The sequence below is a fragment of the Polypterus senegalus genome, chromosome 4 (genome assembly GCF_016835505.1).
Source record: "Polypterus senegalus isolate Bchr_013 chromosome 4, ASM1683550v1, whole genome shotgun sequence".
In the NCBI taxonomy this organism is placed as follows: domain Eukaryota; kingdom Metazoa; phylum Chordata; class Cladistia; order Polypteriformes; family Polypteridae; genus Polypterus; species Polypterus senegalus.
This window is the reverse complement of record NC_053157.1, coordinates 141,866,828-141,938,916: the sequence shown is the minus strand read 5'-3', so window position 1 is coordinate 141,938,916 and position 72,089 is coordinate 141,866,828.

Genomic DNA, 72,089 nt, shown 5'->3' with positions numbered 1-72,089 from the left:
TCCACAAGGCTCTATCCTGGGTCTGCTGCTTTTCTCAATCTACAGTATATGCTTCCGTTAGGTCAGATTATCTCAGGTTACAACGTGAGCTACCACATCTATGCTGATGACACACAGCTGTACTTATCAATAGCACCTGATGACTCCGACTCTTTCGATACACTAACACAATGTCTTACTGGTATTTCTGAATGGATGAATAGTAATTTTCTCAAACTAAATAAAGAAAACTGAAATTTTAGTAATTGGCAATAATGGATTCAATGAGGTTATCAGAAATAAACTTGATGCACTAGGATTGAAAGTTAAGACGGAAGTAAAAAATTTAGGGGTAACCGTTGACTGTAATCTGAATTTTAAATCGCATATTCATCAGACCACTAGGACAGCATTTTTTCACTTAAGAAACATAGCAAACGTTAGACCTCTTATATCATTGAAAGATGCTGAGAAATTAATTCACGCTTTTGTTTTCAGTAGACTAGATTACTGTAACGCACTCCTCTCAGGACTACCCAAAAAAGACATAAATCACTTGCAACAAGTGCAGAATGCAGCTGCTAGAATCCTAACTAGGAAAAGAAAATCCGAACACATTTCTCCAGTTTTGATGTCACTACACTGGTTGCCTGTGTCATTCAGGATTGACTTTAAAATACTGCTTATGGTTTATAAAGCCTTAAATAATCTCGCTCCATCTTATATATCGGAATGCATGACACGTTATATTCCAAATCGTAACCTTAGATCTTCAAATGAGTGTCTCCTTATAATTCCAAAAGCTAAACTTAAAAGAAGTGGTGAGGCGGCCTTCTGCTGTTCTGCACCTAAAATCTGGAATAGCCTGCCAATAGGAATTCGCCAGGCTAATACAGTAGAGCACTTTAAAACACTGCTGAAAACACATTACTTTAACATGGCCTTTTTATAACTTCACTTTAACTTAATACTGATACTCTGTATGTTCAATTCATCACAATAACTATTCATAGTGGCTCTAAAATCCGCACTGACCCCAACTCTCTCTTCTGTTTCTTTTCCGGTTTCTTTGTGGTGGCGGCCTGCGCCACCACCACCTACTCAAAGCATCATGATGCACCAACATTGATGGACTGAAAACCAGAAGTCTACGTGACCATCATCATCAGGTCCTTCCATGAAAACCATAAATACAAAGAGGACTGTTTGACTTTTGTTAGGTAGAATGCCCAGAGGGGACTTGGTGGTCTCTTGGTCTGGAACCCCTACAGATTTTATTTTTTTTCTCCAGCCTTTGGAGTTTTTTTTGTTTTTTTCTGTCCACCCTGGCCATTGGACCTTACTTATTCTATGTTAATTAATGTTGACGTTTATTTTTTAGTGTGTCTTCTATTTTTCTATTCATTTTGTAAAGCACTTTGAGCTACATTTTTTTGTATGAATATGTGCTATATAAATAAATGTTGATTGATTGATTGATTGATTGATTGATGATGCAAGCACAATTAGGACTGCACCACTAGCTAGCATAAAAGGATTCCCAAAGCAAGGAATCACTTCCTTAAGCAAACATTTACTGTAGCCACATGTTCTGCATCAGCTCTCCTACAGAGATTAGTATTTACTCATTTACTAAAAAGTCACCAAATTATTAATACTGCATTTGCTTAAGTAATTGGATAAAATCTAATTGCATGTGCACAAAAGGTCCCCATTGCTTGGGAAACGCTTGGCGGGCATATGTGATACTTTTGAAATATTAAATAACTGGCATGTTGCACTTCTTTCATAAATTTTTGTGCAAACCATGTCTGATTGATTAATGCTGACATCTTACCCCTAGAAGCATCAGAGATTCCACGAGCGATAGTCAGAAGCCATGCAAGGAGAGACGGGTGCTTTCTTGAAATCTTTAAAGAACTGCCACACTTTAGAAACATCAAGTCAAAGCGTGTCAAAATTTATTTCTTGACCACATTTAAAAACAACAGAAGTCAACCAAAGTGCTGTACAGCTTCCATAAATACACCAAATACACACAGTATACATATATATACTCTGCGGTGGGTTGGCACCCTGCCCAGGATTGGTTCCTGCCTTGTGCCCTGTGTTGGCTGGGATTGGCTCCAGCAGACCCCCGTGACCCTGTATTCGGATTCAGCGGGTTAGAAAATGGATGGATGGACATATATATACTACTGTATGTATATATATATATATATATATATATATATATATATATATATATATATATATATATATATATATATATATATATATATAAATACGGCAAAAAGAAATACTCATACAAGTTTAGAAAAAAAGATAGGCTTTCAGGCAGGATCCAAAAGTGACCAAAGTTTGTGCTGACCTAATATGAAAAGGAAGACTATTCCAAAGCTTAGGGGCAACTAACTACAAAAGCAATGTCCCCTCTAAGCTTAAGTTTACAATCTGGCACACCAATAGCTTTTGGTCAGAGGTCCTCAGTGATTGTGAAGGAAAGCAAGTGTGTAAGAGGTCAGTAAGATAAAAGGGGTCTAAACCATTTAGATATGTAAAAACAAAATTTCAAACTCAATCCTGTAGCAAACAGGAAGCCAGTGAAGAAAAGAGAAGACTGATGTGATGTGGTTCTGTTTTCCTGTGCCTGTTAGAAGCCTGAGAGCAGCGTTCTGGACTAGTTGAAGATGAGCAAGGGATGACTGATTAACTCCAATGTATAATGAGTTGCAATAATCAAGCAGAAAAAAGACAAACACATGCATTAGTGTTTTCTGAATCATTTACTGAAAGAAATGGCTTGGCCTTAGCCAATACCCTAAGTTGATAGAAACAGGCTTTAACAGTGGAGTTCATTTGTTTATTAAATTTGAGGGCATTATCAAGTATTACACCATGATTTATTACAAAGGGTTTACAGTAGGTTGTCAAGGGGCCAAGATTAATTTCTGTAGCACAAGTATGATCACTAGGTCCAAAATCCACAATCCACAATTTCACAAATTTAGTGACATCCATGTTTTAATGTCTTCTAGACCAGTGTTTCCCAACCTCGGTCCTGGGGTACACTATTGCTGCAGGTTTTTGTTCCAATCAGATTCCTAATCAGTGACAACACCTGATAACACTGATCTAATTTAATTAGCTGGTATTTTTCTTTTATTCTACATTCAGAAAAGCACAACAGCATGATTTTTACATTTATAAAACATTTAGAAATATTTCTGCTTTTGATTAATGCCTAACTCTCTTTTGTTGATTTCATTAAATTTTGCCCTTTCTCTGTTCAGTTTTTCCCCTTTGTTGCATCTTATTAATGACAATTAAAAAGGAGCAGAGCAGACACGCTGTCAAACAACACTGAATAATCAAAGGCTGCAAGTACTTTAGCATCAGACCCACTAATTAGTAAATAATGGATTAATTAAACAATTAGAACACCTAGAAAAGTAGAATGAAAATCAAGATGAAAATATTGTTAAAAAGAAAAAATACATTATTCCCATATAACTGCTTGGTACATTTTAATATATATATATATATATATATATATATATATATATATATATATATATATATATATATACAGTATATATACATATTTTTTTACCAAACTTAGTTTTCTAATTTGTATTGTCACACACATATCGTGAGATGAAGGAATGTCACGTGGTACTTACCTGAACCTCTTCTCTCAACAGGAAAACCGAGGAAAAATAATCGCCTCTATTTCCAGATTCCAAAATGGCTGCCGTGACATCACTTCTGGCCATCATGATTGACGTCACTTCCAGTTCCTCCAAAATGACACCGTTTCCGACTCCTGCATTCAGCATCACTTCCTGCCAACCATTTCCTGTTCCCATAATTAATTTCTGTATAAAAACGCCATTTTGTTCCATAGACTTTGTCAATTGTTACAATACAGTACTTTTGATCATTCATCTGGTATTTTTGCTTCGTTTTGTCCGTAGAACAATATATGGGGATGGTCCCCAAAAGTTTATTTTTGTGGAGTTTTCTTTTTTTCTGGATTTATTTCCACAGTATATTGTTCCTAAAACACAGGACTTGGGAAATAACACATCACTTAATTAGCCCAGGAGTCCAATTAAAAACAGAAGCTGGTTGGAACAAAAACCTGCAGTCACAGTGTGCTCCCAGGACCGAGGTTGGGAGACACTGTTCTAGACACTTCAATAAAGGTTTAAGAGAATTTGTTTTGATCTGTTTAAATGGAAAATATATTTATGTATCATCTGTATAGCGATGGAAGTAAATATTGTGTCTTTTTACAAATGGATCATAAGGCCAACATGTACAGTGAACATCATTCAAATAATAGCTTTTTTTCTTGAGTGTCAGTTTCCATGCCAGGTAAGACAGTAAGTCCAGTAGCAGGCCCAGCTACCTATTTGGCATAGTAACCAACAAAATACATCTATTTGAAAAATCGTAAGTTTCACCTATGTAAGCTAAATACTGCAAAACAGCTAAAGATTAAGGTAAAAGGATTGTAGCTAATAAGGTTACCTTCTAAGTGGCCATGCTTAATATGCACCTCCAAGGATGTAAAGAATCCTGTGGATTTCTAGAGGCTGCCAGTGTCATGCATGACACCAAAGGCCTACCTAAAATTAATATGTATTGGCATGAAAGTTGCAAGCAAGTATATAGGCTTAAGTGAGAGCAAATAATTCAGCAAACTCGTGCAGAAAAGGAAGACAAGCTGATTAAGGTCAGCAAGAATAGGAAATACAGATGGGATTGCCAGCTGACAAGACCCTAGTGCGAGTGGAAAGGATGGAACCATCAGTGAAAAGCCCAAGATCTGTGTCAAAGAAAGAAGGTTCATCATATAAATCTGGGCAATGGGAGGAGTATGGTGGAGATAACCTGTACACAGTGGTAAGACTCACTGTTCATCGATGTTGAATACAGAGGGATCCTAGAAAAGAGTAATTTAATATTTGGACTACTAAGGTTTTGAATTTAGTTTTTTTTTTTTAAATTGTAATAATGTAGCGCTGTGGTCTTTATTACATTTTTATCTAATTTCCTCTATTCCACACACACATTACTTATTCTTAAACCAATCTTAAATGTTTTTTTTTAAAACTGTAAGCTTGTTAAATCATATTGCTTATTGTACATAGAGGATCCAAAAAAAGTCAGTCATCCTCCATTACATGTTTAACATAACCATTTTCCACATGTGGTTAACAAAAGCCAAACAATGCTTTGAAGAGTTTTTCCACTGTTATTGTATTATCATACATTGTCATACTAATAATTCTAAATATTCTAATAGTCTAAATATTCTAAAAAAATTTGCCTGCAGTTGTAAAAATCTATGATTGACCAGGTCTTCCAAATCTTTTTTTTTTAATCACTGTACCTTCCTCAGTCAGGGAATGGTCAGCTCGTGAAATGGGTAGGCCAGTAGTGACCAAGACTGGAGGGGATGAGTGTTCGTGTTGCTGGCCTCCATGAGGTCTTGGTTTATACCGTGGTGGAGTGATGCTGCAAAAAGACAAGGTGGAAATTAAAATCATCACCTTAATGATGCTCAGACAGTCACATCCTTCCATTTGTTTAGGACGAACACATCATTGCTTCACCTGTTACGACTTGCTTTGTATCTTCTGACTTAACTCCTATGTTTCCCTCCTTGCTTTGACTCTGTATTTAGTTGTTTCATTTATTTGTCCTTCCATTTCAAAAACACTCATTCTTGTTACAACCTTTTCTTATCTTTTCCCGCACAATTCATCACATAAACCCATAGATTCCAAATCCACAATCCACCTAGAGTGGCACCCTTTATCAGTTATCCTCTGCAAATTTTTAGATTATCACTCACTTTGTCAAGACTTTATTTACTTTCCTTTCTCTGTTGTAGGAGGCAGTCTCCTGCATTTAGACAAGCTATCAAGGTAACTGAATCACACTCATTTTAATATACAGAATAATACAATTTATTGATAAACACAAAGATTATAGAAAATATGATTGCTTCACATATATATTGCTATATAAGACAGACTGCAGACAAATTAGACAAACATAAAATAGAAGAGGTAGGCTGTTTACTGGTTATTTAGAGGTCCAATTTTTGCTTGGCACAGATATAGTTTTATAATACCAAGCCTTTAAAGATGATGTCCGATGTTGTGTGGCTGTTTTGCTTTTGCTCCTAGTTCAAATGTAGGATTGTTCTTGCGCTGGAGTGCACTCTTTCTCTTTGCTGCGTATCCGTTGTCCATGAAATGTTTTCCATAGTTAGGTCCTTTGGCCCTCTGATCGTCTCGCTAATCTATCTTTTATCATTGTTTTTTGTATTAGTTTATCTCAATGGCCACTGTCCTATGATCGTGATTCTTTACTTAACATATTTTCTTGCTTGCTTTCCTCTCAATTTTCATCTCCTGTTGGGATATTATGTGAACCTCCACCTTTGTTTTATTCATCTCCTGACTTCCTCACCTGGACACCAGTGTTTACCTGTATCAGTGAGCTGAATGCCTCTCGGAGATGCAAACGCACCCACCGCTGACATGGAAAAAGAGCCAGCATTGCTGTTAAACAACACCGACTCAAGTCCCAGAGCTTGGATCCCCGATGCCTGCAAGTCATCTATGACCCATCTTCTCCTGCACCGGACTCCATCCCTGGTCCATGTGAGCTGGATACCGGATTTAATTTCTCCATTTCAAAGCGGCATCACTTTTCCTCAGTTTGCAATCGGGCAGTAAACGCTGCTAATTTTCGCACACTCACCTGTGCTCATCCTGCAATGAGCTCTTCTACCTCTATCAAGGCTGCTCTCTTGAACGTGAGATCAGTGTCTAATAAAACTTTGATTCTGCAAGACTTTATTACCTCAAATAATCTGGATTTCTTCTTCATCACTGAGACCTGGATTTTAAATGGTGACTCTTCATGTTTTATTGACTTGGTACCATCAGGTTATTCATTTTTAAACTCTCCTCGTTTGACTCATCGTGGTGGGGGCATTGCCACTGTTTTTAAAAGTATGTTTTTGTGTTGGAGCTTTACAATGGGTCTGTTTAGCAGTTTTGAACTGCAACTTTTCGAATTGTGCAGCTCCCCTTCTTGTTTTTTGCCATGGTTTATAGACCTCCTGTAATTAATGATACTTTCATTTCTGAATTCTCTGATTTCCTGGCTGATATTACCCTCTCCCATGACAAATTATTTATTGTTGGTGATTTTAACATTCACGCTTGTTGTCAATTAAAACCTTTGGTTAATGACTTTTTATCACTATTGGACTCATTTGATTTTATCCAGCATATTAATACACCAACTCACTCTCTCTGTCACACCCTTGATCTCGTTCTTACTCGTGATATTTCAGTTAATAATATTGATTTATGCGATGTTTCTTTCACTGATCTTAAAATTTAATTCTTCCTGTAAAACAGTTTTAGACACAATTGCTCCACCCAAGATATGCAGTAATAAGGGAAGACCTGCTCCCTGGCTAAATGAAACTACGCGATCGCTGCGCCGCGCCTGTCGAACTGCTGAATGGAGTTGGAAAAAAGACGAACTGATTGTCTTTAAACAGATTTTTAGGACTTCTCTTTTCAATATCCAGGCTGCGGTTAAGAAAACTAAACAAGATTTCTTTGCTGATTTAGTATCCCGTCATTCTAAGAATCCTAGGGTCTTATTTAATTCAATTAATGCAGCCATTCACTCTCATTCTGTGATGGGATTAAATAGCACTGTTCATTCACGTGAGCAGTTTCTATCATTCTTTGTCAGCAAAATTGATACTATCTGCTGTGGCATTGTTCAAACTGGCTATAAACTTCCTACTGTTAATCATAACATTGTCTTAGAATCCTTTGATATAGTCTCACTTTCACAATTAAAAAGAACTATTGACACCCTTAAACCAGCTCCCAGGCCCCTCGATATAGTACCACCACGCTTCTTACTGGAAGCCTTTGATGTTTTGGGCCCATCCTTATTAGCCATTATCAATGATTCTATAAGTGTGGGGGTTGTGCCCTCATTTTTTAAACATGCTGCAATCCATCCCCGCCTAAAAAAGGCAGAATTAGATCCTGTTTTAGCCAATTTTCGCCCAGTTGCCCAACTGCCATTTCTGGCTAAAATTCTAGAAAGAATTATTTACAACTAGCAAAATACCCGCGCTTCGCAGCGGAGAAGTAGTGTGTTAAAGAAGTAATGAAAAAGAAAAGGAAACATTTTGAAAATAACGTAACATGATTGTCAATGTAATTGTTTTGTCACTGTTGTGAGTGATGAGTGTTGCTGTTATATATATATATATATACACACACACATATAAACATATATATATACATATACATACATATATACATATACACACACATATATACATACATTTTTGTATATACATACATATATACACATACATCCACATATATATACATATATATATACATATCTACATATACACACATATATATATATATATATATATATATATATACACACATAAATACAGTCTTTGGGGTGCGAGCAACTGTTGCTGGGGGTGCCAGAATCCATGAAGGAAGAAAAATGAAAAACATTATTTGTACAAAATCTTAATTTATTTATCCATTCCTAAATAATTAAATGGGCAGGCTATTTCGTATCAGTGCAATACGCTGCTTGTTAAAACGGATGACTCCCGCTCTTACGTGCAAGTCTGCGTGGATATTATGAACTATCGTTTCTGTTCAAGTTCTATTTAAATTTTAAATAGAAGGAATTTTTATTTAGTCGACAGAATATTATTCCGGAATAAATCAACTCAAACCTTAAATAACTTATAATATTTTGCTCTCCATAAAAATATATCCTGTCTAAATTATACAAGTTAGAAATAAAGTAAACGTTAAAAGAACAAACATTCAAATTTCTTTACTCTTATGTAATTTTATATAAAAATAAACTTAAATTTTAAATATCCCAAAAGATTTTGCTCTCCATAAAAATATATCCTGTCAAAATTATACAAATTCAAATATGAACATGGTGCATAACAAAACCTGGAAATATAAATAAAATGTGTTCTTTTCAGCAATAACAAATCAAATCATTCAGTTGTCTTTGCTCATATGTCATTTTATCAGAGCTGGACGCCTGGCATCTTTTTTTGGCAACAAGTTCGTTCATGTTTGGTGTGAGGTTCTGTGTTGTGGAGATTCTCAGGATGGACTGCAGGTGCTCATCAGTGAGGCGACTCCTGTGTGCTGTTTTGTTAGTCTTCATGACTGAGAAGAGCTTCTCACACAGATATGTGGTACCAAACATGCACAAGGTTCGAGCCGCATGTAGACGGAGCTGGAGCATTTGTGCGGAATGGAGTGAATAAACTGTGCGCGTGCAGTATCGTACTTTGCCTTCAGTGTGCCATTACACTGCAGCTCAATCACCTCCATCTGAATCTGCACAGGTGCAGTTTCCACATCAACGGCAAATGGGTTGAAACAACTCAAAATTCTTTTTGTTCTTCAAAGTCACCAAAGCGCCGCGCGAACTCAGTGCGCAGTGCGCTCAGTTTATCAGCAAAATGCGTATTTGGGAACACCGTAGTGCCGACTTGGTTCAACATTACTTGGCAACAGGGAAAGTGGGGCAAGTTGCACTGGTGCATTTGTGTCTCCCATAAAAGTAGCTTCACTTGAAATCACTTTGTGATTTTGCATGGGTAAAACGTCTGCTGAAGTGTCAGATTCTTCTTTAACTCTTCTGCTTTCTGTATCTTGTGCATTGCATTCAGGTCTTTCAGGTTATCTTGATGTTTTGTCTCATAGTGCCGTCTTAGATTAAATTCTGTAATTACAGCCACATTAGCTCCACAAATGAGACACATGGGTTTAATGGCAATGTCAGTAAACATATACTCAGCCTCCCATCGGTTTTAAAGGCTCTATGTTCAGAATCACCTTTTCTCTTGGCATCGGGTGGCTAGCTTCGCAATAACTTGCAGCATCATAAGCTAGACTTGATTAACGCGTAAGTGTTGGCAAGGCAGCTGAAGCGCTGCATTATGGGATCTGTAGTTTATTGTGTTACCAGCGCTTCATATCTCCGGGCCATTAATAACAATAATATATAAAATGATCTCGCGGGCCAGATATAATTACACACCGAGCCGGATGTGGCCTGCAGGCCTTGAGTTTGACACATATGGACTAAATAGAACTTGAAAAGATATATTTTTTCAAATGTGATGGCGCAATTCAGATCGACTGCACTACAGTACATCGAGCCCGCATGCTATAGTGGTTTTGCCTGCGTGCCTCAATAAGTTACCCTCCCCTCGCTCTTACTTTTTTACCGTTCATCTAATGAATACACTGAGTATGGTTTTACCAAAACAATCATTGATCGCGAATAAAGTATCCATTATTCATAAAGCTTCAATTGGTGATCTGTCTTTCTGCGTTAACCGCATATTTTTTCATACGTCTCAAACCAAGGGGATGCGAGGCTAAAATGAATCGGAAGCGTGTACATACTCAGTGCATCCCCTCTCGAATCGAACCTCGGATGTCAGCGCTAGAGGCGAAGCCTGTACTATTGCGCCACGGCGTGTGGTTTGTCTATTTGAGCGTAGCAGTGTAATTCGGTTTTTGTAATCTTTGGAACTGTTGTTTTTTGTCTGCGCACTGCGCCAGTTCACGTGAGCCGCTGAATATGGTTTTATATGTCACTCGCTCGCTTCTAATTGTTTCGCTGCCTTCTTAATTATATAATGCATGTTTTCTTTAGTGCTTTTTGGAGCTCTTCCTGGTTTTCTACGTACTGCGTGATTACGTGGGAGGCGTGATGATGTCACACGAAACTCCGCCCCCCAGAGCTTTCGAGCTCAACTCCATTACAGTAAATGGAGAAAAATAGCTTCTAGTTATGACCATTATGCGTAGAATTTCGAAATGAAACCTGCCCAACTTTTGTAAGGAAGCTGTAAGGAATGAGCCTGCCAAATTTCAGCCTTCTACCTATACGGGAAGTTGGAGAATTAGTGATGAGTCAGTGAGTGAGTCAGTGAGTGAGTGAGTCAGTCAGTCAGTGAGGTCTTTGCCTTTTATTAGTATAGATCAATTGGTCGATCACCTTAACTCCAATAATTTATTTGAGATCTACCAATCTGGCTTTAGGTGTTATCATGGTGTTGAAACGTCCCTCCTGAAAGTATTCAACGACATCTCTATTATTACTGACTCAGGTGATGCGGCAGTCCTTCTCCTCCTTGATCTGCCCGTTGCCTTGACATTATTGACCATGAGATATTGCTGATGCGACTTCAACATCTTGTTGGGCTTAAAGGGGCTGCTCTTAACTGGTTCAGGTCATATTTAACTGGTAGACACTTTTCAGTGACTTTAAATTCCTCTTTTTTGTCTACTGCTCCTCCTAAATATGGTGTTCCTCAGGGATCCATTTTGGGTCCTATTTTATTATCTATATACCTTCATCCTATTGGAGCTATTTTTAGGAAATTTAACATTTCTTTCCACTGCTATGCTGATCATACTCAGGTTTATATATATTCCTGTCTGCAACTTTGCAGTAAATCAACTCCACAACTGTCTTTCTGAACTAAGATCCTGGATGACTAATAATTTTCTTCATCTGAATCAAAATAAAATGGAGGTGCTTATAGTGGGTCCATTAGCTAAAGCCCAAATTGGTCTTGGACGTCTCGGCTCATTCTCTGTCTTTTCCAAACCTGAAGTCCGCAATCTTTGACCGTAACCTCTCTTTTGAGAAACAAGTAAATTCTGTAGTCAAGAGTTGCTTTTTCCAGCTTCATCTATTAGGAAAGATCAAGCCTTTTTATCTCCTAGGAATCTTGCGAAAGCTACTCATGCTTTTATTTTTTCTCGCCTCGATTACTGCAACTCGCTGTATTCTGGGATTAACAAAGCCCTGATACACAGGTTACAGTTGGTCCAGAATGCTGCCGCTTGCTGCCTGTCAGTTTTCGAATTGATTTTAAAATCTTGTTGCTAGTTTTTAAATCTTTACATAGGCTTGTTCTTGCCTATTTATCTGAACTGAGTGTTTTACACCAGCCACCCAGAGTGCTTAGATCTTCTGGTTAGTTGTCTCTTGTTGTCCCTCATACCAAGTGTAAAACTAAGGGGGACAGCAGCTGCTGCTCCTCGCCTGGGGAACTCTTTACCTTATCATATAAAGGAGTCATCTGCAATTGAACTGTTCAAAACAAGATTAAAGACTCATTTCTATTCACTTGCATTCCGTGACCTTCATTAATACTGGTGGTTTCCTCCTTGTGATTATATAACATTGCTTCTATTTATTATGTATTTTATTTATGTTCATATATTTTATTTCTATTTATGTTATTTATATTATTTGTTTGTTTTCTTTTATTCTATTATTGTAAAGCACTTTGGTCACAGCATTCCTATGTTGTTTTAAATGTGCTATATAAATAAATTGACATTGTCTGCAAATTCATAGGGAAACCCATTACTCTTCCTGGAACAAGAGTTTAGACGCTGATGTTCCCTCCTTCAAGTAATAACTGGTTCTCTGTCTTCTGAGCCCATTGGAGCACAATGCTCAGCCTGACAAGCTGGATGTCAGGTTTTTGGTCCACAAAGAGAAGAGATTGTCAGCTTTCAGCTCTCCAGAGAGGTCATCAGCTTTTTGGTTTTAGAGTAGGTTGTTTCAAAGGTCATTTTCGAGAATGAAAACAGAGCTCCCATGGGAGTTTCCTCAGATTTCCTCTGAATTCCCTTAAAAGAGCCCAGAGAGTTTTTCAGAGTAAGTGCCCAGAAATGTGGGTGCAGCTAGTTTTTGAATGGAAGTGTAACTTCTCATGATTGGATCAAAGTCACTTCCAGTTACAAAATCGGTGCATTCTCATAAGCCCACTATTTTGTCCAACACAGTTGTTTTTCTTTAAGTTATAACAGTTTATTCTTGGGTGTCTAATTTGGCACTTTCTGGCCTGAAAGAGGCTCTTTGCAAAGATGTAAGTTCAAACATTGATTTACAATTTGTTATCGGATGAGGGACAGGCTAGGATGGCACAATGACTTCAGACATTTTCTGGAATGTAGGTTGGGCGAAGGTGAAGCTAGATATCTGCATGCCTATTAAATCTGCTATCATGTGCCACTAAAACTTAGTAGAATGGGCAAAGCCCACCTTGGCCTACATATCTGTGTTCTATTAATCTTTCCAAATAATTTTTGTAGTACTAGGGTGTTGTATTGTGTTAGCCATTATGAATGTAGTGAGAAGTCAAGCAAAAGGACACTTTTTTGTTGGCTAACTAAAAAGATTAAAATATGCAAGCCTTCAAGGCAAATCAGGCCCCTTCTTCAGGCAAGATGTAATACAGGAACTGGAGTTCCCAGTTTTTTATATACACACTAGGACAAATAACAACATTGGAAAACCTTTAAGTGAGACATCTTAAATGTTAAACAATTAATTGACCTCTTCAGGTTAAGATTCATTTAGCAAGAGAGAAGAACAATGTATGGTCAAGATCTTTGGATAAGACAACTGTCCAACAAAGTCTTTTGAAGTTTCTGATGAGTTTTACAATACAATGTGGGTCTGTAGACAGGTTGTCTGTGTCAGTCCAAGAAATGCAAACAATCCTCAGATCTGGGCATAAAACTCTTGTCTCTATTCAAACTATGTTGTAATGTGTTAAATTTTACCATGAGTTTGACTTCCCATTCCTTTCTCTCTTGCTGTGTTCTGAAGTTGCCTATCAGCACTGTAACTTTAAAGTCCCTCTCACAATGTCCATGGCTATTGAAGTGGGCTGCTACAGAACCATCTGTATTGTCATGCTTGATGTGGAACCTGTGTACATTTATGGTCTGGTGCAGTGTTTGTTCAGTTTCTTGTGCATAGAGTGCAGTGTAAGGACATTTCATGCAGAGAATTAGGTAGACCACATTAGATGATCGGCAGGAAAATGATCCCTTTATGCGATGTTCTAGTCGACAGAGTGGTATAATTAAACGGTTTGCATTATAAATGTGAGGACATGTTTTACATATTTTCTGTTGGCTGGGAGATGTGCCATTTTCTGTTTGCTCATTTAGGGAGCTCAGAAGCTCCAAACCAACAACCAAACGTGTGCTGACATTTATAATTTTGCTTGACTTCTCACAACAATTTTTGAACTGCTAAAATGGGATTATGAGCATTAGGACTTTGAAGGTTTTGCATCATTTCAGCCATTTTTTGCTTTTCTTTTATATTATTATAAAAAGGAAAACTAAAGACAACTGCTATAAGAATTTCCAAGAAACAAATAAATCAAAGAGTTAATTTAGTTTTTTGTTCAAGGCAATAGAGAGCATTGGTTTGAAAACAAGCCATCATTTACAAACAGAAAAAAAAATCTTTTGCTTAAGGGCTTAAGCATGGATCTCACATTAGTTAGAAAGCTGATGAAGTTGATATCTTTCCAAGAGCAACACTGGACTTGGGATTTATTTTTCTTTTTGTTAATTTTTTTTTAGTTTAGCTTGTTATTTTTGTTTCTTTCCAACAATCCAATCTACAACTGACAGCACCTGAGTGACCTGCACAGGCGGCAGCTGTTTTATCTGTTCAGTTGATCAGGTAGCAAGTTGCCGGTTACTTTCTTGACAGGAAATTTTTCATTTCCCATTAAATTTTGATGTGTAGGATTATGATGATTTTGCTTTCTTTTCTGGCTGCAATTTTGATTACAGCTTACGTGCTTAATCTCTGTCTCTCAAAAGTAAAATTAATGACCTAACGGGCATTTTTATCTGCCTAGCAGGGTTGTGCCCAGCAGATCAGGCTGCAGTCCAAGTTAATTGGCTAAAAGTCTTGGTTTCAACATCCCTTAAGAAGCTTTAAAAGCCAATACAATTACTTCTGTTGTGTATTTTTTTAAGTTGTTTGTATTCCATGTATCACTTCTATGCACTTGCCTTTTTTCCTAATGCTGTGTGGCTATTAACTGGCAAACTAAGCAGTTAGCCTTTGGTAGACAATGATATTTTGTAAATGCAAAATACTGTATAAACAAAATGAGGAAGAAATACACTGAAGCTGTAAGACATACACATACTTTTTGATGGATTACAGTTTAAGCATAATTTATTTTAAATATGTTTACTGAATTTTAATCAACAATAAAAGCAAATAAAACATAAACTCCATAAAACTTTAACTCATGGCAAGGTGCAGAAGAACAAGTGGCACTTAACAGAAAGTGAGATGTGTGCAAAGCCTGTATTGAGTAATTCAGAGTGACAACAATTTAATAAAAGTGCAAGGAGAGGAATAATAAGTAAACAGCATGCTGCTTATAAATGAGGTAGAGATTAAAATGTAAAAAAACTGCGCAAGTTTAAATTTGCATTTTTTTTTTTAACTCAGGTCTTGATGAATACCTATAGCCGCAGGATTTCTGTGTTCAAAGCTGAATATCAAAACGGTGTTAGCAAAGCCATTTATTTAAATATTGAAGAATGCAAAATTCGAATTCTGAGGGAATGGAGGCATGTGATCTGCATCCTTGAACAAAACCTTGTTATTAGTTTTTAAACAAAGGACTTTTTAGCACAATTAATATAGTAGACTTTAGGAAGTGTTTGGAATAAAGAACAAATAATATTATTCCTTTTCATATTAAGCATATTCAGTATTTTCAAAATATAAAAGCAAACAAGGAAAAATATTATACCTAAAAGATATATTTTAAAGCTGTACATCTGTATCCTGTTTCCTTGAATGATTGATGTTTTTGGCTTATTTCTCATTGATCACCTAAGAGCTTTAATATTTGTTTCTTAAATCGCATGTGAAAATGCAAAGCAACTTGCTTTCTGTGCACTACATTGACTACCCTTAATCAGGGAAAGCAACTTGTTTAAGTAAAAAAAAAAGCTAGACTAACATTTTTAACTCTCAATCTGCCTATCAAATGTCATACAGTTTCCTACATACAAATTTCACATCTATATTGCTGCAACTATTTTTCTTGTGCTTCTGTAAAGTATTCAAAAAAGTCAAAAAAGTATTACCTATCTATCATAACATATATTTAATATTCAAGAGTATTTGCTCTTTTTAGCAAAAAGTGTAATAAATTAATTTTAACAAAAAAGTGTTCCTACATGTGTATAACCAAGTTCTCTTCTTTGTATCAGAGCTCCACTATGTTTATACCTTGCATAACTGCGAGAACAAAGAGCTTTTTAGTCTGCCTCTCTTTAGTGAATCAGTGTCACAACACCATTGTAACACAGTCCCCTTCGCTTGTGACAGCTTCATTAAACAATGGATCCCAACTGGATCCTAGGCTAAAAATTCATGCCTATAGCTTCCAATATGGAGTGCAGAACCAGTGCTAACTAGTCAAGCTCTTCAGCTCAGGTGATAAATTCGGCTTCTAACTATGACAATAGGCTCACTCCATTTGATCCATGTTAGTGACAGTTAATTAATATCTGTATGCAAAATCTTGTCCAAATATTTTATGAAAAGTGATTCATTTTGATGTATGCAACAGTATGGTCATCTTCCTTTATTTTTCTCAGCACTCTCCTCCATTTCACTCAGTTGCCATTTACTATACTTTAATTTAATACTTTAGATAAATTCCCAGAATTAAACTGTATTCTTTATAAAATCATTGTAGCAACACATGGTTTACATTAATTTCTAATCCATGTTCTCAGAACAGGCTCTGCTTACTACACCACAAAAAAATAACTTTAAATTAGTGAAATATTTTTTATATCAAGCTATTAAATCTTGGTTTTCTTACTTTACAAATTAGTGACTTACCAAGAAATTTGTAATTAAGTTTATTTATCTTATTGTAAGTAATCTTGTCAAGTAAAATTTACTTACCCTATCCTTTTCTAAATAAAATCAAAACAACTCCAATTTCAAGTTTTTTTTTTTCTAGTTTTCAAATGCATTTATCTCAATATACCTAGCTCTCACCATATTTTATATCTAGAGATGCTTTCACAAGAGATTTCTTCCTCCCTTAATATTTCCATTTATTTGGATGCACTGTAGGCAAACCTTTAATTTAAACATATTTAAATCAATAAAAACACTTTTCACATTGAAATGTATGAGAACACACACTTAACTTTGGCTGTGGTTGCCTAATAATAGTTCACCTAATGGCTGCATTTTTTTAATTGGGAGTTTAAATGGTAGGTGGTCTTTGGTATCTCGAGGATTGTCTTTCATACCCACAAGCCAGGTGGTACCAGTCCTACTTTAAGTTGCTGGGCAAATTATCCCTCCATCCATTATCCAACCCGCTACATCCTAACTACAGGGTCACGGGGGACTGCTGGAGCCAATCCCAGCCAACACAGGGCGCAAGGCAGGAAACAAACCCCGGGCAGGGCGCGCACACACACACCCACCCACCAAGAACACACTAGGGACAATTTAGAATCGCCAATGCTAACCTGCATGTCTTTGGACTGTGGCAGGAAACCGGAGTACCCGGAGGAAACCCACACGGACACGGGGAGAACATGCAAACTCCATGTAGGGAGAACCTGGGAAGCGAACCTAAGCGGTCTCCTAACTGCGAGGCAGCAGCGCTGGGCAAATTATTATATTTCGAATTCGAATGATAGAAAAATGCTAAAAATATTTTGCTTTTCATCTTTGACAAGGAAAACACTTCTTTCTAAAGGAATTCATACAAGTTTTGATAACAAACACTAAAAGAGTTAATTGATTAATGTTTTATCAGCTTATCAAATGCATCCAACACAAAAAGTATCTAACTCTACTTATCTCTAACTATACTAACCTCTTAGGTTCTTTTTTAATGGACAATAAGAAGAAATATCAAACCAGCTATACATTTGGTCAATGCAACATCTCACCTGTCTCACTGCCTAGAGATCTGTAATGGCTAACTACTCAGTCAGTGGGCCTGACTTTTATTTTCACTCCTCACCTACCAGTTTACCACCAATAGATGACTTCACAAATGTAATGAGTAATCTAGCTCTCAATTAATAGTGAAGATACTGATATGGGTTTTTACTTATATATTTGCATCAAAACCAACAACAGCAAATAAAATATAAATAATCCTGTAACTTGGATGAGTTAATTCAGTCTTCAATCAGTTTGATGATTCATGACAATTTCCTGATAGCGTCTTTATTTTAGGTGCTAATTATATAAACTTAACAGGAAAATAAAAAGAAATAGATTTCTTGACAGAGTCAGAGCTCCTTGGAAAGTGTCCAGCAGTTAAGCAATAGTGATAGCAAGCTTTGTGAAAGTGTCCATATATTTTCACCAAACAGCAACTTGTGTGTGTGTTGACCCTGTGATGGACTGGTCCAGGGGTTGTTCCTGCCTTGCACCCTACGATTGCTGGGCTAAGCTCCAGCTTCTCTGCTACCCTGCCCTGGTTAAGTGTGTTAGGAAGATGGATGGACGTTTAGTGAACAATCATAAACAAACCTAAAGGCATACGTGGGTGAAATGAAAAAAAAAATGAATGATGAAATTAAAAGGGGGTGATTTACAGTTTCAGTGCCATTTGTCTGGTGTTGAATCTTAGGGAGTGAACACTATCAGATTAGTTTGGCTAATGTAAGGAAAAAATGCAATGTGCAACAACGGCTTCTGTTTTAACATTTCTCAGCATTAGGTATAACCTACTGTAATGTAGACTATAAATAACTTATTAAAGAACAGTCTACAAATGCTTCATTTTATTTCCTCCTAAATCAACTGAAGTATTTTCATTTTGTTCATAGCCAGAAAATTATTTTTGCTCCCTTCTTTGATCTACTCTAGCCGGAAGCACGTGTTAACATTTGTTCATGTCTTCTGCCATCATTTTCAGTGTGCTGATGAAGATAAATTTCACATTATTGGGTCACAGTAGTGCAAAAATTAAGAACACAGCTGTGAACTAAACCCAGGATTATTCCATGTTTATAGTCTGTAGTAAATGCTTTGTAATTTTTTTCTCATTTGCTTTAAGTCATCTTCAAAACATAAGAGTGCCAAAATGGCTGCAATTGATTTCTGCATGCAGAACCCATCAAACAAAATTGATTTATTTTTTATGATGCCCTTCACAGAGTGCTTTAGAACAATAAGAGATTACCTAGGATGATGAAATTAACAGCTTTACAATTTGGTAGCTGAGCTTTGAATTTAATGAACACTATTTTCATTATCTGCGGTGGGTTGGCACCCTGCCCGGGATTGGTTCCTGCCTTGTGCCCTGTGTTGGTTGGGTTTGGCTCCAGCAGACCCCCGTGACCCTGTGTTCTGATTCAGCGGGTTGGAAAATGGATGGATGGATGGATGGATTTTCATTATGATTTTGAACATACTGTAAAATTGGGGAGTATCTTAAAATCAAGGTGTGTCTTAAATTGAAAGTGTTGTTTGTCACTCTTCAAAAGTCTTGAAAGGGACAAGTGTCCATAAATCCAGATATAAAGCATGTAAGATACAAAAACAAAACAATTCAAAACTAACCTTCTGCTGCTAAAATGCGCAAATGTAGGCCATTCCACAAAAATGTGTTCTTAGTACCATTGTCCTAGAAATGAATGGACTCTGAATCTGCAGATTTTTGTATTAAATATAAGTCTTTTGTGAAAGGGGAAACAGTTTTTTGGTCATTGTCCACCTTCTGTCTTGTTCATGCATTTTATCCTCTTTTTTTAACTATGAAAAAAAAACACTTTATGTATGATATTATTGTTGTGTGCCAAACAGACAAAGAATTCTGCCTCTGGTAATAAAAAATATCCAGTGAGTGAGGCAAATGTATGTCATTGGTATGGAATGACAATAAAGTTGATTTCCTACAAGAAGACAATAAAGTCACTTTCTGGTGTAGGAAAATTGAAATATCCAAAAATTGATGCCATTGTTTTGTTGTATTTCAAGTAGTTTAATAAAGGCCTGCCTGGAATGAGAGATGCCTTAAAATGTTAAAGGCAAGAAAATATGTGCACTGTTGTCAAAGCCTGTCGTGGCTGACATAAGAAATGTATGAAGTGCATTACAATGAAGGACATTTCATCTGTCATTCTTTAGTATGGCAGTAAAACAAGTGGTGAAGCAGTAGCAACTTTGAATACGAGATTGAATCAGAAGATCACTCTAATTAAATAAAGAAAGAAGAAAACGCATGTAATGAAAATGTTTATCTTATACTTTGATTCTATATTGTTTTAGATTCAAAATTAGTTTTTTTAATCATTAATAAATTCTTTAAAAAAATCTATAAAAATAAAAAACTACATTTATTTCTAATTATTGTCCCATTTTGTAAACTGAAAATCTCTTTTTGAAAGTTCAATGTGTCCCAAATTTCAAGGCATTCTGAAAGTTGAACCGACTCAGTGATATTGTACCTGAAGCCAGTGCAGTCATGCATTCGATGAGTGATGTGTTCTACTGTATTTTTTACATTTGGTCCACATCAGAACACTACGGATATCCTTTGAAACTTCCCTAATCTTTTTATAACCCTGAGATAACTAACTAAAACTGATGCTTCCTTCCTGATTACATTTACATTTGGTCAGGTTTCCACAAAGTGTAAGCCTAATCACTAAGGTGTACATTGGAGCAATGCCTCATTATGCTCTGCAGACAGTGTGTGAAGTGTGGATATAGATGTAGATGAACTAAAGACAGGGAAGCAGGTGTAGTGTGCAGGTTAAAAAAGAAGGTTTATTATCTTAAAAAAATATCACAAAACATGATCAAGGTCAAAAACACCAAAAGATAAGCACACAACAAGCGGAAGTACCCAAAAATCCTGAAAAAAACATCAGAAGCACTAAATCTCAAAACCTATGAACTGTAGATAAAGAAACATGCTATCACATAGGCTAGTATGCATGATGCTAAAAAAATGAAGGAAACTCCATCTCCTATTTTCCTTGCACCTCATAACTTCAACACAATCGTTGTACCAAGCAACAGATTCTGACTGTTATACATATCTAGTGGTTAATTAAAGGCGTTATTGTCATGTGAAAGGCCAGAAGTAGAGTGTGGACTCCATACTGACAAACTGCAGTGACATACTCATGTTGTGATGACTCCTTGACAGTATATTTCTACTTGAGTGAAAGTAATGCTGAGCTTCAGCAATACTCCCTCAGCAATAAAGAGACATCCTGACTGCTGCTGAGATGTGATTTTCAAAAATGAAGTTTGCTATTGAGCATAACTCCGGGGCTTGTGTCAGTGGATCATGTTTGAAGTTTAAAGACGCCAAAGTATTTTGAGCTGTGGGCTATTACAAGACACCCATGATGTCCCTGAATTAGGGGTAATGAGTTCCTCATATTTGTATTTATTCAAATAAATCTTTGTACAGAGGTGGGTATATGCAGAGGTGGGTAGTAACGAGTTACATTTACTCCGTTACATTTAACTTTTTGAAAAAATTGTACACACTACTCTTACTCCGCTACTTTGGGCAACACTTGACTCGTTACTTTTTTCCATTTACACACTACACTATATTTTTGCCAGAGAGAAGTCGCCAGTGGATCTACTGCATGACTGTTTCACCAATCAGATGCAGCAACAATAATCACATGACTATTTTTCACAAATCAGACTTAGCAACAATAATCACATGACTCCATTTCACCAATCAGATGTAGCCATGCAGTCATATGACCACACACAAACTTCCTGCGTCTGCAGCCTGTGAGAGACTTTTTAGTCATGCAGGGCTCCTGTTCATTGCTAAACGGTCACAGCTTCACTGCAAGAACCTTGAGAGCCAACTCAGCAGCCACAAGCTCCTTTCAGCTGGCCTCCGTCTTGGCTGCCTCCAGGCATCACAGCCAGACTGTCCAAGGTCGGCTCTCCTCCCTTCTCCCTTCACGCTCATGTGGTTGCACCTCGGAAGCCTGGGGAGGGCACCTGCCTTGCTCGCCACACTCCACCCGAATGTTCAGTGGGGCCAACTTGCCCCTAGAGCGCCACAGTTAACACTCTTTAATGGGGCCCTAGCTCACACTGCTTCCTCCCTCCAGGTGGCCAGATCACTGTTCCCAAGCCTGCCTTTCATGTCTTTTAACCTCTTTTCTTTTCTTCTTTTCTTTGATTCCCCCTTCTTCTTTTGTGCTGACCCGTATATATACACTCCCATCTCCGTGGGCCTTAATAAGCCAATGAAGCAATTGAGAATGATTGCATTTGCATGTGCAGGTGCGACTCGCACCACTTACCTCATTAACTCCACGGCTTTATGGATTTGAAACTGGACTTTTTTTTTTTTTTGAAGCCACGGACCCGCTATACCACAAAGTGAATATACAGTATTATACTATCAGTGTAACATACATGTTACGCACTGTAGGCTTCAAAAGCTTTGTTGTGAAAAACTGAGATTTGGAACTTTGTGTTATTTGTGCATCTTTATTTTGTAAAGATGTTATTTATTTTTAGTCATTTTTTATTTTATTATTTGGAAATAGCAGAATTTGCACATTATTTTCTATTATATATTGTCTTATTACATTTCTAAAAAATAAATAATTTATTATGTTCAAACACTCAGTACTTGAGTAGTCTTTTCACCAAATACATTTTTGCTCTTGAGTAATTTTTTGGATGACTACTTTTTACTTCTACTTGAGTAATATTATTTTGAAGTAACACTACTCTTACTTGAGTACAATTTTTGGCTACTCTACCCACCTCGGGATATGACAGTTCCGTTCCTACAACAGTGATGTAACCCAAATTTTGGTGTAAGTTTAAACACACCCTAGCCTAAGTCATTCACCTATCCTAACACATTTGCAAAATCATAATCTAGAACATAAAAACACAAATAAGCCACAGAAAAAGGAAAAGGACATAAATATACTGTACTGTACTGTAGTAACAGAAAAAATGAGTGTAAAAAAAAACTCCTTACATTTATTCCTGCTCACGTCTCAATTTTTTTACGTTTTTATGGGAGTGAGCATTGTAAACTCGAAAACGTTGTATGTTGAGACATTGTAACCCGAGGACCCCCTGTATGTGACAAGTCATGTCACAAATTTGGAACTGAGAGAATAAAAAAAGAAGTATTATCTGCTTATATGCATTATTCTACAGTATTTAATATAGTAAGAACTTGTAGCACTTTGGAAAATGAAGGAGTGAGGGCACAGGTAAGCAGATGGTGCTGCAGCTGGTAGAGTACCCCTGCAAGGGAGATTGGGGGAGTGTCGTCATGGAGCACTACATTGTCTAATTCAGGGGCTCAAACTCAATTTACCTGGGGGCCGCAGGAGGCAAAGTCAGGATGAGGCTGGGCCGCATAAGGGATTTCACAAAAAAAAGTCCTCAAATGTCATTATTAACAGTTTTAATTATTTCTTCTGAACATGAAGTGTCCTGAACATGAATAGGACATTGAGTGAAGATCATGAACAGTTCTTCTGAACATGGCATCTTTTGCCTACTCCTTGCTGCCAGAGACTTGACAGCGCTTCTTCTCACAAATCTGAACCACATTTGGCTTTAGAGAGGAAGCAGTTGAGACCCTCAGTATGGCTTGAAGATGATCATCATTAAGTCTAGGCCTGTACTTTGACTTATTGAAGTTCAAGGTGGAGAATAACTTTTCACACAAATATGTGCTCCCAAAAAGGCACATGGTGCGCTTGAACATTCGGGAAAGCTCAGGGAAGCTGGGGGGCAATTCTCTCAAAAATTGCACATGCATGTCTGCTTTCCCACTTATCTCCCTGAACTTGGCTTTGATATCAGAGTTGCATTGCAGGTCAATGAGCTCCATTTGAAGCACAGGAGGGGCATCTTGTACATCAAAGGAAAAGGGGTACACAAAAATTTGGAAAGTGGCTCTGTGCGTTTTGAAGTCTGCAAATCTGTGATCAAATTCCTTCTCTAGCTTAAAAATACCATCAACATATTTCTCACCACTGAATGGTATGCCTGCATCCACAAGTTCCTTGCATGCTGGGAAATGGCAAAGGTTTGTCTGAGAGAGCTGGGATTTCCATAACACAAGTTTTGCGAGCTGCCCCTGGCCTTGTAACATCTTGTTTAGTACATTCAGCTTTTGTGTGATGTCAACAAGAAAAGCTAAGTCCATGAGTCATTTGTGATCACTCAACTCAGAAACAGCCTTCCCATCCTTCTCCATGAAGGCTTTCACTTCTTCTCTCAACTCAAAAAATCTTTTCAGGACATTTCCCCTGCTGAGCCAACGTACTTCGGTGAAATAGAGCACATCTCCATATTCTGACCCCATTTCCTCTAAAAAAGCACGGATCCTCCTGTGCGTTAAGCCCCTGGATCTGATTTGGTTGACGTATTTCACAACAACAGACATCACATTGTCACACGGCAGGCATTTGCTGCAAAGGGCCTGCTGATGGATAATGCAGTGAAGAGCAATGGCCTCCTCTACATCCTCCTCTTCAAGTTTATTTTGAACAAGTGCCACCAGTCCATTTTTCCTCCCTGTCATCGATGGCGCTCCGTCGGTTATTATTCCAACAAACCTCTTCCATGGCAAACCTGCATTCTCAATGGCATCACACAGATGATGAAATATCTCATTAGCGGTGGTCTGGCCATGCATTGGAATTATTGTGAGCAGCTCCTCCGTCAATTCAAAATTGCAATCAACACCACAGACATAAATTGTGAGCTGAGCAGTGTCTGTTATGTCTGTGCTCTCGTCAAGAGCAACTGAGTATGCATCAAAACATTTGGCTTTCTCACACAGTTGATGATAAATGTCACTTGACATGTCAGAAATGCGCTCTGCCACAGTGTTGGCAGAAAGGCTGATTTTGCTAAACTGACCTTTCTTTTCCGGACAGATAATACTTGCAGCCTGTAACATGCATTTTTTAACAAACTCTCCTTCTGTGAATGGTTTCCCTGCCTTAGCAATCATCTCACTAACCATGTAACTAGCTTGGACTGATGCAACATTCTCTTTGGTTGCTTTCTTGAAGAAATCTTGTTGCCTCATTAGACATGCTTTAAGACTGGCAACCCGCTTGGCTCTCTCATCCCCTTGATATTTTGCACATTCCTCAGCATGTTTAGCGGAATAATGGCGTTTCAAGTTGTATTCCTTGTGCACTGCAACTTTCTCTGTGCAAATAAGACATGTGGGAATGCCCCTGTGCTCAACAAAAAAATACTGCGTCTCCCACTTTTCCTGAAATTGTCTGTGCTCGTCATCAATCTTTCTCTTCACTGCAGGCTTTGATGAAGTCATGATGAAGGTATGACAAAATCTAATTCTGTACTAAACTTCTCTCCCTTGTGTCTGTTCTAATTCTAATTGGCTTAGCAGCTAATTGTGCACACAGAATGTCTTCCCATAATAACTGTTATGATGGCATAATGTCATTTCCGCAATCAGCAGCTCCCGCCCGCCGTCCCTTGCATTATCCCTTGAATCGCAATAAAAATCGCGATCCATTCATTGCTTTTGCGAAGGCCGGCGTTGGTGCGGGCCACAAAATATTGTACCAAGGGCCGCAAATGGCCCGCGGGCCGCGAGTTTGAGACCCCTGGTCTAATTCTACCTCAGCCCAGGAGGACAGCCACAACTGCAGTGACAGTGAAAGGTTTTGAGTGTGCCAGCATGGCAAAAGATGTTGTGAAGACACCGAGTATCACAAGATCATCCATGTGTCAGGAGAACATGAGGTTGTGTTGGCAAATCAAGCATCTCCATGATAATATATACACAATAAAAAGAAGTGAGTCAAGCTGTAAACTTTAAGGCTCTCTACTTGAGACAATACAGGGATCTCCAGTTACCACAATCACTACATGAGTCCAGAGGTATAAAAGTACATCTAACAGTACTTTTGTTTTATGTCTTGGGACCTTAGCTATTTTATCATAGGTAGTTTGCATTTCTCTTGAAATTCAGTGCATGCTGCTTTATATATCCTTGCAGGGCTAAGTCCATTTAAGCATCTTGTCGACTTTGTCAGGACTGACTCATTGGGAAAAATAAAGTTGAGGAGTTTTTATTTTCCACAGCTGACCTTTTAGGCAAGTTGTACTTGGTGACATAGTTTTAAGACACTTTGCTGATTCCAAATGCAGACAAATAGCCCATACCAAATGGCATAAATCAAAGACATATGCATTGCATGCTGCACTACAAATGTGACCACAGAGGTCTATGTTAATTACTGAGATTGCAACCTGTCTTAGATGGATAGCACAGCTAGTTTTTAAATAAAGGCTTGAAGCCAGTCTCTTACTGATTGTTCCTCAAGAGCTCAGTGATATGATTGATCATTCTTTATCTTACTGTGGTCACTTAAGGACACAAAAGGATGGTTTTGGGAAATCCTCTATTGGTAGTAAACTGAGTTGAAGAAATGTAAGTAAAAGACAGTCCCAGTCAGCAAAGCTGCTTGATGATAGAGATCTCAAATATTGAATATGCAGGGTACAATGTGGATAGTGAGGCAGGTAAGACATTACATGTAATAACTGTATAGCTGGTTTTGACATTTCATACAGCCCCCATTAAGAAAAGAGCATAAGAGGTTAGTTTTATGATATGCGCATCTGTTAACACAACCAGAACATGTATCTTCCTTATAAAACTCCTTGTGAGCTGTTTTGAAACATGTCCTGTATATATGACTCTGCCTTTAGGTATTATCTTCCCATTCATACACATAACAAATGCATTCCTGTAAACCTTGCCATCTTTGCAATAAAAAAACTGTACTGACCTCCTACTTATACCATATTAGAAAATGTCAAATTTTGATATTCCTTTTGTAAATGTGATCTAATTTAATTATGGCATTATTCCTTTCTTGATGTAAAATATTTACTGTTTTATTTATTGTATTGCTATTATTATTAAATTATTTTTCAGTGCCTGGTGTTAGGGTCCCAGCTGTCCTTTTTCAATCTTACTTCCAGCAACTCCCAACAAAGTTCCATTCCATTTTGGCTTTCTGCCACCTGCTTTCTTCTGCTCCCACAGAACACAATAATCCTGCTCCTGATCACATTCCTATTTCTTTTCTTTTAAAAAACACATGAATCGGGTAACTGAACTATTTGATTCCTTAAACAGCAGAATCTACAAGGCTTAAAAAAAAGTTCTCCATTAATCATGCATCTGCCTTTAAAAGCTACTACTATGCATATGTATGATAATGTCAGTAATAATTCACTAGAAAACTCACTTTTAAAAAACTGAGTTGTAACCGTGTTGCAACTAGCTTTTTGTTCTTTTCTGGCTGCAAACGATTTTATAGTGATACAGTATGGATTGAAATCTACACCCCAACCACATGAATAAAGTCTAACTGCCATCCCTACTCACAATTCTTAAAAATATACAAAACCTTGAGACTGCTTAAAGTCCTGTATAGTATCTCTGAACATTTTTTTAAGCTTTGTGGAGACCAAACTAGTTACTTGGCTAAGGCCTCTTTCTCTAAGGTTCTTGTTTTCCTTTATTATTTGCTTGAAAAGAACTACTAATAAACTCATTGAAAAAGTTATTTTAGACCATTGTATTCTGCTCTCCCCCTATTAGTCACTATTTATACAACTTTTTTCATGGTGTTATCCATGAAAATAGTTCTTCAGATATCTTGGTACCCCATTTTGACTTTTTTGCTGTTGAGACACTAACACCACCATGTACCCAAAATTTGTTTCAAGTAACCAATTCCTATTAAGAATATCTTTCCTGTTTTTGCTGCAAAACAACATACAACAACATAAAAATGTTTTTATTGGTTGCTTAATTGCACAATAAATTTTAACCTAACTGTTCACTAGATGTATTCTACTGTAAATTAACCAAGTCAAAAGCTAGAATTTCAAATCTAAATTGAGGCATTTAAATCACAATGGAACCAACTCGATGTCAGAAACAAGAGAAGCTAAAAAAAATAAAGCCAAGGTACTATAATGTTCTACTCTTGGTCACAAACCTTAAAGGTTAGGAAACTAAAATGTTTCTTTTTTCTTTTGTCATGAAATTATTCACAGTTCTTTTTCCTCTCATAATTATTTATGTACAAAATATGACTGTTCCCCACTGTTAATGCAAAGATCTGTCAAACCATTTAGTTTTCCTCCTAATTTTATACAAAGTGGCACCCGTTAACACAAGCAATGCATTATCCTTAGGGAAGCTAATAATTTCAACACTGTGAGATCGCACAGGCAGGAGATTACAAATAGCAAGATAAAAACAAAAACACTTAAATGTCCCTAAACACAATTTTAAGCAGATTCTAAGTGTATCTTAAGGCTCCAATTCCTAATATTATTATTATTTATTTCTACATACATCTTAAAGTCAGTGGGAGCTAAAAGGAACTTCACACATTTCCAGATATATTTTTAAAGAACACATTCTACTTTATTTAGAAGAGAAAGACTGTTTGTATTTAGTGTGGAATAATGTGTGAGAAACTGGGTCTTGCAATAATTAGTTTGTTAATGCTCAGGACTAATCTGATATATATATTTTGCCATTTTTATTGTTTAAATCTACCAGACTACTTAAACATATTGCACACTTGCATATATATGGTTATATGCGTTGTGGTTGATTCAGAACCACTAAGGCCATTTGTCATAATTCCATTTGTTAAAGTACGCTACAGTACACACACCTGACTCATCATCAATCGTGTCCTCATTTTTGCATAGATACTAAAGCGTACTGCATTTTTTTGGTCTGTTGCTTATGGTTTTCTTAACCCTGGATTTTTACATTCTTGTCTTTTGCTAGACCTGTCTGCTGATCCTCCCTGGAACTATCACCTTTCTGTCTTGCTCACCTCGGTGATGGTTATCACCTTCAAGGAATGTTCAGATTGACTTACTGCCTAGACCTGGGTGTTGGTACGTCTTGGTTTTAGAATCTGTTTAAACTATTACCATGTTCTTTAAAACACAATTTATTGACAATACCAAACCTTATAAAGTTTGAATGGGCATTCAAGTCACGCTTAAAAAAAGGTTAGGATTATATGATGCTATATGAGCCAATTCAAAATTATTATGGAAAATGTTAAATTCAACAAAGATACTTGCTGATGTAAAATAGAATGTTAGTTTAACACAGATACATAGATAATGAAGGTTTTTTCATCCTATATAAGAGAACATGTTACTGTATATTAATATATATGCTAATGTAAACAGTAACGTACTTATCCACATTATTAGTAATTACCTTAAAGAAGAATAACTAATATACTGTGATATTTGGGCTTTATAGCGCCTGACCCGGTACAGACTTACACAGAGGCACGTGTCAAAGAAACAAAAATCTTTTACTTTTCTTCAGCCGTGGGGCACGCCTTCCCCGTGTCCCACAGGCCCAACACAGTCCCAGACACAAATAAGTCACTGACCACACTCTTCCTCTGGCACCACCAACACTCCTTCCAGGTAACCTCGTCCTCTTCCTCCTGATTCTGGCCCTGAGTGGTGGTTGCTGGCTCCTTTTATGCCCCCCCGGAAGTGCTCCTGGTGCTTGCTCACCTGATCCCATTCGCACTCCCGGATGGGGGCGATAATTAGAGCAGCTGGGCTAAACGATCTCTGTCATGCCCCCTGGCGGCCATCCCCGGTCCCCACAGGGTTGGGAAGAACTCCATCTCCCATGAAACCCTGCGGGAAACTGAGGCATCATCATCAACCAGGGAGGCTGCCACCAAGCGTCCCGGGGGAGGTACTGAGGAGTCCATTGCTGCTCCCCTGGAACATAAGCAGAAGAGGCATCTCGGACAGGCATGGGACCTGGCTGCCCGCCACATTGTCCTCCTCTCAGATGAGACGCGTGGGGCTCATCTGCCTGTCCCGCGAGGGCCGGTCCTCTGCTGGATAGGGAATGAGTGTCTTCCACTCCATGGCTCCGCCCTGTGGAAATATAATGAACAAGCCTGGGGGGTTTGCCCCAGCGTCCCTGCCTCTTGGACGTCCTCTCTGGACAACACCTCCAGACATGGCCACAGAGGCCGCAATTATAGCACACCCAACTCCCTTCTGCCCAACCCCTGTGGAAGCAGGCAGGAAACTCCAGCCCCTCCATCCATTCAGCTGAAGGCTTATGGTGGTTCCGCCCCTCTGCAGCATAGCCCGTCCGTGTTCTCCAGCCAACGGGCTCTTGCTATGGTTTTTCCAGAGTTCCCGGTTTCTTCTTCCAGGTCCTCTTTCTCTGGGGTGCACTGACGGTCTGAGTTCCTCTGTGGGAAGAAGAGGGACCCCTTGCCGTCTGCACCACTCTAGACAGCCGCGAGTCTGGTGCCGGCAGTTGGGGCGAGGTAGTTTGGCAGCCGACATCCACCAGCTGCCTCCCCACACGCTCTCCTACCACGCTGTCTGTCATCGTGGCTGCGTCTTGTGTAGGGGGCAGGACGGCCTAGCAAGTAGTATTAATCATGACTGCAGCCACTGTGCACCACCCCCCATGCTTTCTTCTACGGCACAGGCTTTACTTACCTGTACCGTTGTGTCCTGCAGGCTGGAGGATGACGCGCCGCGTCTGTTGAGCTACCCAGTAATGGCTTCTAACGGCGCGCCAAGCTTCTTATCCAGACCCTTCTTCACCTCCTGCAGGACCTGAAATACTTGGGCCAGAGACTGTACAGGTAGGAGGACTGCCTCCACCTCGCATGCAGCCTAGGAGAAGTCAATTATATCGGCTGGCAGCAGACTTGGACTCACCTCGCCTTGCGTTGACCGTGGCTAGTGGAGACCCTGTGCTTTCTTCCCAGACACCTCCAGGACGTCTTTGGAAGCGGGGTGGAGGTTCGTCGCCCCCATTGGAAAACCGCTGTCGACGGGCAGCTGACACATATCCTCCCACCCCTTACGTGTCATAGGGAGGGACTCCTGCTCCTCCGCTGGGAAAGCCGCACCAGGGATGTCATCCGGGCTCTCGTCTTTCGACTGTTGTCCACAGTCGAATAGGGCTCGCAGGTCAGCGTCGCTCCCCTCTGAGCTCGCCTCACTGTCATGCCATGGACAGGCATCTGTCGGCCTCTGACAGGGATCCGGCATTTTGGCACCTAGGAGGCAGGCAGATGGAACAAATGCATACCTCACCCAGGGTGGATCATCCCTGGGTCCGTCACCGACCTCCGTATGGATCCCGTTGCTCTGAATGGCATGGTCGCGCCTGGTTGCCGGCTTACGAGCCTGCCCGGTCCTCTTTTTCCCCATTTAATATGGTGTTCCTGTGGGGCGTCCCTCCTGTGGCTCCCTGCAGCTCATGTAGGCGCATACCTTGCGCTGCTGTGCTGCCTCGGGAGTGCGCTCTGCGCTTAGAGTGTGAGTGTGCACACTCTGCCTTGCGCTGTGTCTGTTCACCCGCTGCTCTGTCAGGTGCACTCTTATCGCGCTGTTGCTGCGCACATGTGCCCGTGTCCCACAGGCCCAACACAGTCCCAAGACAGTCCCAAACACAAATAAGTCACCGACCACACTCTTCCTCTGGCACCACCAACAATACGTATGCCTGAAAATGAAACATTATAAGTAAGAAGTTACTTGTACTATCAGTTTTTCTCATAATTTTTATAAACTAGTTTTGCTTTGAATTTCACTAAAATGTTTAAAACAATGGCACTTGGACTGTGGTTTTTTTGTGTACACGTCTTGCTTGAACCTTTGCAATGGCTGCAAAATTTAGCAAACATGAAGGAAACACACCAAAAGATTCTTTTTTGGGAAGTTATAAAGAATTTAAAAGTGAAAACTAAACGTGTTTGTATAGAGTATGTAAACACTAGTATATGAAGTCTACAGACAACCTATTGAATCCCTGGTAACCCTTTAGAATTGGGACTACCTGTAATTCATATATTAGTCATTTGATGCTGTGTAACAAGACCTTAATAAAGTTTTTACTTAATCATTACAAAACACAGAACAAACAAAATAATCATTAATTTTTTATTAAATTGGCCTAACTAATCCTTAGTAAATTGAAACACGGCTTATTTTCAATATATAGTCTGCAAAAAAGTATATTTTCCTTGGTAACTCCCACAAGCCTACTTGTTGCCCACTTTTTAGCAGTAAAATTTTCATTAGTAGCTTTCAGAGTCCTAATTGTTTTATAAAGAAGCATTTACTTTGTATGTAAAGCTGTACACATGTGCAGAAGTAATCAACATAAGTATCATGAGGCAGTTCTCAAAATTAAAATCTTTCCTTTTAATATTTTCTTTTAACTAGTAATCTATAAGGGTTATCAAGCCTACACTTTATAATAAATAAAAACATCAAACAGAAAACATCCAGTATGCCATTTTCTAAAATGATTTCACTGTGAACTAGCGTAAGGATGTTTAAGTTAAATATAAAGTGTCTCTCAACAGTACATACTTCTGTACAATACATGCAAATCCTTCATTAAGTTACTTTACTAGTATTAAAGATAAATAAACACGTCATTTGTGCTCTGTAAGTTGTTTTTTTTTAAACCATATGAAGCTATATAGTTTTTAAACCATATCGTTTTTATAAGTACACCTTTGTATGCTTCTGTCACACGTAGGTATTATCTCAAGAGTAGTGAAATTTATTGTTATTGTAGTGTTGTTACACTACATCAATTCTGATCATGCTTGAATTTACATTTATCAGTTATGAAATGCTATAACTCCAGAAGCTTACAAATATTTTTTACACTTAAAGGATGATATACAGTATTTTTATGTCAATTATCCATGTTGTCCATCTTCTATAAATCACAACTATATGTATACTTACAAAAAAAAAAACTAATTACATTAGTTTATCTTGAAACACACACATTACCCTTTTTCCACCAGTCAGTTGTATCCTTATATACTGTGCCATCAGCTCTCAAAGTTTATACTTTGCAAAAAATAAAATAAAAACTAACTGATCATATAGATAATTACAAAGGTACTGCTTTTTTCCACAGTGATATCCAAAGGGTTTGATCCAGTAAGCAGAATTAGTGTGAAATCTGGTTAAAGTAATATGAGATTCACAGAAATCATGCTAATTTTGTTCCAGGAAGTCTGGATTTAGCCAAACTTGCAATTCTGGAACAGATTAAGACAGAGATATGTGATTGGTGAGGCCTAAGATGGAGATAACTCACTAATCCTGCTCTTTGTAAAAGGCTCAGGATTTGTCTATTCCAGAAATACTAGGGTGTTGTACCGTATTAGCCATTATGGATGTAGTGTGAAGTTAAGCAAAATTACATATTTTATTGGCTAACTAGAAAGCTTACAATATTCAAGCTTTTGAGGCAACTCGCGCCCCTTCAGGCAAGATGTAATCAATAATGCGTTGCTTCGAAAGCTTGCATATTGTAATGTTTCTAGTTAGACAATAAAATTTTGCTTAACTCCTCACTCTATTCCGGAAAGAAAGACTTAATGAAATCTAGCTTACTGGGACAGCCAGTTCTCTGAAAATAACCTGCAAAAGAGTAAGTTTAACATGAAGGATTAACATTTTACAGCCTCAAAATAAAGGAGCAGAGCATCCAATCAGAAGATCAAATGGTGTTTCTCTGATGTTGTCCTTAACTAGATGTGTCAGTGAGTTAAAGGAATGAATGGATGAAAAATTGAACACAGATAAAACAGAGATATTAATTACTTGGAGGGTATAATGCTGATCGCAACTTTATTTTGTCATTATTTATCTCAGCTGGAATCACCATTAGTTTAAGTGAGTCAGCCTGCAGTCTAGGTTTTATCTTTGACACCAGCATGTCATTTAAAATACATATTACAAAACTACTCAAAATATGTTTTTATTTGCCATCTTAAGGTGTTTTCTGAACATACAGGATAATAAGAAATTAATTCACACATTTTTTTCTAGTAGGAGTGACTACTGCAATGCAATGTTCACCGGCTGCTCCAAACTTTATTTATACAGTTTTCAGTTCATTCAAAATGCTGCTGCAAGAATTATTAGAAGAACAAGAAAATACAAACCCATAACTCCATATCTTAAGTACTTAACACTGGCTTCCAGTTAAGTTTAACATATAAAGCCAAAAAAGGCCCAAGCCCTGCTTACTTATCTGAACGTACTATTACTTACAAACCAGAGCACACATTAAAATCTCAAGACTTCGGCCTGTTTATGATTCCAAGTTTAATAAAATAACAGTGGAAGGTGGAGCTTTCAGTTACAAGACCTCAAACCTCTTACTAAACCTCCCCTATTCTGTTCCTTTTCTCAATATCCTTATGTGGCACTTGGTGACACTGCTCTACTGCTAAGTTGTTTGCCTGCCTATAGAAGTCATCTCAGATAAAGGAGCACTGGAATCATCAGGTAGAAAGGTCCTTTCATCAGATTCGCTAGTTTAGCACTGATTCAGCTGTAGAATGGCCAGTTGAGGGGAGGCAGCTATTTGGTTGAGATCTCCAAGACAATGACTGGGTATGGCTTGTCTGACTGCTTTTGTACAATCTGCCATTGGTTTTGCAATTGGCTGATGGACAGATGTTGTTGTTTTTCATTTATGTTAATTAGTTTCCACTTTGGTTTTGATGTAATTAAATAAATCTGCAATGTGTGATAGTTCTGTATTTAGTGGCTGGTATAATCTGTTGCATTTTGCCTTGTACCATTGGTCATCTAGATCTGTGAAGAGGATTACTTATGTTCTGTTTTGTGTATTGTATTTGCCCCATTTTTTTGACACCATGACCAGAATGGGAACTGTCTGAAAACAAGCCCTGTTAAAGCCCATTGAGGAATTCCTTGTATGATTTTGGGCTATACAAGAAATGAATTGTTGTTGTAGCCCCTATAATAAGAATACAAAAAGCAAAGTAAATAAGTGTTCCAATTAAAAAAAAAAACTGTGACAAAATGAAAGTTTTTATTTTATTTAGTTAAATATTGCTGGTACTATGAGCTATCAATGCAAATCCAGTACAGTCTATGATGCTGACACTATGAACATGATAATGCCATAAACACTAAAACATAACACAAAAAATGAAAAATATGCAAAAAGAATAAAGAGATTTACAAACAGAACATGAAGTAATTAACTGTTTTTCACAGCTTTGAACTTAATTGTGTTGCTACCTTAATTTTAAATTTGAATTATTCTTTACTACCTAACATCACAACACACTCAAAAAGTTAATGGGGTATCCTAGACTATGTACAGGTAGTCTTCCATCTACAATCTTCCCTCTCAAGTATGTTTATTTCTATTCATCTATTTTTTTCTTTAATCTATTAATCTATTATTTCTTTAAGTAGCCTCAGATTAAAAAAAATAAAATCTACAGACATGCATGTTTTATTTTTTGCTTGCAGCATTCATAATGCAGTGCATCACAATATGATCTACACAGCAAATAATAATGCAATTCAAGCTCAAACAAAAACATAGTACAAGGAAATAAAGGATAAAGCTTATAAATACAATATTTGAAAGAGCCTGCAAACTTTAAATAGACAGGAGTTGATTGACAGTAAGTAATTTGTAAATATTAAAACAGCTGGGAAATGGGGAAAAAAAAGTTTATGTTTAGGTATTATGATTGATGTTGCCTTACAAACAAAACATTGTGTGAGCAATAAAATAAATATGTTCTTAAGGTATTGTAGAAAAGCTTTCTTTCCTCATCATGAGAAAGGGACAAAAGGTCATCCCTGGTCCATCAGAAAATGAAGTAAAACATCAATATATTGAAAACCTTTGCTAATTTTTAGGGACATTAAAGAGCAGATTTGAAGTCACCAATACAGACCCTATCCATGAATGTAACAAGTAGGTCAGCTTAATGAGAAGTTTCAAGAAAATCATTTTTACCAATAAGAACAGTAAGTCTGTGATGTTCTTTTAGTTAGGTAAAAGTTGTTCTACAATTTCCCCCAGAAAAATGTTTAAACATATCAAAAGCTTCTTTCACCTACAGATCCAGCACAACAATTTGATAAAGTCGCTGAATGAATTATCTGAGAATTATCGATAGTATTGAAGAGCTTTAGTCTGCTTATCTTTTGATATGATGTGGAATACCGTAATTCACAAAATTAATCAGAGATCTCAAAAAAGACCCTAAAAAAGAAGGTTGTGGTCTTTCATAGTCTCCATAAAATAGACCTCATACCAGGTAGCCTAAACACAAGAGGTTTTGGCTTTAGAAGTTCAAAAATGCCTTTACAGTACCAAAACATCCAAGGTACCTCTGGTGTGAAGAGGCAGATTTCACCAAAAGAATCTTTATAAATGAGAACATTTTTTTTCAATAGAAAATATAACAAAAGCAAAAATCAATCCAAGCAAACAAATCCCAAAACACTATCCAAATATGAAATCCAATAACCAGATCAAAAAACAATACTTACTACTGACTCTAATAAACTAATGTACCACTTCTTTTGTAGCCACTCTTCCCTGACTCTTAAATAGAATGGTAACAATAGGGAGGCCCCACCTCCTGGGGGTACCACCCACAGAAGAAAAGAAATAGTCTCATCTTTAAAGACATAGTACACAATTAATTAAAAATAAACAAAACCAATAACATGAACCCATGAAAAATAAAAAATTCAATTGAACAAAAACAACAATAAAACACAAACTAAACAAGCCAGGGAATAAATTGTGACTAAAACATGACAGCTCTGTGGCCACCACCCATCCATTTTATGTCCACCTATTACCCATTTCATGAAATACAAAAGCTTTCTTTAATTTGAATTCAATTCATGAACAGTTTGATTGATTTTAAAGATTTGTATTGCAAAATTAGACTAGATCAATTGCTTTGATTTGTGAAGAAGGGTATTACTTCTGTGCATTACTTCTACATGAAAGCCTGTATTTTAGCTTTTTTATATGCTAACATTTTTGTTTAAATGTCAATAAAGAAAAAACTGTTAAAACTAAATTAATAGGTCAGTGAAATCTGTGAAAATATTCAACGTGGCCTGCAATATACATAACTCATAAAATATATAAAAAATGTTTAGTTTTAAATCATGTTTATAGTATGGGGCTATTAATAACATTTAAACTTTTACCAACTATTTTTTTCCATAAAAGTGTATTCAACTTTTAACTTTGACATAGGAAACAAAAAAATTGTGTGCAGATTTTTTGATCTTCTAGGAATAGATGATACTTGCACCCAGGTTTGATATTTTTCTACAACCCCAATTCCAATGAAGTTGGGACATTGCGTAAAACGTAAATAAAAACACATACGATGATTTGCAAATCCTTTTCAACCTATATTCAATTGAATACACTACAAAGACAAGATATCGAATGTTCAAACTGATAAACTTTATTGTTGTTTTGCAAATCTTCACTCATTTTGAATTTGATTCCTGCAACATGTTCCAAAAAAGCTGGGACAGGGGCATGTTTATACCACCTTTCCTTTTAACAACACTCAATAAGCGTTTGGGAACTGAGGACACTAATTGTTGAAGCTGTGTAGATGGGATTCTTTCCCATTCTTGCTTGATGTACAACTTCAGTTGTTCAACAGTCCGGGGCTCCGTTGTCGTATTTTGCGCTTCATAATGTGCCACACATTTTCATTGGGAGACAGGTCTGGACTGCAGGCAGGCCAGTCTAGTACCCGCACTCTTTTACTACGAAGCCACGCTGTTGTAACACATGCAGAATGTGGCTTCGCATTGTCCTGCTGAAATAAGCAGGGACGTCCCTGAAAAAGACATCGCTTGGATGGCAGCATATGTTGCTCCAAAACCTGTATGTACCTTTCAGCATTATTGGTGCCTTCACAGATGTGCAAGCTACCCATGCCATGGGCACTAACACACCCCCATACCATCACAGATGCTGGCTTTTGAACTTTGCTCTGATAACAATCCGGATGGTCCTTTTCCTCTTTGGCCCGGAGGACTCGACGTCCATGATTTCCAAAAACAATTTGAAATGTGGACTCGTCAGATGACAGCACACTTTTCCACTTTGCGTCAGTCCATCTCAGATGAGCTTGGGCCCAGAGAAGCCGGTAGTGTTTCTGGGTGTTGTTGATATATAGCTTTCATTTTGCATGATAGAGTTTAAACTTGCACTTGTAGATGTAGCGACGAACTGTGTTAACTGAATCTGAAGTATTCCTGAGACCACGTGGTAATATCCTTTACAGAATGATGTCGGTTTTTAATGCAGTGCCGCCTGAAGGATTGAAGGTCACGGGTATCCAGTGTTGGTATTCGGCCTTGCCGCTTATGTGCAGAGATTTCTCCAGATTCTCAGAATCTTTTGATGATATTATGGACAGTAGATGATGAAATCCCTAGATTCCTTGCAATTGTACGTTGAGAAACGTTGTTCTTAAACTGCTGGACTATTTGCCCACGCAGTTGTTCACAAAGTGGTGAACCTCGCCCCATCCTTGCTTGTGAACGACTGAGCCTTTTAGGGATGCTCCTTTAATACCCAATCATGAAAAACACATGTTTCCAATTCACCATTTCACCTGTGGAATGTTCAAAACAGGTGTTTTTTGAACATTCCTCAACCTTTCCAGTCTTTTGCTGCCCCTGTCCCAGCTTTTTTGGAACGTGTTGCAGGCATCAAATTCAAAATGAGTGAAGATTTGCAAAACAACAATAAAGTTTATCAGTTTGAACATTAGATATCTTGTCTTCGTAGTGTATTCAATTGAATATATGTTGAAAAGGATTTGCAAATCATTGTATTCTGTTTTTATTTACGTTTTACACAACGTCCCAACTTTATTGGAATTGGGGTTGTATATAAAAGAAAATAAATAAATGTAAAAAGAAAAGAAATATATGTATTGAAAATCCTCTACACTATGACAAAATAAATGCTTCAATATCCAAGTATAGAGTAACAATTATCAAACATAAACAATTCAGTTTTGTGCAAGACAACTTTATTTTGACCTTTCAAGTAAAAAATTCTTGTCTGTATTCATTATTGTCTTAATCATCGGTGTTTATCAAAATAAATTGTATATCATTGTAGAACAAAAATGATTTTGTTAGTATTTTTCTCAAACATTTAGTACTTTAATAAAATTTTAAAACTTTACAAACAAGCACATGCTCACTTTAATGTAAATTTAATTTTAAACTTAAACTTTAAAATTTTAAGTTTAATGTTAATTAAAAGTTAATTTTAATATATTGAGCGGTTCCAGTTTTTTTTGGACCAAATCTATTTCTAATATTAATTTCTACATTTCATGGCTTGTTCTAGATGTCATCATATATAAAAAGATTATATCTATTAGTGTATCCTGTAATGGACAGAGGTCATATTCAGGGTTGATTTCTGCCTTATGCTTATGGGGTTGGGCTTTGTTTACTTATGTAATGGAAAATGGATGGATGAATAGATTTTTCGGTTGATACTATTGTCACTTTCAACAACCAAAAAAATCTTTCCTTAGATTCCCAAACTAGAAACTCTACAGTACTGATGAGTGAACTTCATGGAGTTTGCTTTACCGTGAGTTGGTAAAATAATGGAAATGTTGGAGAACGTCACTGAACTCCACCAAATGGATTGAAATCAAAGAGAAGAATAGTACAAGAACTTTTACATGTCTCTGAGGGTTAGGAAAGTATCAGCCAACTATTCTAGGCCAAAAATGTGATCTATGCTATGAGGCAGAAGTGCTAACCACAGTGCCACTGTGCCTCAAACAACAAATGACGCAGATGGAATGATAACCATAAACAAAATACAACAAATGGCTACAAACTCTCAATAAGTTAAAGAAAAATATATAACTTTACTCAGAGAGTTCCAATATTGGGACATGCCTTGCAAATAGTAATAAATCTTCCATTATTGTTATTATTATTATGCTGTCCTGTGTTTTATTATGAGAAGAGGGAGGCCCCTTTAAGGCTTGTTTTGACTGGTAGTTGTGGCACATGGCTAATTATGCATGCATGTTTGTGGGGAAATCACAGAGACCAGTGTTATATATCCAGGTACATTACTCATAATATTCTCAAGATCAGTTGATGTACCTCTTAAATGAAAATACCATACTTTGTTTTTTTTAATGCTTTTCAGGTAGAAAAATGATAGGGTCATGATATCTGGCATGTGTGATGCAGATTGAACATTCAAGTGGCAATGTCCGATCAATATGATTATTAAACATTGTTAACACTGATCAGATCTTTTTATTGCTAGATATTTAGAGCAATTTGATTTGTTGTTAATAAATTAAAATTGAACCAGATATTTTCCTGGTGCAATGGTAATATACTGCAGATTTTATTCTAATTGAATTTTAGTCTTGTTTGTGGAAAATGAAAGCAGAGCATATTATAAATGATTTTCATTATGCATTAGATATAATGCATTAACTATGAATTTTCTGACCTGTTTTTCTAGAATTTCAAATCCGAGCCACCTGCAGATAACATTCATTCATTAATTAATTCGCTCATTCTGTCCTCTCTGCACCGAGTGGTGCTTATCTCTATCAGCCGCTTGCAGTGTGGGAGAGTCAGGCCTTGACTTCTGAGATTTATTCCAATGTTCTGTGCCTGCTTTCTTTGCATGTGCCACAGTTTCTTTTATCTTGCTGTAGCTAATGGAGGGTAGTCCTTTAAAAAGATTTGGATGGCATCTGGTAGATATGGCCCAAGCATCTCCATTGACACAACTGTACAACCTCTGTGCTGATTTCCATTCCAATCCTGTGCCAGAGGTTCTCATTCAAGATGGTGTTTGGCAGATAGTATTACTATATGACAAATGTCAATGGTGTCCATTTACATGAATACCAAAATGTGGTGACTTTTCCTCAGTGCATTATTTATAAGATGCCCTAGATAAGGTGGCAGCAGAAGATAAAATCATAAAATGAAAATAGGTATAAAATCATAAGAATAAAAAACATTCTACACTATAGTTCTCTACAATTCTAGTCTCTGTAGGAGAGGGAAACTTTCATAACTAAACCACACAATTTTAATAATGTCTAAAATGTTCAAATACCTTGAAATATTTTGCAAGAACTTTCCTTGCATAGTTTTATGTAAATTGATAAATAATGCTTACTGGCTGGTGCAATAAAAACTTTCTAGCAGATGATACAATTTCGTAATGGTGTGTTGAGTTTATCGAGCTTTCATTATTGTAATTTCTCTTTTATTTTAATCGAAGCATTCATGACCTCATATTTATAATACAAAAGTCACATATGATGAACAATAAACTGTATTATAAGCTCCTTTCAAAAATACAACAAAAATATGATTAAAAAATTTTAAACATTTGCCACTATATTTCACAACACATGTCATAGTAGAGCAACACGGTACTGAAAAGTGTAATGTGAAGATAAACCAAAATACAGATTAATGTATATATTTCTCATTCTGTGCATAGTCAGTGACAGGTTTATTGTTGCCATCATCTTTATTTTCATGAATTGAGCCTTACATTTAATTGTATACTTCTGTCTTCAATATCAAACATAAGCAAGGAAATTAGCCTTCTAAAAATAGTGTGGCTGCACACAAAGAACTCATAGAAGACTCTCTCCTGTACAATTGTACTTATCTTTATTGCCCCCTCAGGATAAATCTGTTAAAGAATTACATCAACAAAAACATTACCAATGTAGCAGTACAATAAAAATGGTAAACAAATTAAATAAATGTATCTGTTATATCTTTAACTTGTCCTTTCCTAAATGTATTTGAAAATGAATTATAAACCCAAAAAATCTACACAGTTATCTTGAAAATTCCAAAACTTGTATCATAAGCTAAATTACAAAATAAACAAGTTATGTTAACCAATGAGAATAATAATAACTGCTGGCTAATTATATTTCAGTACACTGAGGTACTTAAGCAGCAGAAAAAGAACACAGTGTTTTCTTGCCAAATACAGAGAGTTAATATTGTATGCCTGGTGGGAACTGCCAAAGAGCAGTTTCATTAGCACTGAGAAGAAAAGGAAAGTCTGCAAACCACTGGAATGAATCTTTTTCACAGTGAAGGGGTAAGTGCTTTCTGTTCTGGTATATGATGTGATTTAAATCCTGGAAGAAGCAAGATATCATCTGTGGAGTATACAGACATAAATGAGCAATTAAACTCTTTAAAGCATTAGCATTCACCTACATTATGCATTTTATGGACACATAATCTAAATATGAGCAAAGGTTGAAGTAAAAATTAGAAATTGGAGTATTAATCTCTCAGATCATGATTTCCTTTCTCATGAGAACTTAGCAAAAAGTTGTTTCATTTTACCCTTGTCTCTGTGTATACTCTTTCATCATGTTTAATGCATAAAGAGGGTCTTCTGGTTCTTCAATAATGGTAATGCAATAAGGGAACCGCCATCCATATTCAGTTTGATCTGTTAAAATGTTTGACCTTGAATTGTAGAAAAAATTAATTAGAAATAGAGACTGTTTGCATGAATATTAAAAGCAGTGACATTTACTGCTTTTGTTTCTTGTGTGATCTACGTTATAAAAGTTATTACTGCAGACATCCTTCCATCCATTATCCAACCCACTATATCCTAACTACAGGGTCATGGGGGTCTGCTGGAGCCAATCCCAGCAAACAGAGGGCACAAGGCAGGAAACAAACTCCGGGCAGGGCGCCAGCCATCGCAGGGGGCACACACAGCAAGCACAATTTAGAATCATCAATGCACCTAACCTGCATGTCTTTGGAGTGTGGGAGGAAACCGGTGCACCCAGAGTAAACCCATGCAGAAACGGGGAGAACATACAAACAGGATGCAGGAAGCGAATCCAGGTCTCCTAACTGAGAGGCAGCAGTGTTACTACTGCGCTATCGTGTTGCCACTACTGTAGACTTAATAATAATAATAATAATACATTTTATTTATTTGTAGGCACCTTTCTAAACACTCAAGGACACCGAACAATAGACAAAACACAGATTATAAACAAAAGTAAAATACAGAGGTTAAAATCAGACAGAACAATTGTAATCAAGAGAAAAAGCAGTCTTAAACAAATGAGTTTTAAGTTTAGATTTGAAAATTGAAAATGATTCAATATTTCTAAGCTCAGGTGGTAGTGAGTTCCAAAGCTGGGGTAAGACAGACGAAGGGGACAGTCAAGTGGATGGAGGAAGAGGATCTGAGGGTGCGGGAGGGAATGGCAACATGGAGGAGGCCGGATAGATATGGAGGGGCAAGGTTGTGGATAACCTTAAATGTTAGTAGAAGAATTTTGAATTGAATTCGGAACTGAACTGGAAGCCAATGAAGCTGCTGCAAAACGGGAGTGATATGGTGACTAGAGGGGGATCTAGTAATGTTGCGGGCAGCTGAATTCTGGACGAGTTGAAACTTATAAAGAGATTTGCGAGAAAGACCAAAGAAAAGGGAATTGCAATAATCCAGACGAGAAGTGGCAAGGCTATGAGCAAGGATAGCAGTGGTGTGGGGAGTGAGGAAGGGGCAAATACGATTAATGTTACACAGGTGGAAATATGCAGACCGGGAGATGTTATTGATGTGGGACTGAAAGGATAAACTACTGTCAAGGATGACACCCAGACTCTTAGCCTGTGGGGAAGGGGAGACAGAGGAATTGTCAATAACAAATGAAAAATAATCAGTTTTGGATAATGTCGATTTTGTAACAATGAGGAGAACCTGAATTTTGTCACTTTTTAATTTAAGAAAGTTTGAAGAAAACCAGGATTTGATTTCTGCTATGCAATCAGTAAGAGAGGAGGGTGGAAAGGAAGCAGGAGGTTTGCTAGTGAGACAGAGCCGGGTATCATCAGCATAACAGTTGAAGCTAATGTTATATTTATGAAAGATATTACCAAGGGGAAGGAGGTAAATAATGAAAAGGAGGGGCCCCAGGACAGAGCCCTGGGGCATACCTGAAGTAACAGTGGTGGGTTGGGATGAGAAAGTTTTAAGCTGAACAAACTGAGTGCAGCCTGAGAGGTAGGATCTGAACCAATCTAGTGGTGTGTGGGTAATGCCAATCAAAGATACTTTATTGAGATGAGTAGTGTAACAAATAGTTTCAAAGGCTGAACTCAGATTAAGAAGGATGAGAATAGTAATTAAACCAGAATCAGCTGTCATAAGAAGGTCATTAATAATTTTTTTAAGTGCCATTTCTGTACTGTGGAGAGGACGAAAACTAGACTGGAACTGTTCATATAGATTATTTTGAGATAAATGAGAATGAAGTAATAGTAATTACTACACAGGAATATCATGTAAAATACAATTTTGGAGGAAGAACAGCAAATGCACATTCTTAGAATAAAGTTGTAAGGCTAGTGTTGTTTTACACTCAGAACAATAACGGTACTTTAACAGTTGAAGTGCAAGCATGTGCTTCCACAAATACTTTAATTTAGCTCCAGCAGGACCACTTGGTTTGATGCTGGCAGTGGGGTATACATAGGTTCATTAAAGGCCTAATAGACATCACGTGTGCCCGGTCAAAACGTGAGCATCTTCATAGCCACCTGCTGCTGCACAATAAGTAGGGTGAAGTGTTACTTTAAAACATGCATTATTTCAGATAAAGGGACCCCGAGTTAATTAAGAATACGAAAAAGCAGCTTACGTCTGGAGAAGGGTTGGCTTGGCTGACTGAAACACATTGTGGGTGTGCTTGCACACCCACGCAAGGCTGCCATGTAATTTAACCCAGGCCTTGCGTGGCTGTGGTGTAACAAGTGGAACGTGCCAGTGTCAGCTGCTATTGGAGGAAGTGATGCAGGATTGCTTTAAGGTAACACTTCTTTTAGGAGGGCAATTGCTGTGTATTTCCAGTGAAGAACTTTTTAATTATTTATTTAGTAGTCTGTCTGTTGTCACTTCTCAGGAAACTGACTGGCAATATCAAGTGGTTCAAGTTGTTATACGCATGCAAAACCACTTCGCAACTTTGAATGCGGCACACCCATTTGTGTGGGAATGTCAAGCATGGGGGTGTTGTGAAGTTACTTTTGTTTATTTTTGACATTGCTGTGTTTCAGTTTTGTTTGTGTTAGTTTATTTATATTTTAAGGTAGTCCAGCTGATTTAAATTTTTCTTTTTGATTAATGTTGGTGTCCTGGGGCAGCACGGTGGCGCAGTGGTAGTGCTGCTGCCTCGCAGTTAGGAGACCCGGGTTCACTTCCCGTGTCCTCCCTGCGTGGAGTTTGCATGTTCTCCCCGTGTCTGCGTGAGGTTTCCTCCCACAGTCCAAAGACATGCAGGTTAGGTGGATTGGCACTTCTAAATTGGCCCTAGTTTGTATGTGTCCTGTGGTGGGTTGGCACCCTGCCTGGGATTGGTTCCTGCCTTGTTCCCTGGGATTGGCTCCAGCAGACCCCTGTGTTCGGATTCAGCTGGATGGATGGTGTCCTGTTTTAGGTGACGTTAATTTCCCTCCTGGAATAGTTACTGATGTTGCCATTTTGGGAAGACGTCAAGAGCTAGAAAGCTCTCTGGGGGCATAAGCCATAAAATTACATGGAAAGGGGGTCGATTGACCACACTCTGGAATGGTGGACAAGTGTTAGCTAAGAGGCTGAGATCAGCACAGGGGATAAAATAGCTGTGTGACTCATTGGTTGGCTACCAGTAGGAGCAACTTTTCCCTCTACAAGCCAGTTTAGGGACCTGTTTTTCTTTTTTCTTAGAAGGGCTTTATTTTTGTTCTTTGGCTGTGCCAGAGCCTGGACTGTTTTTGTTTATGTAAATAGTTTTCAAGGCAGTTAGTACTCGGGTGCACAAGAGGGTAGCCTTGATATTTTATTGGATTTTTGCAGTCAAGTGTTTGTTTGCTTTTTGGATGTATTTTCATTATAGACACAAGCTTACCATTTATGGGCCTCTTTGATTTTTTTCACTAAGTATATTTATATACCCTGAACAAGACATTTTTCCTGACATATACACACTTGAAAGCTATCTGTGACAGATTATTTTACTTTCACATTTTTATGGTTAGAATGCCTCCAAAACTGATACAAACTGGGAACTGTTGTGAAATGGAGTAACAAGCATGACAAAATGAGTTTTGAGGCCTTAAAAATTCATAAAGCAAGGCCAGGACTTTTACTAGTCAGCCCAGAAGATGCTCACACCTGACCAGCTTGTTCCCCATCTACTACCTTTAAGCTTCAGCTTGACAAGGCGCAAAATAGTACAGATAATTTTAAAAGTGTGCTAAATGCCTGAAATCTGGCCTGTAAACAAAAGGAAAAAAATCAAGTATCTTTATATTTATCAAAAATCAAAGATAACAAGAAACAATTCAAAAAGAGCAAAAAGATGTTTCTAATAAGGCATTCCAATTAACAAAGTCCCACTATGAAATCCAGAAGAATAATCTAAAGACCACAGCAGAAAGGAATCAGGAATACAATATTTACAGACTCCAACAACTTGTATGCACCACTGAATGAGTGTCCACTTTACTGGACTTAAATAGCAAGAGAGAGGGCTCAGGAGTGCTGATGCTGAGGTGCCCTCATCTCTTGGGGTGCCCCTCACAGAACACATGGAAGAGACACACATTTAAAGTGACAGGACACAATTACAGAGTAATAAACAAAACTAGCAGTAATCACAAAAGTATATGGAAAATATTAACTCAAATTTAACAAAAACAGCTAAAAAACAAAATACACATAAACATGGTACCTGCAATTTCCGTAACACTTTTCATTATCATTATCATTGAGATGATGCCCGATACAAGCAAACTTTAATATCTACGTAGGGATGTTATCCTAAGAAAGTCTCAACCCTCTTTCTTCCACCATGTTTATATAAAGGACGCACTGATAGTCCTTACTGGCAGACTGCTGCCACTCAAACATGTAGTTTCACCAAACCTTCTGCTACTCAAACATTTAGCTCCCACCCAGCCTCTCACTCATGTCACTACATCCAGACAGTGAAGTACTCGAAAGCAGTTACCTTTTAGTTTAGCCTGTGGAAAACCAGCCCGAACACCAACAGGCAGACACCAACAGTTCCGAAACACACACATATTTATTTACACTATTTACATTGTACCAAGTCCCGCACACAAACCCAGTGTCTTTACACCAAACAACCCTATGTTCGGGCTTTCCAATAGTCCTTTCTTCACCGCCTCCACTCTACTCCTCTGAGCTATGTCTTCTTCCTCCCGACTCCGGTTTCTGACTGGAGGAAGGCGGCCTCTTCTATCCCCACCTGGACGTGCTACAGGTACCCTTTGATGATCTTCCTGCGGCACTTCCTGGTGTGGCTGGACGTGCTGCAGGAGCCCTTTGATGATCTTCCTGCGGCACTTACGCCACACCAGGAAGTGCCGCAGGAGTACCCGGAAGCACTCTGGGTATCCCTGGTATTCTTTCTGCCAGCACCTCCGGGTGTGGCGGAAGTACTGGTGTCCAGGGATCCTCAATCGTCAGGGCGCCCCCTGGCGGTGGCCACAGGCCCCTATAGGGTTGAGCGTCCATTCTCAATTCCCATGGCCCCCATACAACCCAGGGCGACTGGGTCCAGGGGAGGCATAGTCCCTCTCCCGGTCCTTCCAGGCGTCCCGGCTGGGCACAGACCCCAGCCGACCTCCACAAGTCCGTAAAGAGATCTCTGCCCTCTGTTACAATATATTCTCACAAACTTAGTAATGGGTACTGAGTAATTTATATCATCACATGGCATGACACCCTAGTTTCTCACTGATTTGTTTAGCCAAAAAATGCATAAGGTATTTATTTCTATTTTCAAAAATTAAATATAATTTTTTTAGTCCCCTAAGCAATTGGATGGATGATACACAACTAGTGTTGCATCTCTTCCAGAATTCTCTCTTTCTTGGTAAGCTTGGACAACACATAACAGTTTAAGCCAATAACCTATACATAGTTAGTGACATTTGCACAAGAATGAGTATGTGCGGATGTGTGAAAAATGGATGTATAACAGCGTTTCTCAACCTTTAAGTATTTGCGACCCGAGTTTTCATAACAGTTTTAATCACGCCCCCCCCTAATATTTTTTTGAAATGTAGATGCATATTTTATTATACCTACATTTATCTAACTCTATATTTATTGTTCTAGTATCAGAATGTAGTTTAAGCTAATTTGTTTTGGTTTCAACAGATTTTCTTTCATATTTTTGATTCTTGTTTTCTTTTTTTCACATCTTCTCGCCCCCCTTTTTGTTACTTCGCACCCCCGTAGGGGGGCCTGCCACACAGGTTGAGAACCACTGATGTATAAAAAAAAGTACTGTACAGCTAAATGGAAATGATAGTCCCTTGTACTTAGTGTGTATTTCATGGGGCTTTATATTTATTTATGTGTATAGATATGTCCTGAAGTGAACAAAACAGTTACTTAAGATGAATGGATTTGTGTGCAAGCTTAAGTTAATAATTATTGTTGATGATACCAAACTACTGTATATGTCTGCAATAATAATTTGTGACTTTTTTTTCTTAAGTGACTGAAATTTTATCAATCTGTTGACTCCTTACAATATGGGCCTTAATGCTACATGCATACTGAAACATATATCCATACAGTTTTCCACAAGGCAGAAACTTTTTTGCTTGATGCCTCTGTAATATATTCAGAGAGTACAGTATGTCTGAACCATGGAGCCAAAGAAAGATGTGCAGCCCAAGACCAAAAGAAAGACACTCACATGCAAACAAAGACTCACAGCCCTGCATTCTTTACATTATGCTTCACTCTTACTGAATTTATCTCCCTGCAGATGCTTGTTGCAGTATAAACATCTGTCACCTGTCCTGAGTAGCTACACTACACTAATAATTCTACTAGACAGTATACTACATCAGTATATATGGGCTTGAAAAAAAATATTAATGGTATACTGAGCTAATAAACAAAAAAGCAACAATAAAGTGCATAAATAGCACACAAAATGCATATTTGGAGCTGTGCTATGCTGGGAACATGTTTCTATTATAATATAGTGACATCTCTAAAAAATATTAATGAGGCACAATTATTCAATGATAATTTGTATGATATGTATTTTGTAACTTACAGGAAGTAACAGCAATAATTGCATAGTAAATCACTGTGATACATGCATACATCTCTATACTATTTCTCAGTATACACACTATTTGTACTGTATCAATACATACATATACTGTATGTGCATTTTAATTATACAGGTAGTATTTAACAAACCACTATGTAAGTAGAAAAAGACTAAATAACATATGATGTCATTACAAATCATTAGGCATTAGGTGGGATTCTGTGCAGTTTTATCAACAAGTTAAATTCATTCTCTCTGTGTATTACTGGCTTTTTAAATGACATTTTTCTGAAATTCTAAAGTAATAACAATGTAAACATACTGTATATAAAAAGCAAAACAATTGTGGTATATTGTTACAGTTACTAATTTAACTTCTAATTAAAGTTTTAGGTTTGAGTCATAACCATCACCATAACAGTATGTTCTTATGTGTGCAGTTGTATGGCTTATTTAAACTGTGATCTACTTTGCTTTAGGACCTGTTTTCTAATGATTTATATCTAAAATAAGATGAAAAAACTGACACCTGTAAAACAGTGTTGTACACATCACTCAGACTAAAAGCAGCATTCTAGACCATGACATACTTTTTTCCTTTAATCAGTTATTTAATCACTTATGAATATTATCCCTCTGATTATATTTTAATTAACAATCTCTCTTGAGGAACACCATCAACCTCATTTGAAAATGTAGGCAAACATTTAGTACAGAATAGTTTTGTTTTCTTGCTCTTCAAAGAAATAAAAAAAATAAAAACAGTCAGACAGAAATAGCTGTTCCTAAATATGCAATGCTTTTTAGCTTATCTCTCTATTATAAAAAAAAAAATCTTTGGAGGGGGAGACTAGGGAGACGAGACGTGATATTCTCAGAAGACAATCTGAAGTCCCGTGACAGACACTTTAACACCCAGCCCTTAAAACAATGACAAGTGACAAGCAAAACACACAGCTTGCCAGTAGCAGAAACTCAGCAGATGATTCAACTTTTCTCCTTAGCATGCATTCAGTCGCCCCCCAACCCCATAATGTGAGCAGCAGATATGCAAAGTGCCAAAAGGACAGCTGCTGTACAGCAGCAACAGCACCAGAAAGACAGCAGATGATCCGACGGCACCTCCTTAGTATGTGTTCAGCTGCTTCCCCTTCTCCCCTTGACAACTTGAGCAGCATTAAACATCCTGCGAGAAAGAGATTTAACCATGCCCTGCGCCTGAAATAAAGGACAAGTATTGTTTTTACAACGTCATGCAAGACAATGCAGTGAGACATCATTTAAAACAAGTCCACAGACATCTAACCTAGCAGTTGTTGGAATGCTGTTGGCAGATGTGCTTAATGTGCTCCCAGCTCTTAAAACAATGACAAGACACAAGCAAAACACGCAGCTCGCCAGCAGCAAAAAGCCAGCAGATGATCAGACTGCTTCTCCTTAGCGTGCATTCAGCCAACCTAACCCTTGCCCCCCTTCACAACGCGAGCAGCAGATATGTGAAGTGGCAAAAGGACAGCTGCTGTACAGGCTTTGAAACAATTGGGCAGCTTGCCAGCAGCAGAAAGACAGCAGATGATCCAACGGCATCTCCTTAGCATGCGTTCAGCCACACCCCCTTCACAACGCAAGCAGCGTTATACATCCTGCGAGAAAGTGATGTAACCATGCCCAGGGCCGGAAATAAAGTATTGTTTTTACAAAAGTTTTAAAATAAAAGTGAAAATAATGCGTATGTATCAATTCCAATGAAACTAACAATCTCTTTAAATTGTATATCTGGTAAATCAAACCCAGAGATGGGCGAGCAAAGTGAGCAGGGGGCAGAGCCCCCTAGTCTCTATAAACAAAATTTCTTATACCCAGTACTGAAATAAGAAGCTTTCAATGTGCTTTGTATGGTCATTAGTCATGTCTGTGTCAGTTCTCTGAGGAGTCCTGAAAATGGAACATAAATGAAACATGTAAAATTTGATCACATTTTGGAAAAATAATGCCATAATCAGGTTTTACCAAATTATTTATCTTAAATCCATATCACTTCAGTTTAATACTGGGAAATTGTAATAACCTGAAAGTGGTTCACTCTTTTGCATTACTAGTCCCACAGCAGAGAAAATATGATTTTTTTGAATGATCACTGTCCGTGTGATGTTTCCATATTCTTCTCACGGATCATCATTTAACTGGAAGGTCCACACCTGCTGAATATGGGAGTGTGAAGCTCATTAAGTCTGTATGCCCAATGATGAAGGAGTTTTGCATCTAGTGTTGATCTTGCACTGAGTCGGGTTCTCTTGTAACAGGCACTGGTTCCCTGTCATTCTTTAATGAGATGAGACTATAATGAGGTGTTAATGTATAATTTATGTGCAAAAGATTTATGTAAATTTAATGACTGTCTACAATTCCATTTGAATAAAATGAAGGAAATTTCTAAACATAGTAGAAAAAAGGAAGAAAGAAACCAAGGTAATGAGGAGAGGTGAAACTCTGAAAGAAAAAAGTGAGGAGATGAAGGACATGTTAAGAGAGAGACCAGAAGAAAGAAAAGAGGGAGAAGAACAAGTAAATACATTACAGCAAAAAACAGAAGATGCAGAATGTTCAGTTCAAGAAATAAAGAGAGTCCAGGAGCAATGCACAAAAGCAAAGAAGAAAATAAAAATTTCATGTACTATCAAGGCAGACTTATTCCCAGGAAAATGAAGGTCAGTGTCTCTAGATAAATCAGCTCACAAAAAACCAAAAAAAAAAACAAAAGACATATTGAAAATATTTGAACACGACTCCATTTCATTAGCCCTGTACATTTAAAATCTTAGCTTGTTTATCTGTTTAACTTACATGGTACTTTTATTCTTAATAAATATTTGCAATTTACAGTTTTTGAGATGCAGTGTTCCATAGCATGTTAACCGTATAAGGAAAACAAAATATGAATTTTCTTTTTAAGTCAAATTAAAGCCAAGAAAACCTATTCAAGAAATGGATCAAAACCAACATTCAAACTTAACACTAGAATTACCAGAGCCTACGAAAAAACTCGTAGATCCGTCCCACCTTAAATCGCTTCTCACCTCTCTGTCAGCGTCTTTTGTCGTTTAAAATGTGTGGATAAGCAGCAAACAGCAAGCAGCCTGCTATCCCCCACCCCACACAGTTTTCTCAGCTCAAGTCTATTTACCTGCATGTCAGTTGCTTAGAGTTGTATAGAGTGAGAAATCAAGCAAAATGACACCTTTTATAAATACTATATCGTTATTTGGAACACTTGCATTTCATGTATGTTCTGTGTCTACAACAATCTATGTAAACACATCGTTAAAAAAGAAAGTTTTTCATGTTTTAGTAATAATTGACAAAATGTAGACATGAAGTGTATAATGTGTGAAGCCTGAATTCCAAATATCAAAGAAACACTTTCACAAAAGCTACAAATATAACAGAACAAGTGCTCTTCTATTCAAGAATATAACTATAGAAAAACAACCCGCGTTAGGGTGCAACATTGACACACATTTGTTATGAGTGCTTCAGTGGTGCAATGGTATCAGCTGTTGACTGTAATCTAAACTTCATGGGTTCGATCCTGGACGAGTCCATTTTGAGAAGTGAGCTTCACATATTTTTACTATTTTAGAATAAATACATACATTTGATTCCAGTTTGTAAAAGCCGGTGTAATTTATGGTACTCGTAAAGGTTAGCTTTGTTTTTTTTTTATTCAGTTTTATTCTTTCAGCCGCTTTCACGGTACCGAATCCCCCCACAGCCGCATTTGACTCTGCTGTTTTCACATAGATGCGCTATAACAGAGGTAAACCGTCTTTTGTATGTAAGATCTAGATCGATCTGGCTTTTATGTAGGTAACATATAAATGTTAATGTTTTGGGCACATGCATCGGTCTTACATACACCCTCTTTTGTATGTAAGAGCCAAAAATGATTTGAGTTTACTGCATCTATGTGAAAAAACATTTTACAAACTCGTTCATTAGCTCCTAAACCTGTATTTCAAAATGTTTTGAGTCCAACCTTTTTAATTGCAAAGGTATAAGGTGTGGACACTTTTTTCTCTAGTGTCATTTCTTGTGACTGAAGACAGAGAGATATAATTAAAGTTAGTAAAAAATCTTTTATTAATACACACCAGGCAAAGGTAAGAATGACAGAGAAGCACAGTCCTAGGACACCTGCCCTTCATCTGCCCCGAGAAGTCGGTGTCCTAAATCTTTTATAGAGCAAAGCTTTGTCTTATGACTTTAGTTGCACAAGAATTTTGAGACATTACATCTTTACAACAATTTGCTTGGATCAACATTTTTAAAGTTCATCAGTTATTTTTAAAGTTCATCAGTTGGTCACTTGTGTTTTTTGTCTGTAAAGAAAAAACAGGAAGTTGCACTTGCACTACACATTTTGCTTAGCACGCACTTCAGTTCTGATCATTAATTCCAATTTTCCAATCTCATACTTCGGTATCTGTATTTTTCTATTTCACACTCCACCCTTTTGATCAAACTGAAGTATTTACCTGAATAGGTGTTTAGACCGAAGAGATAGAGAGAAGGGAGGTAGAGGGTGGAGACGAAGGAAGAGAGGGGGATGGGGTATGACCTGAAGAAATTTGCAACATACGCTCTTCATGTAATAGATAAGCTTTAGCGAGAGAAGTATTGAAATATTTAGAAACAAAAATCAGTGAAGCAGTTTGTCCTTTGTGGAAAATCAGGGTCACTTTGCTTTGTAGGCAAGGAAAAACGGATACAGTCAGGATCAGCAGGAGGAGTGCCATTTTTTGCAATGGGAAGTGTGAATCCATGTGGGCAGTCCTTCAACCTTGACAGCGTGAGGTTTGGATAGAAGAACTTGAAACGGTCCTCTCCACCTGGGCTGATGCCAATGTTTTCTCCGGGTGTCTCGGACCAGAATTCAGATACCCAAGGGAATCGGCGAGTCTTCAGATGGAGGGCTGATTCTCCAGGCCTGATTAACCTGCTCGTGGACTTCCTTCAGGGACGCTCTGAGACCTGTAAGACTAGAGAGAAGATCATTGTCCACGGTATGCAGATTCACATTTCCTATAACCATGCCAACGGGCATGGGTCGTCCGGTCAGAATTTCAAACGGCGATAGTCCCAATTGCCGATGTGTCTGCCCCCTCAATCCCATTAAAGCCAGGGTAAAGCATCTGGCCAGGATAAATTGGTTTGTTCACAAATTTTTGCAAGCTTAGCTTTTAGGGTGCCATTGCATCGTTCCACAATACCCCCACTTTGCGGATGGTATTTACAGTAGTGATGCACATTGATTTGTAGCCAGGTAGTCAATTCATTTATAATGGAATTCACAAAGTGAGTACCATTATCTGTCTGTAACTTTTGCGGGATGCCCCATCTTGGAATAATTTCTTTAATTAGTGCTTTAGCAACCGTTTTAGCATCATTGTGTTTAGAAGGGAAAGCTTCTACCCATCGGGAGAACACATCGACAATCACAAGGCAATATCGGTAACCCCTAGACGGTGTTAGTTCAATGAAATCCATTTGGAGGTGCTCAAATGGTCCCATTGGGTTAGGAGTAATGGCGGGACTTACCTGTGTGCCTTTTCCCACATTAAACCTTTGACACAAGGCACATCGCTTACAGAATTGCTCTGCGTAGGTGGAGAAGCCTACAGCTTCCCAATGCTTTTCAACATCTTGAACCATGGCATCTCTTCCAGCATGGTCGAGGCCATGGGCTATTTTGCCATACCTGGAAAAGAAGCTTTTGGGAGAAAAGGTTTGTTAGTTTGCTGGTGAGTCCAGACTCCATCAGAGAGGGACCCTTCTTTGGACCATTTTTCTTTTCAATGTCCGTGGCTGCACTCTGTAGAGAAATAATTTGATTATCAGGGTCCTGGTCATTTCTCTGTTGGAATAAAGAGATTGGTGTGTTACTGTGTGCAGCCTTTTTTGCAAAATAATCTGCCAGTTCATTTCCTCTGCTGACAAAATCCTGCTTTCCTGTGTGAGCTTGACATTTAACAATCGCTAGCTTTGATGGTTTAGTTATGGCTTCTAAAGGGATTCGATTAACTTTTGATGTTGGATGGGCTTGCCAGTACTGGTCTTGAATCCCTCAATTTCCATAATGCCCCATGATCATGGCAGACTCCAAAAGCATATCTGGAATCTGTATAAATTGTTATGTTTTTTCCTTCAGACAGCTGGCATGCTCGGTGAGCGCTATTAATTCAGCTGCTTGTGCACTTAAACTTGATGTAATTTGATTTGCTTCCAACAGGTGGTCCCCTTGGACCACTGCGTAACTAGTTGAAGGTGCACCGTTTCCAATCGCAAAGAACATCCATCCACAAAAATAATTTCTCGGTTTCTAAAGGTGTTTCTTGTAGATCTACTCGTGGTTTCACTACTTCTGCAATTTTTTTCTGACAATCATGGGGTTGACCATCGCTATTATTTGGGAGTAACGTAGCTGGATTTAAAGTGGAGCATCTTTCAATCGTGACGTTTGCCAGAGTACAGAGTACATTCTGATAGTGTATTGCCCTAGCAGTAGTGAGATGTGAGGTCTTAGCCTGTACTAAAATGGAATGTACAGCGTGAGGCACCTTTACTGTTAGGGGGCTCATGAGCACTATATCTGTACTGGCTAGCACAGCTTCTGTTGTGGCAGCCACAGCCCTAAGGCAAGGCGGAAGTGCTGCAGCCACTGGATCCAATTTTTCGAAAAATATGCTATTGGCCTTTGTTTATCCCCATGTAATTGTGTTAGAACTGCATTCATATATCCCCCTTTTCGTCCACGAACAAAGTGAAGGGCGATTAAGTCCGTAAGCCCAAGCCGGGCCGAGGACAGTGCGTTTTTCAAGTCACAGAGAGCCTTCTCAGCCTGCTCGGTCCATTGCACCTGACCAGAAAGAGGAAGGCCAGGGGTGTTTGCTAAATTTTGTAACGGCTGTGCTCTTTCAGTGAAATTCAAAATCCATTGCCGGCAGTAACCTAAAATGCCCAATACAGACATGACCTGTTGTTTTGTGACAGGTCTAGGAAGATTTTGAATGGTGTTAATGCGATCGCTTGAGAGAGCTCTTGTTCCATTTGTGATGTCATGACCTAGATATTTTACAGTTGTTTGAATTAATTGCAATTTAGCCTTTGAAACTTTATGTCCATTGTCACCCAGAAACAGCAGTAGTTTTTTAGTATCCTGTGCACAATCTTCTTCTGTAACGCTGCATAACATAATATCATCTACATACTGTATTAATGTACTACCTCGGTCTGGCCAGAACCCTTCTAAATTTTGAGCAAGCGCTTGTCCATACACACAAGGGGCTTCAGTATATCCCTGAGGCATGACAGTCCATGTCCAACGGCGCTTTGGAAAGTAAAAGCAAACCAGAATTGCGAGTCAGGGTGTACAGGGATAGAGAAAAAAGCATTGGCTAAATCAATTACTGAAAAATAACGAGCAGAGGGAGGGATTGCAGAAAGAATAGTGGAAGGATTAGGTACAATAGGAGCTCTAGGAAAGATTGCAGCATTCACTTGTCGTAAGTCTTGAACAAAACGCCATGAACCGTCAGCCTTTTTTACAGGTAAAATGGGAGAATTAACTGGAGAATATTTAATTGGAATAATCGCACAGCGTTTCACAAGATTGGAATGTACAGTGGAGATGCCAGCCTCTGCTTCAGGAGACAGAGGATACTGGGCACGATGCGGGCGGAAGGAGGATTTTGGGTAGATCACCAGAGGCTCACAATGGGCTATCCTTCCATAATCATTTTACCCTGAGACCACAAAGAGTCAGGAAGCGCTGAGAGCCAAGAAGGGAAGTAGTTTGCAATGAAAACAGAAAGGGAAGTGCGCACAATACGTGCACTAAAAATCAGTTTGAAGCACAACTTTAGTTATTAAATGATCTGAGGTATCAAAACACCTGAGCAACATGTAACCAGTCTGTTCTATTAAGACATTGTTCTACCCATGGTCCGATTTCCACCCAATGTACAGTGCTTGATTTAGCTAAAGAAATATGAGGTACTGGCCTCCAAGATAAAAATATTCTGTGAGATGTACAGATGCAGCAGCTTTTGTGGAGGAAATGAAAATGCAGGGGATGTGAAGGGTTTCGGGGCAGGTGCCTGAAGAAAGAAAAGATTCTAGCCAGGGGTGTCTACTTCTATAGGGAAATATTGGGCAGTGCAATAGGGTGTCAGGGGCTTGGAGATTGGGAAACAAGCAGGAGGGAAATGAGTGAAGGGCTTTAAGAAGGATGGTGTGTGGGGAAACATTTCATTGAAATGGAGAGAGAAAGTTTTGTCATGAGATCCCTTCCTAAGAGGTTAACTGGACAGAGCTGATTTAAAAGAAATCAGTGTGTTAAAGTGGAATCACTGGAATGCAGCTGAACTCGAAGAATCTCTTGAGGCAGGGACCTCCTTCAGCGAAAGGGTTGAGCGTGGCTCCTGTGTCCACGAGGAAAACAGTTTCAGTGCCATTCACCAGCCAGCAAAGTCAATAATGGATCAGTCTCTGAATTATGGGTGAGCAAAGGTAGTTGAAGAGAAGGGCTGGGGATCCCTGCGGATTCCTATGTCCATGAAACATCAAATTGTTCAGGTGGTGGAGGAGGGGGTGGGCACTTGTGAGGGCAATTGCGGCGGAAGTGTCCCATTTCACCACACCCGTAACAAGCATAAGGTGTAGCGTTTGGATCTGGAGGGGGAGGCAGCTGAGTGGATGATCCACTTGGATTAGGTAACATATATCCGCTACCTGTCCCGTCCCGTCCACACCCTTGTCCCGGAAAAATCCTCCACGTCCACGACTTCTGCCGGGAGTGGCCCCACCAGTGTAATAGTTCATTTGTGCTGCAATCAGCTTTGTCTGGGTGTCTGACTCTTTCTGCTTGCTCTGTCGTTCAGCATGCACTGCGTGACGTTTTACTTCCTCAAACGCGGCAGCCTCTCATCTAATACAGGATACCTTGTTTTGAATGTCGCTTCTAAGTCCGGAAACAGAAAGAGGAACTGCAGTTTTAGTTCGGTTGTCTGGATTTTCAAGGCCGGAGTGTGTTGCCATTAACTCTTAAATTCAGTGTGCCCATTCATCTACTGTCTCATCTTTTTCTGTTTGGCAGCCGAGATAAGAGACCAGTCTCTGCCTTTCTTATACTTGTCCTTAATATTATTTTAACATGTTCCCATTGCGTAATAAAGGGACCTTCATCCCGGCCCCGAGGCAACGCCTCGTTCCACTGCCACGGGTTTCCGTTATGCTGTCCATGATTGACAGTGTCCCATGTGGTGCCAAGCTTTCTCCACAGCACCTGAGTCCATTCTGTGGCATTAGGCTTATACATATCATACAGCTGCTGTAATTGTTCTATGAATTTTTTAAACACACCGATGACTTTGGGATCAGGCATTCGGACACAACGTCCTTCAGCTCTTGAATGTCCCAGTTACGATGTATCATTACAGTAGTGGGGTTATTAGCTCCTGCAGGTTGCATTGAATCATGTCGGGGGGTTCTGGGATCTCAATCAGGGGGCATTCGAATAAGGGGCCTGTGGGTTTGGGGGACTTTAAGGGGATCGAAGGTGGTGTTTTGATTAGGGGCTGAAGGAATAGGGTTTGACTTCTAGTGCGTTGTGAAATGGAGGTTCTAGGATCGTGAAACCCACCCGCCGCACCCATTATGTTACATTTGTCATCCCCCGGATCAGTGTGTAATGAGGGATCATAATGATATTCTTCAAAGAAACCAGACCCCAAGGGATCATCTTTTAATTCTGGTGCGGTGGGGCTGGAGGTGGCGGAGGAGAAGGTGGGGGTTGTGGATGTGGATGGTGTAGGAAAGGTGGAGGAACAAGTGTGGGATATAACGGGTCTTTTTTTTTTTTTTTTTTTCTTTTCTTGCTCTTCTTCCGCTTCTCATTCGACTGCGGTCCCAAATCTGCTTGCACTTTCTGTAAGCTATAAATAACTTTTTTTTTTTCCTTCTAGTTCTAACTTTCTGCAGCCAATAATTCATTTCTGTACTGCCTTTAAATTACAATCTTTAATAACCAACTCCCATCTGTCATACATAACACATACCTCTATTACAACATCCTCGTACACTTCTACATACAACACCCTTGTGCATTTCTACATAATATTTTTCTAATTTCCTGAATTTCACTTGCGTCTCCTGTCCTTTCTAACGCCACCGCCCTCCGCTCTGCCTATTCCACTTTTTACATGCTTTCTTAAAATCTAAACCTGTCTTTTTCTCGATTAACTTTCTTGGAGACTCATTTTTTTTTAGACGTCTGGTGATCCTCCGAAAACAGTCCTTCTAACATTAATAATTTTGATCCCTCTTTATTTTGTTTAACAGGTTTGCTGCCATGTGTCCCCATCACTGATTTCCTGCTTCCTTCTCTCTATGCAATAATTTCTTTTCTTATGCGCTAAGGGAGCAATTATTTTATTTAGTACGTACTTTTAATTTCTTTCCCCTACTTTAACCATTTAAACTGTTAACATTTATATCTTATCTTCAGCCTTGCTCGTCGACTGAATCTTTTAGGCTCTCTTTAAGGTGTGCCACGCACCTAGTCCTAAAAACCTGATTCCCTTCTATAATTTTTCAGCAAGCACCACTTTCTTTTCTTTCCCTAACAGCCAGTGACTTCTGGTTAAAGTAATTTTATACCTACTCCTAACTCCCAGTTAGAGTAATTTTATACTTTCAGTCACTTCTAGTTTCAAGGGCAATACCAGCAAACCTGTTACGTCTTCCTTTATATCCTGGGAATCCCCCGATGGTACTTACCCCAGCCTGGGTTTTAATTAGCTCTGTCAGGAAATCCTTCTCAGTCACCGTGGTTGAACCAGGAGGAGACCGGGGACTCCTCACGCAGAAGCCATCTCAGGACAGGGCAGTCCTAACTTTTATCGGAGCTGCTTACACTGCTGCTGGAGCACTCAGTAGCGGCAGTCTGCTTCAAAAAGACAGATCGCTGAAGTCTTCCCACTCAAGGAGTCAGCCGGCCGTCTCCTGCCCCACGTTGGGCGCCAGAAAATTGTGGACACTTTTTTCTCTAGTGTCATTTCTTGTGACTGAAGACAGAGAGATATAATTAAAGTTAGTAAAAAATCTTTTATTAATACACACCAGGCAAAGGTAAGAATGACAGAGAAGCACAGTCCTAGGACACCTGCCCTTCATCTGCCCCGAGAAATCGGTGTCCTAAATCTTTTATAGAGCAAAGCTTTGTCTTATGACTTTAGTTGCACAAGAATTTTGAGACATTACATCTTTACAACAATTTGCTTGGATCAACATTTTTAAAGTTCATCAGTTATTTTTAAAGTTCATCAGTTGGTCACTTGTGTTTTTTGTCTGTAAAGAAAAAACAGGAAGTTGCACTTGCACTACACATTTTGCTTAGCACGCACTTCAGTTCTGATCATTAATTCCAATTTTCCAATCTCATACTTCGGTATCTGTATTTTTCTATTTCACAAAGGCTAACCATATTTGTTACCTACTTTTGTTAAATTGTGCCCTTGATATTACACAGCAGGACATACATGTAAATAAATAACAACACAGTATCACTTCTGCACTGAAAGGTGGGACACATAATTAAAATTAGAGATGTCTATTAATACATTTTCGCCAGTTAAAATTAGAATTATTAATGTGTTTAATGGGCATGTATTAAAGATATCTAAAACTTAATCTAGAGCTGTATAATGCAGTTTTAAGTCAATGTGATTTTTCAAATCTGAAAATTTAATGCACTAGAATATAATTATTCCTTAAATTCTTATCACTAAATGAACCAAATACTCTCACCGAATTTTAGGATGTTCCACCACAAATCTGCTTTCTTCTTAAAACATGTAGTTTTGCTAAATAGTTACAAGTGAGCAAGCCTTATAAAAGACTAATTTCTCATGTGGATCTGAGTAATGTTTTATAATTAGTTTCACACTGCCCTAGATAAGTAGTCATATTATCTGGGGGTATGGACACCTTTCGATATTTTAGATAATTAATTAAATCCTTTGGAATTCACCAAAAAGACAGAATGAAACATAAAGTCTTTCAATACCTAAAACCTAATTACACATTACACAGCCTTTAAAATCCAACATTTGAAGAAGAGATGTGGCTTCAGACCTAAAACTTCGTTAGACAGGTAAGACAAAAGTGGGAAATTGGTTTCTGATAATATTTGTTAGCATTTTATTTATTTTATTCTATATAATTAACAGAGGATTATGAAATGTTAAAGTGTAATTTGGATTGAGAATCAACTAAGCTGTCACTGTTGTTAAAGTTAGAGGACCCTTAAGATGTCATGGCATAGCTGAACTTACATCTTTAAAACACAGTAAGATTTCTTTGAGGTGTTAGATGAAGACTGCAAGAAAAAAGAAGAACAAATGTGATCAGCCTTTATCTCATGTAGCACACAAAGTGTTCTACAAAGTGCAAAGGTTTATGAAAAGGAAGTAAAACATTTTAGGAATGGATAATTAAACTAACAATACTAATTATAAACAAACAAAATATAACAAAGTTGTAGAAAAGTAAAAAACCTTCAGTTATGAAAAGTTACCACTCAATTTATTATCACCTGTAACTTCTACTTCTCACCAAACATTTTTAACTTGACAGATATAAGAAGCTGATTACTCAGCACACCTTAAATTGCATTCATTTTACATTTTGCAATGAATAAGGTACTGACCCCTCTTTCTTATAAGTTAAAAAAAAAATCAGTGCAGAATTAAATTAAATATGCCATCTCCAAAAAACGTTGCCTATGGATGACAAGTTAGTGAAATTTAGACAGTTCCCTGTATTGATTAAATCAAGAAAGGCACTTGATAAATGTGCAGTAGCTCTTTTACAGTTGTACTTTTTGCAGCTCAGCTTAGTTTGCGTGCGGTGTAGTTGTCAGATATATGCTGTTCACATATATGGTACAGTATACTCAGATTTTTATGAAGCTAATAATTATTCATTACATTTTCCCAGTGCTCATTTTAGAATGATCTGCTTTCACCTGTAGTAGGTTGAAATATCCATTAAAAAGGGATGAGAAATCCATTGCCAAATATCCAAATAGTATAGACTGTATGTTTTCAAAATGTGTTCTGAAGTGATAGAAGCAAAGTAAAATGACTAGCCGAAAATGGCCCTATTAAGAGAGAGAGGGGTCTTTTAATACCTTAGGTACTGGTGGCATATTTGTTGTTGAAGGTCAGGCAATTTCCAGAAAGTTATCATAGTTAACAGTATATACTATATCTCAGGAGTGGAATGTAATGGAATGCTTGAAAAAGTGTAGAAAATTGTTCTTCACCAGTTACTGAAAGAGGAAAAGCTCAAAAGAAATAATCACACAGTGAAACTGTTTGACAAGTGGTATCTCTATAAGCAATCTTTCAACTGTGGATTGCTTGACACTGAATGTTTGTACCAAGTATAACTGAAAATTGAATATATCAAAGGAAGAGAAATGCCACTGGCATCAAGATAAAAAAAGTGATTGCTACCAACACAATGCCCCCATTTTTTTAGCCTGACAGGAGATTCTTCCCAAAAATGTTTTAAAATAAGGCTAGTGCCTAAATACTGAAGTAATGTGAAGACTGGCTGAGCAAAGCGGCACTTCCTATATCATGGTGAGACTGATTTTACTGAAAAAAACTGTAAATTTTTATAATAAAATTATATAAGGAATACTGCACATAACAAGAAAAACAAAACTCCATCCAATAGGTGCAGACTTTATATTAAACTCTCTTAGACTTCTGAATTTGAGTATTAAAAGTAAGCTTCACATGTTAAACATTTATAAAACTTAAAGAACCATATTCTAAAAGAATCAAAATATTTACCCAGTTACGTTAGCTTAGATTTATTAACAATTAATTACCCAAATACAGAATCCAAGGTCTGTCCTAGGCACAATCAGTTAAAAATAATGGTATTTTCTAAATAAAGAACGATGACGCAAATGGTTTAGGGCTATTGCTTAAAATAGTGTGGCAAACCGGATCAGACTGACTGTTTACCTACTGTGGCACCTTATTGGGTCTCTCCAATTACCACCCTGTGCTTCTCTTCTGAGGTATGGGATATTTCCTTTTTGAAATAATGTGATTTTGTACATTTGTTTTAATAAAACATCGGTACATAAACCACCATTTGTCCAATTAGTAGGTAAGATGTATTAGCTTACATAGATGCACTTTAAAGCAATGGGTTTTCTTGTTCTTAAGTACTCCTGTGACATTTTTTTAAAAACTATTCAATAATATAATAGTTGTAACTAAGAACAATGTAGACAATATGGACTAATGAAACCTCACCCCATGGTTATAAACACTTTACTGTTTCACATAATCACATGATGCAATAGCATCAAGGCAAATTCATTACCGGTTTTCATCCAGTCAGAACAATGAAAAGTCCTTGCAGTGGCTTACCTGGTTATATCCAGTCCTTATCATCATGGTCTGAACTCTTGTAACATTTTGGCTTACCTGATTTTCTCATAGAGTTGCAAGTAACAGTTGAAGTCTATCTTTTGTTTACATGGGTTTAGATACAGTGTTTTACAGTGTCTTATATAATGCTGATTGTTGTGGTTCATACATTGACTTGGATTTTGTTGTGGAATTACACAACGACTCATCTCAGTTCAGACATCTGTACTTTGGTAACTGCCGGTGGCCAGCTGCAAACAAATAACGTCAGGATTTCAGTGACCCTCAAAAGCAGCTCCCTTTTCTGCGGCATGAGCATAGAACCTAGAATGCAAAAGATAGTCCAGTTCAGAGTCAGAGGGACAGAAACCTTCCTTGGCATCATCTGGCACAAAACAAAAACAAACTTTGAATGAAATGACAACTTCGTAGCCAGATAAATTCAAGCATACATGCATGCTTATTCATAACAGGCCTGTTTAAAGTGTTTGATTAACTTATTACTCATGACTTTGATATGTGTGAGGAAAACTAGAGTTTAAACATAAAAATTCTAGCATTACAAGTAATGTTCAGATTGACACTCTTTATTTGTAACTGTAGCAGATCAATCACAAAAAATAACTTTCATAGATAAATATCTTTTAACTGAGTATTTAGAGAAAGCCTGTGTCAATGTGCATATGCAGAAGGAAAAGGTTCACTTGGTAAGTGTTACTTCCATGCTGAAGAAAAAAAGAAACGTAGAGATATAATTTTCACTGTTAAGCTACCATCAGGTGAGTATGAAATTTAATAAGATGGTATGATATAAATGCAAGATAAAAATGGAACTTGGAGGAAAAGGTCAATACCTCTTTAGCCAGAGAGTTAGGCATTCCAGCCAAATAGTCTCCAGCAACCTTGGCAAATTAAGCACGCTTCCACCAAGTCACATTTTTCTCTGAGGTGTGCTATCACCCCTTCTCATTGCATTTCTGAGGGTACATTTTCATGGCATACTTTCCCCATAGCAACCCTTGCATTCCCGAGATAGCATATGCAAGACACCTCTAATTGCTAATTTGTCTCTTTCTCTTTCATGGAGATTTTTCGCCATAGCATACTGGAGAATGCTGTAGTTTGCCTTCATTTTACCAACATAAAAACATTATATTTACTGTCTGTTTGGAATGTTACTTCAGACACGTCAAAGTGGCCATGTTGCTGCTGCCAGGCTCATTTCTGCTTCTCCTTGAGTGTGACAATCAATCTTTAATAAAATCTTTATGAATTTCAGATATCGTATATCTTCTAGTAGTGGCCGGCTTCTTATTGACGCCCATTTCCAATAAACGCCGGGTTTGAAGAGATGTCGTGACAAATAGACGCCGGTCTCTAATAGTAGCCGGTCTCCTTTAAGCGCCGGTCTGTACTAAACGCCGATCTCCAATGACCCACCGCCTTTTTCGTATGCTAAGCCTCTTTTAATACCACCTGGGCTACCGCCCTCCTGTATTGAATCATACGGTAAGTACCTTTTCATGTCAAAAATGTTTTGTTGTCGGATGCTATCGAGGAAGTGAGAAAGTCAAAAAGAAATTTCTTTGTGTACATTTTTCCCTTTCGTCTCCACATCAATCATAACCCCACAGGGAGGGCAGAGGTGGTGGGAAGAACATGAAAATGCCATCTTCGACACGTTAATCCTGATAAAACTGATTACTGCGCGACAACAAGCAATGGGAGTACCTGTATTGCCATCACAAGAAGAGGAAGATGAAGAAGAACTCGCAAATAACGAAGCAATCATTACCTATTCAGATGACGAGTAGATGGTAAGTGCTGTACTTTATTGTATCTTATCCAGTCTCATGTCGTAATGTATATGTATATGCGTGAGTTTGGAGCTTACTGCATTTTCTTATGTTCCGCAGGGGACTTGTCAGGCTGATGAGCGCTTTCGTGCAAAATTCAGACTGGTGCAGGCCAGTGCTGGTGGCATCATTGGCAAGAAAGTTGACGTCTACCGTAACTGTTTTTCATGCTTACGGTAGTACCATACTGTATACTACTTTAATAAGAATTTCATTAAATCCTGAAATGTTCATCCGATGTTGTTGCCTACATTTTGTGACCATAAATACGGTACCATACCGTATTTTACTGCCAAATGAACCCCGTTTACCCATCACCATTCCGTCTGCGAGGCGAATAATAGCCGGTCTCCAACAACCGCCGGTCTCTTTTAAACTCCGGGCCGTCCGAATAATTTTTTTAATAAACGCTGGTGCTACTATTGGAAGATATACGGTACTCAACTTTTCTCTTCAACATGATTTTGCTTTTTGCCTAGTTTTAATTGTCCATTAAGAATTTTACCAATCCTGACACTAACTCAGTCATGTTCTTCTGCCTAATCACTCTCTAGTGCGCTTTAGGCAGGCACGCACTGAACATGCAGTGTCAGGTAAGTAAAGTAAACCCTTATGGGGTCAACTGTAAGGTCTTTGTTTTGAGCTCCTATTTCTCGGTCAAGTGACTGGGTTTTTCAAGCATTTTTAAGTCACCAGTTCTGGTCTTTGCTCAGTCTCTTTACTACTCCCAAAAATTCATGTGATTTAGTGGCTATTTTTTCTGTTTTTTGCAGTTTTTTTCCATGGTTGTGCCCATATTGTTTTTGTTGACAGACCGGCCTTTAGGCACATTGACAATTAACAACATTGTGTCTACTCATTGTCACAGGAAGATCACAGCAGGATGGTGATTTGCTAGTTACAGTATATTAAACCAAAGGAATCAGCAGCAGTCAAAGAATTAGAGGCACACAGTTGTTTAAAAGTACAAATAACATGGTTTTATTGAGGAAGAGTCACCCAAACAAGTTTAATGCAGCCAAAATTCACAAAATAATCAAAATATTACAAAAAACAGATAAAGTCAAAAACAAAGACTTTAAATCAGCCACCAGCTGATACCTACTGGTATAATGATAACTCAAACTCTGAGAGTTTACACACAGCTTCAAAAGCAAAATAGCTGTTTTTAAATGTAGCCACAGACAACTAGTCAGAACTCCCACACTACTGTACTCTCCAGTCACATTCCTATAACTGCTCAACCCGAATGGACTCAAGTGTAGACTTATATCAAAGAGAATAGTCTCCATGCGGTCAACTGCAGGCAGATATGTTCCATCAAGGCACATTGGACACCTAGACCCCTAAATAGAAGAACTGCTATCCATCTAGATTGTATGGTGTGATTTACCCACACATTCTACTTTGCTTTTGCTAAAATCTATATCAGTGTTAAATTTATGAGTCAAAATATGCTTCAATCTGAATTTGCTTTGTACTGTATCTGAATGTCTGGGAGCTACAAGAGTAAAATATAAATGAATAAGCAAAGTCATTAGTGCAATCAAACCTTGTGTAGTCTGACTGTGAACATGAGCATCAGTAAAGAAACGCAAAGTGCTTGAAAACAGGCAGGTGAGTAAAATATTGGAAGATAATCTTTGTATTTATAACTAAATAATAACAAGAGGACTAGGATTATCCCTTGCAACAAAACAATAATGCATTCAATAAAGAAGTGGCACAGGAATATTAACTAAATGATTAAGCCTTGAAGGGCTTGTACTCATGGTAAACCACCTTGAAATATGTGATATTAAGGATAGGAATAGCTTGTTCTTTTAAATATTAAATACTGTAATTTGTAATGTGTTTCTTTGATATTCCTTCCTATAAAAAGAGCAATCATTTATAATGTTAAGAGGGTACTTTGAGCACGAAAAGTGTTCTAAAAGATTCTGTGTATTTTCTGATTTCTATGATATTGGGGGTTTTCCTAGGATAGATATGTGAAAAAGGTAGCTTTGTAGGTAGTTTTTATTATGGGCTATAAAAGATAAACCAAATGGTAAATAATAAGAATTGTGCATATTTATTTCTTGTTAACATCTATGTATTAACTAAAAGAAATGTTCTATATGGTAGAGGTTTGAGTTAACCTGTAAATTCTTTTCAAGAACATGAAATGTTCTATAACCAGACTATTAAAAGTAAACAGATGTTTACATGTGGCAGTGAACAATTCATATAATGGAATGTGCTACATCATCATACATAATTATACAATACATGAAAAACATACATATACTGTATATATATACTGTATATATATACTGTATATATTGTGTGTGTGTGTATGTATATATATATATATATATATATATATATATATATATATATATATATATATATATATATATATGTATATATATTGTGGTCCCACAGGGCTTGTGCCTCCTCCAGACCGCGAGGGGGCGTCCGTCTTGGTTGTGTAGGGGACCACGGGTACAGGGCTTGGAAGCCCAGCCCTGTAGGGACCCGTGGACACCGCCGGGCGGCGCCCCGATGCCGGTTTACCCTGTGTGGTCTTTGGCGGGATGGAGCCCGCCGGACGCTTGAAGACCGGAGGAGGGCGTGTGCCTCCTCCAGACTGAGTGGGGGCGTCCGTCCTGGTTAGGCAGGGGGCCTCGGGTACAGGGCTTGGAAGCCCAGCCCTGTAGGGACCCGTGGCCACCGGCAGGCGGCGCCCCGGTGCCTAATTATCCCGGGGAAGACTTTGGGTGGCGCCCGGAGAGCCGCCAGGAAAGCAGCTGACACTTCCGCCACGCTGGGGCGTGGCTAAAGAGAAGAGGCCGGAAACACCTGGGGCTCATCCGGGGCATTATTTAAGGGGCCGCCTCCATCCAGTCAGTTGGTGGAAGTCGGGAGGAAGCAGACGGAGCTGGAGAGAGGACAGGAGGCGGCCAGAGGAAAGGCACAGTGACTGTGGGCCCTGGACTTTTGGGGATTCGGTGCTGAAGGCACTGGGGTATCGTGAGTGCACGTAACTTGAGAACTTGTATATATATTGTAAATAAACAGTGTGTGGAGCAAAATATGTCGTCCGTCTGTCTGTGCTGGGGCCAGCGTTCACAATATATATATATATATATATATATAGAAAAAGATAGCCCGGCCACAGACACACACGACAATGCAGTGTCCACCACACACACGTTTATTTACAGAACCACTACTATTTACATGTATTTACACAGTCCTTGGTTCCTTCGGCTGCCTCCATCCCTGTCTTGCAAGCTCCGTCCTTCTTCCACCTGACTCCGGCTCCCTGATTGGAGTGAGGCGGCCCCTTTTATCCTGTCCCGGATGTGCTCCAGGTGCCTGATGACGGACTTCTGGCAGCACTCCCCAGTGTGGCGGAAATACTGCCCTTGCACCCGGAAGCACTCCGGGCATAAACCATCCTTGGTCTGCCAGCACTTCCTGGTGTCCCGGAAGTGCTGTCACTCAGGGATCAAGGACTGGCCGGGTACCCAGGAAAAAGAAGTGTCACTCTCCTGGTTCCTCCTTCCTCCAAGCATCCCAGCGGGGCAGGGTTCCTGGCCGTCTATCGCAATATATATATTTATGCAAAAAATAAAGAAGTCTTTTAGGAGAGACATTCAATATGTCACCACTCTCCAGCACCATTATAGAGATCTTATTTCTTTCCAAAAAAAAAACCAGAAATAATACTTACTAGGACAAATGTTTACATACTGTATGTATGTATGTATATTATATATATATATATATATATATATATATATATATATATATATATATATGTGTGTGTGTTTATGTAGCTGGAGATCCACAAAGGGAGAAAATGAATCACGTGTCATAAAGTACTTTTTTTTGTAGGTTGAGTGTTATTGGTCGTAAACTTTTATTTATTATGAGGATATTCTTCTTAAGTTTGCATATGCTGGGTTCATGTACAAATGGCGTTTAATGGTGTTTTCATTTGATAGCAAAGATTCAGCCAGCTCTCTGGCACTTGTTAGTACTGACCTTAAATGTTACTTGTACATTGTCCCAGTTAAATGTATGTCCAGTTGATTTTGTATGCGTATAAATCAGTGATCGTGAGTCCTTCCTTCTGACGGCATTGTGATGCTCCTGTATGTGTGTTGTGATTCTTTTTGACATTTGTTCTGTGTATACTGCTGGGCAAGAACTGCATGGAATGCTATAGACTGCATTTCATGTATCTGCTGCCGATTTCTTGTTTTTGGCATTAAAAAGGACAGTGCACAGATTGTTCGAAGGCTTGTGTGCTATTCTGATGCCTGATTTGGACAGGATACATGCTGCACCTTCTGACACTCCATGATGATAAGGAAGTGTATGCCAGGTGGGATGGGGGGTCAGATTGGAGTTGATTGCTTGCTGGGTTCTCTGGCATCTCCTGTGTAGGCATTGTTTAATGAATGTCTTGGGGTATCCAATTGAAGAGAAAAGATGGAAAAAATAGCATCTTTCATTCGTTTTTGTCTCCTTCCTATTACAATGGGTGTGAACTCTTCTGAATAAAGTTTTAATACAGCTCCGTTTATGAGATGCTGGGTGATTACTGGCAAAGTGTAATATCTTGTCTGAATAGCATTCCTTATGGTAAACAGTTGTGATCAGGGTGGCATCATTACTTCTTTCAATGGAGATGTCCAGGAAATTAATGCATCGGTTTGTTTCTTTTTCCAACCCCACCTCATTACCTGCACCCAAACTACCTTCCAACACTCAACCTTAATACCACAAACCCCGCCTTATTTTGCTATATATTGCCATTTTCATGTATGTCTAATCATTATCCTCTGACGACGGCTCCTGGCAGGAGCTGAAAGCTCAGGAATAAAAAGTACTTTATGATAAGTGATTCATTTTCTCCCTTTGTGGATCTCTAGCTACAAATATGCAAACCGTATCACAGACCTTTGCTTCCATATATATATATATATAGTTACAAGAACAACACAAGACGCAAAGGTTTGGGGCAGCTACCCGTATAATATGCTCTAGCTGCAAAATTGAATTGAATTGAAGCAAGCTGTTTACAAGACTGAGTCCAAAACATAACTGAATATGGAGGTAAAATGGCAGCTTAAAAGGCCAGTGGAGGAAGATGTAATTTTATGCTGGAACCGGAAGTGACATCATCACAAGCTGCACACCTGGAAGTGACATCATCAGGGTCACTGAAAAACAGAAGTGGTGTCATCAGGGGCGCCAGAATCGGAAGTGACATCATCAGAGACGCCCTGATTTCCCAGGGGCGATTTTCCTTCAATACATGCCATTGCCAGTGTCTCCCAGCACAGTCTCAAGGGCATGGAGGAGATCCCAGGAGACAGGCAGTAACTCTAGGAGAGCTGGACTGGACTGTACAAGGTCTTTAACCCATCAGCTGGAATGATATCTGCTCCTTTGGGCAAGGAGGAACAGGATGAGCACTGCCAGGGCCCTACAAAATGACCTCCAGCAGGCCATTGATGTGAATGTCTCTGACCAAACAATTATAAACAGACTTCATGAGGGTGGCCCACTAGAGGATGTCAGGTCCTGTTCTCACTGCCTGGTACCGTGGAGCTCATTTGGCATTTGCCATAGAACACCAGATTTGGCAGGTCCACCACTGGTGCTCTGTGCTTTTCACAGATGACAGCAGGATCACCCTGAGCACATGTGACAGACAGACGTGAAAGGGTCTGGAAAAGCCATGGAGAACATTATGCTGCCTGTAATATCATTCAGCATGACAGCTTTGGTGGTGGGTCAGTGATGGTCTGGGGAGGCATATCCATGGAGGAATGCACAGACCTCAACAGGCTGGGCAACAGCACCTTGACTGCCATTAGGTATTGGGATGAAATCCTTGGACCCGTTGTCAGACCCTATGCTGGTGCAGTGGGTCCTGGGTTCTGGGTTCCTCCTGGTGCACAACAATGCCCCACCTCATGTGGTGAGAGAATGCAAGGCAGGTCCTAGAGGATGAAGGAGTTGATACCATTGACTGGCTCCCAAGCTCACCTAACCTAAATCCAACAGAACACCTCTGGGACATTATGTTTCAGTCCATCCAATGCCACCAGGTTGAACCTCAGACAGTTCAAGAGCTAAACGATTCCCTGGGAACAGATCTGGGAGGAGATCCCCCAGGATGCCATCTCTCATCTCATTAGGAGATGTTGTCAGGCATGCATACAAGCGCATGGGGGGCATACAAACTACTGAGTACGATTTTGAGTTGCTGAAATTAAATTTCGGCAATATGGACTAGCCTATTTTTGACTTTGATTTTCAGGGTGTCTTTGAATTCAGCCTTCTGTAGGTTGATAATTTTCATTTCCATCAAACGATGTGGCATCCTTTTGTTCCTAACACATTACCCAGTCGATATTCGTATAGACATCCAGCATTATTTTTTCCCATTAAAGATCTGATATGTTTTCAAAGTGTTCCTTTAATTTTTTGAGTAGTTTATATATATATATCCTGCATACTATGTAATATCTGTGGTCACCTGTAGACTATTAAATGTAAAAACCAGGAAGAAAGCTCACTGCTTTATAGTTCCAAGTAAAATGCTAACAGCAGTCAGAACAGTGTAATTATAGGGTATTTATTGCAAC